A 56,706-nucleotide genomic window follows, 5' to 3' on the forward strand; every position below is an offset into this window, starting at 1 on the left:
TTGATCGCCTTGCGAGGGGCGCAGATGAGAGTTTCTCCCATCAACTCCATGGACCACTTGGCAATTCTATCCTCGGCTTCCCTATTGCGGACTATCTCTCCCAGAGGGAAAGACGAGACCATGGTGATGGGATGGACCTCGAAGTAGTGGCGCAGCTTGCGCTGAGCCAAGACCACCGCGTATAGCAGCTTATGGATCTGCGGATAGCGTGTCTTGGTTTCGGACAACACTTCGCTGATGTAGTACACCGGCCGTTGGACAGGCAGAGCATGGCCCTCCTCTTGTCTTTCGACAACGATCACCGCGTTGACCACTTGGGTTGTCGCAGCTATGTACAGGTAGAGGGGCTCGCCATCTATGGGTGGTGTGAGAATGGGGGCATGAGTGAGCGATGCCTTCAGCCTGTCGAGGGCTTCTTGAGCCTCGGGGGTCCACGTGAAGCACTCAGTTTTCCTCAGGAGTCGATACAGAGGCAAGCCATTCTCGCTGAAGCGCGAGATGAATCGGCTAAGGGATGTCAGGCATCCCATGACCCTCTGTACCCCCTTTAGGTCCCGGATCGGTCCCATCTGAGTGATGGCCGAGACTTTGTCAGGGTTGGGTTCAATGCCCCGCTGGGAGACAATGAAGCCCAAGAGCATGCCTCGAGGGACTCCGAACATGCACTTCTTGGGGTTGATTTTTACCCTCTTAGCCCTAAGGCAATCAAACGCGATCCTGAGATCAGCGACCAGGTTGTCCGCCTTCCTGGATTTTACAACGATGTCGTCGATATATGCCTCTACGTTCCATCCGATATGGTCCCCGAATACGTGAAGCATACACCGCTGGTATGTAGCTCCGACGTTTCTGAGGCCAAAAGACATCGTGACATAGCAGTACATGCTGAATGGTGTGATAAAAGAGGTCGCGAGCTGGTCGGACTCTTTCATCTTGATTTGGTGGTAACCAGAATAAGCATCAAGAAAGGATAAAGGTTCGCATCCCGCAGTTGAATCAACGATTTGATCAATACGTGGCAAAGAAAAGGGAACCTTCGGATATGCTTTATTTAAACTAGTGTAGTCCACGCACATCCTCCAACTTCCATTCTTTTTTTTTACTAATACAGGATTAGCTAACCACTCGGGATGGAATACCTCCTTGATGAATTAGGCCACCAGAAGTTTCTGCAGCTCCTCGCCGATCGCCCGGCGCTTGAGCTCGTCGAAGCGTCGCAGGCGTTGCTTCACCGGCTTAGAGTTGGGTCGGATGTCAAGAGAGTGCGTAGTGACCTCCCTCGATATGCCAGGCATGTCCGAGGGGCTCCATGCAAAGATGTCTGCATTGGCGCGGAGAAAGTCGATGAGCACCACTTCCTATTTGCTATCAAGGGTGGCGCTGACCTGCAACGCCTTGTCGTCAGGGTGATTCGGATTGAGGGGCAACTTCTTGATACCTTCGGCGGGTTCGAAGCTGCCCGCGTGCCGGTGCGTGGAGTCCAAGGCCTCGCTTGCCATCTTGTCGAGGGTGGATGCGAGGGCCTCATCCTCCGCTTGAGCCTCCGCATGCTCGACGCACTCGACGTCGCACTCATAAGCATGCTCGAACAAGGAGCCGACGGTGATGACACCCTTTGGACCCGGCATCTTCAGCTTGAGGTGGATGTAATTGGGGATGGCCATGAACTTGGTGTAGCAGAGACAGCCAAGGATGGCATGGTAGGCTCCCCGAAACCCCACTACCTCAAAGGTGAGCACTTCCTTGCGGAAGTTGGCTGCTGTGCCGAAGCAGACGGGTAGGTCGATCTGGCCGAGGGGTTGGACTCGCTTCCCCGGTGCAACGCCATGAAATGGTGACTTGCTGGGGTGGAGCTTGTCCAATCCGACCCCCATGAGCTCCAAGGTGTGGGCGTACATGATGTTGAGGCTGCTGCCTCCGTCCATGAGCACCTTAGAGAAGCGAGTGTTGCCGATGATGGGGTCGACAACAAGCGAGTACCGTCCCGGGTGTGGGACGTAGTCGGGGTGGTTTTCGCGGCCGAAGGAAATGGTGTCCTCTGACCAGTCGAGATATGATGGCGTGGCCTTGGTGACGGAGAAGACTTCCTGGCACTCACGCTTGCGCTGCCGAGAGGTCATGTTCGTCGTCGGCCCTCCGAAGATGAAGAAGGCGTTCTCCATCGGGTGGAACTCGTCGTCTCCACCTTTGTTGCTAGCATCCTTCTTCTGGTCCTCGTTGCGATGCGCGATGCAGTTGTAGTACTTTCGGAGCATCTCGCACTACTCGAGGGTGTGGTTGACCAAGCCCTTGTGGTAAGGGCACGGCTTCTTGAGCATGTCATCGAATAGGCCGCCACCACCTCGAGGGGGGCCTCAAGGTCCTTTATGGTCCAGGGCAGCAACGAAGGCCTCGTCGGAGTCCTCCGCCTGTCCCGGTCCGCGCTGGTTCGGTGGGGCTAGCTTCTTTCCTTTCTTCCCTCGCTTTTGCTTCTTGGCGGGGGCGTTGGTCTTGACGCTGCCGCCCTCCGTGGGCGCATCTTCCTTGCGCTTGTTCGCCTTGTCGTCAAAGATGGCACCAACTGCCTCCTCGCTGGCGGCGTAGTTGGTGGCGGCATCGAGCAGCTCGTTGGTACTGGCGGGACGACTTCGCGCAAGCTCGTGCACCAGGTTCCTGCATGTCGTGCCTTCGAGGAAGGCGTTGATGACGTCGACGTGAGTGAAGCTGGGGAGCTCGGTGCATTGCTTGGAGAAGCGCCGCACGTAGTCGCGCAGGGACTCATTGGGCTTCTGCCGACACCCTTTGAGGTCCCAGGAGTTCCCAGAGCGCACGTAAGTGCCCTGGAAGTTGCCCACGAAGATCTTGACTAGGTCGGCCCAGTCATGGATCTGGTCCGCGGGCAAGTGCTCGAGCCACGTTCGTGTGGCGTTAACGAGGTGAAGGGGGAGGTTGCGGATGATGACCGTGTCGTTCGTCGCACCGCCCAGCTGACATGCTAGGCGATAGTCGTTGAGCCAGACCGCGGGATCGGTCTCTCCCGAGTACTTGATGAGGGTGGTGGGCTGTCGAAAGCGCGGGGGAAAGGGAGCGGTTCGAATCTCCCGCCCGAACACACGGGTGCCCGGAGGCTCCGGTGACTCGCCCCTGTCGTGTTCGGGGTCGAAGCGGCCACCCCGTCGAGGGGTGTACTTCCTGCCATTGATGATGTTGCGGGCGTCGCCGTCGCCGGCGTGTCCGTGCATGTCATGGAGCCGCTCCCTTGCGGGAGTCCTTTCGATGCGGTCATGCACCGAGGGTGTCTTCGCACTGTCTGCTGCGGCTGCCTTGCCCTTTCCTTCTGGGGGAGAGTGCACCGAGGCCTCGCGGCCCTAGTGTGCTATACCTCAGGCCTTCGGGACTGTTGAGCGCATGCGAGACGCAGAGCTCTCGTTTTGCTGCACAGCAGCCTGCTCGATGAGCACCTGTGCCTCGTGGCGCAGGTTGCGACCCGAAGTCATAGATGGCTCGGGCATCGCTTGGAGTAGGTAGGCCGCAGCAACGAGTTTCTCGCTGGCCGCCTTCAGTTCCGGTGGTCTGTCGACGTTGTCAGCTAGGATCCGTTCCCGGGCGACGCGCCCCGCCACCCGAGCCTGCGCGCCACGTGCGGTGCGCTGCTGCTCGAGCGCAGTGCGCAGCTCGTGCGTCTGCCGGCGCTGCTCGTCGAGCCTGGCTTGAAGCTCCTTGAGTTGCGCCAGCTGTGCCTGCCGCACCGCCGAGCTTGATGAAGAAGAAGGGGTCGCGACAGGCACCACCGCTTGGTTTGCCTGCGGGTCTGCTCCGCCGTTCCCGTCATTGCCCGGAGCGTCGCCGATTTGCCCGTCCGCGAGCTGGACCATGAAGCACTCCCGAGTGGGATCGTAATCCCCTCGCTGGAGTCCTCGGAGCAGGTGAGGCAGAAAGCCGCCGCAAGCTGGAACAATCGGAAAGCATCGAGGTCTCGCACCCCGGAGTAGTCCTCGGCCTCCTCGGCCATGAAGTTGTCCATGAAGAAGTTGATGTCGTCGGCGATTGGGCCCGCCGTCTCGGGGTAGGAGTCGTCAGGAGATGACGCGATGAGGTTGCGTATCGAGAGGAGGTGATGACCCGGCAGATCCTCGTACTCGGTGAAGTTGGTGCTGGATGAAGAGGCATAGGTGGCAGCGTTGCGCATCCTGAAGGGAAAGGGTGACGGCGCAGTCGCGCCCTCCCTGGGAGGCACTGAGACTGCAGTCGATGATGGTGCCGGCGCAGATGGCGCCGGAGCACGTGATGACGAAGTGGTGGCTCCGTCGGCCGCGACGCTGAGCTGCGACATGCCAACCTCAACCCACGTGGGGGAGCTGAGGCATGCCGCCCTGCGCCGCTCCATGCGCGCTTGTCACGAGTGCTGGCCTGAGCGCCTGTTGCGCCGGGCTGGTGAAGTCGGAGTGTCGGGGTTGCGTCCGGGCGAGAGGAGCTCCATGAAGTAATCGTTGCCAGTTGCCCTGAACTCAAGACTCCCGAATCGAATCTCGTATCCCGCTGGGAGCGGATCCGAGTCGCCCATGGGAAATGGGTTGGATCTGCTCGCCATCCCTGGAGATCAAATAGGAACAAAAGAGAAATGTCACGCAGCGGGCCCCTACCTGGCGCACCAACTGTCGGCGTCCTGACCCGATGGTCCGGCACCAACTAGTGATGATGATGCGTGTTTCTCGTCCCAGATGGTTGATGCAAGAGGCAACACAGTCACACACGGGTTTATCCTGGTTCCGGCCGCGGGGTCGTACGTCCAGTAAAGGGGTGTGCGAGAGCACTGTACTGTCTTGCACCGGGGGTGACTGTAGTAGGGGGTACAAGCGAGGCGAGAGAGGGTCCCAGGTCTCTGCTAGAGGAGGAGTTGATTAAGGCGAGTGCCAATATTGGGGCTCAGAAGAGCGTATGTGCTCTGTGAGTAGTACTGAGTGTTGTGTTCTACCAGATGGACCCCCCCTAAGATAAAGCATGCCTCCTCCTTTTATAGACACAAGGAGGGGCGGTGTACATGCACAGGAGATCGTGAAAGTCGTCGTCTTCTCCCCGAATCACGGGGGTGCAGTGGTCGAGCACTGTAGAAAATATACTGTGGGGTATGGCGCCTGGCGTGGCAGTCGTCCTGGGCGTCGTCCTTGGCCTTGCGGAGATCGCGCCGGCGCCCTTGTAGCTCCAGTGGGTGGCGTGGTCGTTGCTGTAGGGGGTACCGTCTTCTAGACGTGGCGTGGCGATGTTTCGAGGGTCCTGCAGGCCAAGGTCTTGTCCTGGTCAAGGATGGAGCCGCTTCCGAGGGTCGTACCCATGCTGTTCGAGGGCTCCGCGGAGGGGAAAGTTTGAAGGAGGTATGGGGAGTTGGCAGTACAGTGGCTGGAGCAGTGCCGAGCATGTCTTGCACTGCGTCGCAGGTTCCCACAGTGTCACCACAGCATCCGGAATGGTGGAGCAGTGACCGGAGTTGGCGGACGGGACTCCGGTCACAGCCACTGTGCGAAGTGGCCGCATGACGCCGTCCGACCCGGATGCTGCGGAGGAGTGGTTGGAATTTAATGCCCCCGTACGGCGGGCGGGTGAGCGGGAAGGCCGTTTGTCCTTCCTGCCGAGGGGTGGCCTCGAGCGAGGCGGAGTCGATCCGCTCTCTCGAGGCTAGGCTCGCTACCCTCGAGCGAGGCGGAGACGCGGGGCGCGGTCGAGGGTCTCGGCGGGGAGCCCTCGAGCGAGGCGGAGATCGCCCCGCGGGTTCGAGAGGGCTTGGATGGGCCGCACTGTGTACGTGGGTCGCGTATTGGGCTTCTTTGAGTCTTTTCCTTTCTTCCGGATTGAAAGAAGGTTGTAGGCCTTTGTGGGCCTGGTTGACTAACATGTGTTTGCGTTTTTAGGGCAACTTTAGTCCCCTGGTTAGGGTGTCCCTAATCATGGTACCCGATAGCATCATTGTTGCATTTTTAAATGAAATACTTAGCTAGAATTGAATGTATTTACTTACATACAACTACAAAATAAATTCTAAAAATAAGAAAAAAAAATAGGGGCAAGATGTACTGTTTAGTTCTCTATTTTACTAATATTTTGTATTTATTTGTATGGGTGATAAATTAAAAATGTGCTAGTCTATATGACCAACTGATAAATTATCCAAAAATCTGACTCGTACCTGGTGGGTACAGGTACAAATATAAAATTCTATCGCTAAACTTCACGAGTTCGGTATACCTTAAAATTTCAGATAATATACTGACAGGTATTTACTCTATCCCACATTACCCAGCCCGTCGTCATCCTAGTGTCACCGGCCAGCTGGCAACACACCGTACTATAATAAGCTACAAGCTGAGTACTGACTTGGGTATGGGGTTATGTAACTAGTACTATCTACGGACTACTGTACTCGTACTCATACTACAAGTCTACAATGAACAGTCACAGTTGCAATGCATCATCATCCATCAGTCTGAATAGTGGAACAGTACTGCAGATCGAGACAGATGCGCGTGGCCGGCGGCAGGCAGAGAAGCCACGGGCCCGCCTCCGCCTATATAACTGGAATCGGAGACATGCGTGGAAGACAGGGCAAGGGCCGCCGCTTACTGCTTGCGTACTACTGGTCGCAGTTAGCCATGGACGCTGCCAAGGTCGCAGGGCGTTTCAGGGAGAGGACCGTCCTCGTCACCGGCTCCACCGGCTTCCTGGGAAAATGTACTTCACATCCATCGTTTTCTAAACACCGAAGATTAAAATTGGAATTTCTACTCTGATGTATACTGCACTGCAAAATAAAATTGGAAATCTTGTGTAACGACCTGCAGTGCTGGTGGAGAAGATCCTGCGAGTTCAGCCTGGCGTGAGGAAGCTCTACCTGCTGGTGCGGGCGCCTGACGACTCGGCTGCCCGCAAGCGCGTGCTCCAAGAGGTGACGGTGTTCGGCTGGTCTATTTTCAGCTTGTTTCAATTTATTCTCTCTCACATAACACTATTGAAACAATCAAAATCAGCTAACTTTCATAGTGTTCGGCTTGTCTATATTCAGCTTATTTCGATTTATTCTTTCTCATAGAATATTATTGAAACAATCAAAATCAGCCAGTTTTTTACTAGCCAAAACTAGAGATGCCTTTCTTTTCTACTCCCTCTATTCTAAATTATTAATTGTTTTGATTTCTTTTAGATTCGTAAATTTTACTATGTATATATGCATAATAAAAATTAGATTTTAAAAAATTAAAATAAATAATAATTTGAGATGGAGAGAGTAAATGTTTGATATATAACGATTGATCATTTGTTTTATTCAAAAAAATGTAAATACTGTTTTCTTCCATGTGTCTTGATCTACTATTTTTGCACGTCTGCAACACTTAATTTTTAAATAAGACGAATGGTCAGACGCTCTGATCAGAAACCAACAATGACGTATGGAGCATTCATTTATTTGCACATAAACACACGTGTGTGTCGTTGACTGCGCCTTCATCTCCTCGATCAAAGTGCTCGGCAAGAAGTCAATCCATTTTTTATTTTTTATTTTATTTTCATCTGGGGTGTCAATTACTCCAGGTTGTAGGGCAAGAACTCTTCAGGACTCTGCGAGAAATACACGGGGACGGGTTCCACTCTTTCATCCAAGAGAAGGGAAAGGGATCCGCTGCAGTTCGGCAGCCTGCAGTTGGGCCACTGACATGTGGGCCTGCATGTGTGGGGCCCACATGTCAGGGACACCACTGCAGGGCACTCAACTGCAGCGGATCTCGTTCCCAAGAGAAGTATCACCAGTAGCCGGCGACATCAGGCGGGAGGACCTTGGGCTCCACAGCTCCCTGGCTAAGCAGCTGTCAGAGGAGATTGACATCGTCGTCAATGGAGCTGCAATCACCAATTTCTACGAGAGGTACGCACATATGCATGGAGGAATAGCTTGAATATCTTGTGAATTCTGTGCGTGCTACACCGCACACTACCATCGGTGTGCAGGTACGACGTCGCTCTGGCATCCAATGCCTTGGGAACCATGAACGTCTGCCAATTTGCCAAGCAGTGTGCCCGTCTCAAAATGCTCCTCCATGTTTCCACTGGTGAGCCAAATAAGCAAAGCTATGCATGAACTGTGCAGTGGTGAAGTTACTTATTAGGATGCTTATTAGCGTGCTAATGATCTTAACTTTCTTGATGATGAGTAGCTTATGTGTTAACCGGTGACCAAGAAGGCCTGCTACCGGAGAATCTGATCCGGATGGGTGAAACACCCAAGCCAGACCGCCACTTGGACATTGAAGCAGAGCTCGAGCTAGTTGGTGAGGTGAAAGCAACACTCACGGCACACTCTGCTCCTGAAGATACTAGCTCACAACAGTTGGAAAAGAAGGCCATGAAGGAACTAGGCTTGAAGAGGTATTTGCATATATAATAGATACACACATAAACAAATATTAATTAGATACTTGGTGAAATATCCTATCATCTCATCAAGTGAATAAATATGTAGTGACCTGCGGCTAACCAACCAATTTCTCTATTAAAGGGCCAACTATTTTGGCTGGCCCAACGTCTATGTGTTCACCAAGGCTATGGGGGAGATGTTGCTTGGTTCTGTAAGAGAAGACCACCCAGTTGTCATAGTTCGGCCAAGTATTGTAACCAGCACTTTCGAGGAACCGTTTCCTGGATGGATAGAAGGAACTAGGTACGTAAAACTGACCATTATCGTTATCAGCAGAAGCATCATTTGATGATCTTCAGAAACAAAACTGTCCATCATTACCTGTCCAAATTAAATTGGTCACTGTTACAGGACAATTTTGATGCAAGACAAACCTCAAACCTGACCATCATGTTTTGGTTGCAGGACAATTGATGCCCTGATTGTTGGCTACGACGAGCAAACCGTTCCATGTTTCATAGGTGATCGTAGTGGTGCAATTGATGTGGTAAGTACTGTTCGACGATACGATAATGCAGAAAGAAAGCACAAGTAAAAGTGTTCTAAATCTTTTATAGATACCTGGAGACATGGTGGTCAATGCTACCATGGTAGCCATGGCAGCTCACTATGGTGAGAAGACTCAAGCAGTTTACCATGTGACTTCAGCCCACCAAAATCCACTGCACTGTTACCTTCTGGAGGAATCAACATACGGTTACTTTTTCATCAACCCTCGCGTGAGGGATGACATGAGGACCATCCAGCATAAAAAGCTACTATTGTTCAACAGATATCCTTATTTCCACGGATACATGGTTCTAGCGTATAAAACACCACTCCAGGTACACAATTTGACATTTTGCTTCAAGGCATTTTTGGACCCAATAGTCCATATTTTCCAACAAACACCCTCATTGCAATAATGTGACGGAGTCGAAAAATCTTGTGGTGAGCAGATGCTGTACCTGGTGAACTTATTACTCGGTGGGTTGTTATCGGAGTTTCACAATAAGCTCAATCGAAACTACAATTTCTTCATGCTTCTGGCCAAGTTGTATGCCCCATTTGCCTTCTTCAAGGCATGGTGAGTTTATGATATAAGAAGTCTAAACTACCTTTTCTTTTCTTTTTTCAATCTTTACTCGTTTGAATATAAGTTGAAAAATACCAAATGTACGCTTATGTCGTACAATCATATCATTTCTAGGTTTAAAAAATGTGCACAGTCCTGTCATGGTTGAACAACGAAAAAATCCCAAAAATACAAGAACATTAATCAATCGTACCAACAATTTTATTAGGCAACAGCTAGACACTTTCTACAGTGTAAAAAAAGGAAAATGGGTCTCCTTTATCCTTACATTACTTGCAACTAGCCTATCAACTCATACTCCCGCACGGACTAATAGAATAATATAAAAATAAATATTATAGCTAATAATTATAATTATCTATCTTGATCACACCCTCTTTCATCTATTAAATATTCTAACATATACTCTAAAATACATATTTACATTATCTAGTTGCAATAGATTCTATTTTCCATCACACCTTCATGTATGTTTGAAATATATTAAACTGGGCCATTTATTTGTGCATTAATATTTTTATTTCTTCCATCATTTATGAGTACATGGTGACACATATCATGGGTAGCATTGTTATATAAACAATAATATAAATAATACATTAATAATGATATAAATAGTAATTTAGAATTTTATATTTGTGCAATTTAAGATTTTGTTATAATTAAATCAGATTAAAGGGGTTACTTTAACTTTTAATAATAACATAATTGGACAACTTATATACAAACGTAGGAGTTATTGGAACTATTTTTATAATGGCATAGGTGGGGTAATTTACATGAATTAGATGGTTACTTTAGATTTTTTATAATGGCAGAGGTGGGTAATTTAGATATATGTTTAGGGGTTACTTTAATCTATTTTTATAATAGCAGAGGTGGTAATTTATTAGGAAAGATAACATATCTAATGACTATTATGATTAGAGTTGTTAGATTGATGAGCGGATGTTTCTATTTTTTTGTGAGAATTTATAGAATTTCTCTATTTCCCAAGTATCCACCTAGGATTCTAGGTGGCTTCATATGGAGGTTTCTTTTGAAGCCTTCAATTAGTATAGTAAGATGGTGTCAGTTAATTTCTGCTCTCTTACCTTAATCCTTTTGTGAAGCTTTGATGACACAAACCTGAGGAAGTTGTGGGGAACGACGACAGGCGCAGCCCAGGGATATGGGTACACATTAATTTAACTTTGATCCCAACTGCATCAATCGGAGACTGTATTTGTTCAACGTCCACATCCCGGCTGTTCTCAAGATTTCCCGCGGGAAGAAAGATGGCAGAGCCTGAAACAAATTCATCTCTACCCAAACAAGATATCTATGCCAGCTACCAAGATTGTACTAGACTACTAGTAGTACTTAAAGGAAGTTAAGATAAAAATAAATAAATAATGATGCGCACGTACCTGATGCGCCTCGTAGTATGCTAGAAAAAAATGTATCTTCTCCATTTACCATGTGTGTGCTATGTCTATGTACCAGATGTGCTGGCTGTCTTGTACGAACTAGTATTACAAAGAAGCTGCAGTCGTCTGAAATGAATGAAGTTTTCGGCCCTACAGTCCATTTGGCCCAACTGCAGCCCACCAGAAGGAGAAGTCTGTTGCTTCTAATTGGGGTCAGTCAGTACAAAGAGTCGATTGGTTCTCTCACCTCACTCTCTTCTCCTCCCCGCATCAACTAAAATCAATATATAGAAGCTTCGCTACCTTAAATTTTATCAATAAAAATCAATATATATAGAAGCTTCGCTACCTGGCTAGATATTGATACACACAGCTACATACTAAAAAGGTGAGCCACGAGATCGAGCCAGCAGCTCGAGTATATATACTCTTGCTCGATATATATTTAAATATGTAAATGATGATTGCCAGCCAGAGAGTACATACAGTATGTATATACGTGCTGCACGCTAAAGGAAGAAAGAAGATGCTACATGGAGTATATACGTTTTACCTGTATACGATTTACTTGTATATATGTACTCCATCCATTCCAAATTATAAGTCATTCCAAGAATCTTGGAGAGTTAAAGTTTTTCAAGTTTAATCAAATTTATATAACAAGATAATAACATTTATGATACCAATTAAGTATCATTAGATTCTTTGTTAGCTATATTTTCATAGTATATCTATTTGATGTTATAAATTTTTGTGTTTCTCTCTATAATTTTAGTCAAATTATGAGATGGTTTGACTCTTTAAAATTTTTGAAATGACTTGTAATCTGGAACGGAGGGAGTATATCTATATATGCAAGTGGAAGTACATACGGTAAGTACATCAAGGGGCGATCGATCGACACGATCATGGATCGGTCAGTTGTGCGGGATCGGCGCGGTCCCCCCGCGGCGGCGCGTGTCCGGTGTCGGATCCACGAACCCGTAGTCTTGCTCCGCCGCCGCGCCGCCGCCCGCAGGGTAGCCGTCGTTCGCGCGCGCGGCCACCGCCAGGGAGGAGCCCACGCCGATCACCGGCGTGGACGGCGGCGGGCGCTGCGCCGCGCACGCGCCCGCCGCCAGCGCCACCAGCGCCAGGCAGCAGGCCGCCGCCGCCGCCACGAGCAGGAGCAGCAGCCGCGTCCGCGTCCGCGACGACGACGCCCGCATGGCGTGGTTACTAGCTACTAGTTAATAATTAAGCTAATCGATCGATCGATCAGCCGGCCGCCGCCTGCTGGATCGTCGTCGTCATAGGCTGTCTGCGGCAGGCTCGCTCGCTCGCCCGGGGCCGGGGCGGCACGCGGCGCGGCAGCGCTATCTATACGGCGCGCGCGCGAGCGGGATGAGGCGGCCGGCGACCGGGTTCGGTTGGCGTCATGGGAATGGCGTGGCGTCTCTAACCTACTAATCGCCCGCCCGCGCGCGCCGCCGCCGAATTGAAACCGAAAGAGAACACACGCACGCACGGACGGGAGGAGAGCGGCGGATCGGAGTGGGAAAACCGGGAAAGCCGAACGGCGCGCGGCGGGGTGCTGTTACCCGGCCGCGGCAAATGCGGCGGGTGCTGCTGCCATTTGGCGGCAAGCCAGACGATGCGTGACCCGGCTCGCGCTGAGCTCCCATGCTTCTCATGGCCGGTGCCCAGCGCCCGGACGTCACCTAGTGCCGACGTGCGTGTGCAGCTGGCCGACTGGCTAGCAAGCCATCCAATCAGAGGGTTACGACGAGCAGCGTATGGCTGAGAATTTTTCTTGGGGAATTAATGGGCTTTGCGAGACAAGTCAACGATGATCGGTACAGTGTACGGCTGAGGATCTCTTCTTTCGCTCGGTTGATTGCTGACCTCCGGTCCGTGCCCAAACGGCGCGCTGGAAGGAGGTCTTTGCAAAACAAAAAAAAGGTGAGGTGAATCAAATGGCTATGGGTCAATGACACATAGTAGATAAAGAAGTATATGTACTCCATCCATATTGTAAAGGAAATCGTTTCGGATATTGACATAGTTTTCAAAAAATAACTTTGAATGCTATCTTTTTGCTATAAAAAGTTTATAAAATATAGTTAATATATACTTTAATGAAACTATATTTCAAGATAAATCTATGTACATCACTTTTATATTTTCAAACTCAATCCAAAAAAATTATTTGTAGTCAAAGTTTAAAATATTTGATTTAAGACAAACTCAAAATGATTTTCTTTACAATACAGAGGGAGTATGACATAGAGTTACATAAGTGATTCCATATCTATGAGATCTTTACTAGTAGAAAATAAAAAAATATAATGTGAGAGTTAATGGTTAAACCTCCATTCAAAAAATCTTCCAAATACACCTTATAAAAGAACCTATTTATTGCTAGAAATTGCTATAATTTATTTACTCTACACATATTTGATTTGGGATCGAACGGTGACTGATGACCCAAATGGCTATGAATCTTTAGCAATACTCAAATTACTATCTAAAAACTTCATCAAACTTCTGGGATTGAGTAAGACTTTTCGGTTTCTTTGTGTGAGACCCAAGATTTGTTGTTGCTATACCAAACTCACCAATAAATCCAACGGGAAAAGGTCTCACTTTTGTGCATGGGGCGAAAAATATCGCTATTATTGAGGTACTAAGGTGTAAAACGACAAATCTAAAAAAGTGGGCCGCCCCAGTCAGTCAGTCAGTCAGTCAGTCGTCGCCGTCGTCGCTCGGCCCTCTATACGTTCCCGGAGAGTCGGAGGCGCCGCGCTTGTCACGCCGCCGGCTCCGACGAGGTACCCTTCACCTACCAATCCCGCCACTCACCCCCTCTTCCTAGCCATCGAGCCCTCTCCATTCATGCCTTCCTTGTAACCTTCTTGCTAGATTGGCGAGTCCGCTGATCCCATCCGCCCCTTTTCCGCTACGCGGGCTGCAATTCTTGATTTGGTTTCTCTCTCTCTCTCTACGGTATGGGACTTCTATGATTCGGTGGATTCTTTGAGGCTAGGCGTTCAGTTTAGTGGGGATTGGTTCTGTATTTGGTAATGGGAGTCCACGGTGCAATTTATTCCCCGATTCAGTGTTGCAGGCTTCTCTCTTTTTTTCCCCACACGGTGTTTAGTTGACCAGTAGTTTGTTCTCAGTTGGAAATATGCTTCATTTTGATATCCTGAACGTTTAGATTATCCGGAAGTTAATTTTGGTCCACCTTGCTCCTGGTTTTTGTGCCAGGCTTCTCGAGGAGACAAATCTGAGCTTTATTTTGATGTCCTTACTGTTTAGGTTATTCGGAAGTTAACTTTGGTCCACATTGTTACCTGTTTTTGTGATGAACTCTTCTCTTGAGGAGACAAATTATCTGCCAGTATTAGTAAGCAAAAGTTGCCCACTTTAGTTGGACTGTGCAAAGAATTACTGTGCCTTTTCACAGAGGATTTGGAAATTCTCAGTTAAGCAGTAAGCTAATTACTTGGTTGTTACAATTTAGAAGCACATGTTGTTCTCCTTATGTGCCAAATTCAGTTCTTTTCCCCAAACTGAGTAGTTATATATACATATGTGAATTTAGAAGGTTAACTGATGGTGTCATATTCATATAGGTTTTCCTTTTTGCTATTGGTACATATGGTGTCCAGATTGCAGGTTGATATGCAATCGGATCTCTGGCACTTTGAATATCAGGTCTATGCAACAGCGGAAGTTTTACTTCATATTTGAAAAGACCGTCATTTGTTCTGTTTGACTATGTAGTTAGTTATTTACCAGTGGAAAGAAAACGATTTTCTTAGTTATTTTTAGCAAAGCTTAGTCCATATCCCCCATCCCCACGTCTGTTCTTCATTTCTTCTTGCTTATTTCAGATGGAGGATGGTGTATCTACGTATACTGTGGACGAGGCCCTTGTGTCCATGGGGTTTGGGAAATTCCACGCATTTGTCCTTGCATACTCCGGGATGGCTAAAATCTCTGAAGCAATGGAGATGATGCTTCTGTCATTTGTTGGGCAATCGGTTCAAGCTGAATGGGAGCTTTCTGCACAGGCAGAAAGTCTCATAACAAGTGTTGTCTTCGTGGGGATGCTTGTAGGAGCATATGCATGGGGCATTGTTTCAGATAACTATGGAAGAAGGCAGGTTCTTCTTTGCTTCCTTTTTCCATTGGCTGTTGGGATTTTATTATGGTTTTTGTAACCTTAAGCGATGCAATCTTTTCAACCATAATGGAGTAATCGCACTCAAATGTCAGTAAGAAGCTTAGGCATCTTGAAGTTTTTTGATTTAGTTCTAATCCTTGAATATCCCCTTTGTTTCCCATATCTTCATGTTACGCAGTGATAGTTTCCCATTTTCCAACATGCAGTTAATTTTTGCTCATTCTAGATCCCTTCATACTTCTCTACAGGGTTGGGTTCAACTTCACAGCCATTGTAACTGGGGGGGCTGGTCTTCTTAGCGCTTTTGCTCCAAATTACTTATCTTTGATTGTACTGAGGTTTATGGTCGGTGTCGGACTGGGTGGTGGACCAGTTCTAGGTTCTTGGTTCCTAGAGTTCATTCCTGCTCCTAACCGAGGAACTTGGATGGTTATGTTCTCAGCATTTTGGACTGTTGGAACAATAATGGAAGCTTCTCTTGCTTGGGTAAGTCAGTATCTTTAGCAAAACTAAGATCAATTTTTCCAAGTTGCCTTATGTACAATAGCTGTTTGAGATATTTTCAGTTGGTTAAACATATAGAATATCAGAGTGTTCTGAAATATTGGGATATGGGTAAACGCTTCAGTGGATGTTGCATTATATTTACTAACACAGCATGCCATCTTGATTGCTCAGTGCATATGTCCTTTTTTTTTCTTCTAGCACGCAGAACTGCATATATTCCATTTAGGTTAGGAATTGAACAGCCTACCCCAACTTGTTTGGGAGAAAAATGCTATGTTGTTGTTGTTGTTGTAGGTTAGGAATAGAACCAGTGGACAAGATTAGAGGGGAGAGACGAGTGGAAGGGTTAGTGGAGGGGGTCCCTGATTCAAGTAAACAGATGCACCACAAACAAATGAATGGCAGTATGGCACTAACTAGGCTTGTCAAGCTACCAGCTTATGCTAGCAGGTATGCTAGTCTACGGGCATTGGCTGCATATCACAGGTCCATGTGCAGATGTTCTTCTGTTGGCCTTATTGCAGCAATTGTAATTCAAGATTAGGATGTGCTTTGGTCTTTTGTTCCTACATAGTTTTAATGAAGCGAACATTGACATTAATGGTAATATATATGTATATGTCTAATGGCACTATATTTTCATAAGTGGTCAAATGACATGCATTTCCATTCAGATCTGTGATTGTTACTATTTCCTGAAACTTCACACTTATCTGCTTAATTTGCAGGCTGTTATGCCAGCTTTTGGCTGGAGGTGGCTGCTGGCACTTTCATCATTGCCATCATTTGCTCTACTACTCTTCTACCCAGTGACACTGGAGTCACCAAGATACCTATGCATGAAGGGTAGAATAGCCGAAGCAGTTCATGTTTTGGAAACAATGGCGCGAGTGAACCGTGTTCCTCTCCCCTCTGGTCGACTTGTCTCTGGCCATCGGACAGAGCTTCATGAGATTGGGGATTCCTCAGAAACGGCACAATTGGTAACAACTAAGAAAAATAATACTGGTGATCTTGCTACCAAATCTGAGATTGGAGGCCTCAATGCCATCTTGAAGCTTCTATCTCCAAACTTAATCAGATCAAGTCTTCTACTTTGGACAGTTTTTCTTGGCCATGCATTCTTGTATTATGGTCTTGTTCTGCTAACATCAGAACTGAATCATGGAAATAGGATTTGTGGATCAGAAGAGGGAGCAGAAGTGACCACAGCAGCCCACATAAATGATGAAAATCTCTATAGAAATGTATTCATCACCAGCTTTGGAGGTACGTGTGTTATTGGCCTATGGTCAACAAACATCTTCAGAAACCATGCCTTCGAAATTATTCATATTTAGGCCAACAATGATGCAGAGGTCCCTGGCCTCCTCCTATCTGCTGCCATTGTGGACAAGATCGGGCGCAAGCTCTCGATGTCTTCCATGCTTTACATCAGTTGCCTGTGCATAGCTCCACTTATGTTCGCTAAGACAGAAGCTCTTACAACCGTCTTTTTATTCGGCGCGCGGGTTTGCATCTCAGCAAGCTTCACTGTTTTGCACATCTATGCCCCTGAGGTCTGATCACTCTTTAAGAGCATGTACTTCATTACGTTACATAACTCTCTTGTCCAACCTCTGAAGATCGTTGCATTCCTGTGTGCTGTTCCCTGTAGATTTACCCTACTGCAGTCAGGGCCACTGGTGTCGGTTTTGCGAGCTCAATTGCTCGCTTCGGTGGGATCTTGTGCCCCCTTGTGGCCGTTGGTCTGGTGCACGCATGCCACCAGACGGCAGCCATCCTGATATTCATCACAGTGATGCTGGTCTCCGGCATTGCTGTCTCATACTTCCCCCTGGAAACAAGTGGCCGAAAGTTGAGCGACCACATCGCCGCATAGAGCTGAATAGTTTTGTGACTCGGTGGGAACACACACACAGAATCAAGGCCCAGAGCCAGAGGCCATTTTGTTGTCTGTTCTTTGATAGAGGATGCAAATGGAAAGGAAGAGTAAAGGAGGCATGAGATTATTAACTGATTACATTGCTTTCAATAGAGATGTACACTGATTTTTGAGACATGTTCTTGTTTTCTTAAGATGGTGGTAGTCTGAACTTTAAACGTCTCAAAATTTATCTAAAAACACTTTTAGAATGGATACTATTTACTCGAAGTTGTCCACCTATAAAAAATAGCGGGAAAAAACAAAAAAATTCCGTTGCCGGGACTCGAACCCGGGTCTCTCGGGTGAGAGCCGAGTATCCTAACCAGCTAGACTACAACGGATGCTGTCAGTCTAATCCATAGTAAAATATATGGCATTTTTTTCTGCTGGCCAGAGTAGATTGACGCGTAGAGGTAGAGCCTTCAAAGTAGCGGCTTCCCACCACTCTCGCTGCCTCAATGGCCGAATCCGCCTTCCTCCCTCCAATTTCTGCTCGCCATCTCTTCCTCCTCCGTTTCCTAATTTTGGAAAGCATTCCTCCCCACCACCGGTCCATGAGAGAGAGGAGGAGGTCGGGTGACGGGCGTGGGGGTCTCCTGCATGCTCTCAGCTGAGACGCGCCGTGCTCCCCTTGGCGCGCAATGGCTCGGCGACGGCGCCCCCTGCCGCCACAGCCGCAGCTCGTCAGGCTGGCCGTCCTCCTCTCCGTGGCGGTGTCTGCTGTGGCCAAGACCGACCAGCCTGACGGTGAGGGTCGGCAAGTCCTATCGTGTTCTTCCCTCTGCGAACGCAAAGGCATCGGTCATGGTTCTGAACATTCTGTGCAATGCTGGTTCTCTATTTCAGTTGCGGCGCTTAATGTGATGTTCAATAGCATGAACAAGCCATCTCAATTGTCCGGTTGGAAATCAAGCGGCGGCGATCCCTGTGGCGGCGACGAGGAATGGAAGGGAATACAATGCAGCGGCAAGTCTGTGACAGAAATGTACGTAATTGCTTTCAACATTTATCTAAAATACTATGTTTGGAGAAGAGATATGTTTGGTAAAGTCCTAAGAAACTTTTTTCTAGCAATGCAACATACTCACTGCAGTTTTTTTTTCCTAACCATATTGCTTAGAGCAGTAACTTGTCAGGGCTTGGACTAAGCGGCACGCTAGGCTATCAGCTATCAAGCTTGAAATCAGTAACCAAATTGTGAGTTGCCACAGAGACTTCCTGCACTGATCATCGTAGTTATGCAACTTAGTTGAATTTTCCTTGTTTTACGTAGTACAGCGATGCGAGCAATAACAATCTCAACGGCGATATTCCGTACCAGCTCCCACCAAACATGGTTCAATTGTGAGCTTCCGTTATTCTCGTCCATTTACAGTTTCTTGGGTTCAGGCTGATCCAAGCATTCTTTCCTGTTATTTTTTCTCAACGCAGAAATCTTTATGGAAATTCTTTTACTGGAGGAGTTCCTTATTCAATATCTCAAATGCAAGATCTGGAAACACTGTAGGAACTCCTATTTGCATTCTGCTCTTATTTATGTTCCCTTCACACAATCATTATTTTTCTTTGCATTAATCACTCTAATTCCTATTTTATTGAACCACAGAAATTTAGGCAAGAATCACCTAAATGGGCAGTTGACAGATATGTTTTCGCAGCTTCCAAAGTTATCAACGCTGTAAGTTAAGCAGCAAATTATAATTTCTTGGTAATTAAAACAGCAACTTATTTTCTAGTAGCTAAGATGTTACTGTAGTAAGCCACTAAGCCTTTCTATATCCCCTTTTTGTGACCTGTATGACTTACCTCAACTGTTTTATCAGGGATATCTCCTTCAACCGCTTCTCAGGTAGCCTGCCCCAGAGTTTTCAGCACCTAAGAAACCTCAAGACACTGTAAGAAAACTGAAATTTACACATCCTAGTAATCTGCATGCTCTTCCAGATCTACAATGAGTGCTATTCTTTTCAAAAATGTGTCCAGGAATGTGGAGAGCAACCAATTCAGTGGTCATATAGATGTTCTGGCCAAACTTCCACTTGAGGATCTGTAAGTATATCTCAAAACAAATATCACATTAAAACCAATTTTTCTATCATGAATTCATGACTCCGAATGTATGTGTGGCGGTGCTGTGCACAGCAGTACAATATAGTAAAATGCCAATAGCTGTAAACTGTATTGCCTACTCGTTATTTTATACTGTACATATTTACTTAAAAATGCACTTATCTTTCTGAGAACTAAGCTATAACGGTTTCCCCTTTGTCTCAAGGAATCTGCAGAACAACAAGTTTACCGGGTGGATCCCAAGTAAATTAAAAGACATTAACAATCTACAGTAAGTAGTAATTCCAGCCAATATAATCCCAGTTTTTGCACTTGATGAATTCTTAAGTCCTTGACACATCCTGAAGGATTGGAGGGAACCAGTGGTCGTCCGGATCAGCTCCCCCTGGTATGGAGAAGGGCTCTGCACTGGGAGCCTCCTCAGGGGGAGGGAGTGGCAGTGGAATAAATGGTTTCGCTATCGGAGCAATAGTGATAGCGGTGCTTCTTGCAGCTCTGATTCTCTTGTCTGTGTTGAAGAGAAACCATTCCTCTGCCTCATCTCATTACCTTATGGACGAGTCAAGTCACAACAGATCATTTGCCCCGCTAGTTGATGACGGCAGAGGTACTTATGTTCATGATATGTGTCAAGAAAGGCCACCTTCCCAGATGATTTGTGTGGCATCTCAGGGATGAACACTTACATATTGCTTTCTTTTTTATATATATAGTTCATAAGGAATCTTCAGCGGTCAACATGAAGCCACTGGAGCTTTCTTCGTCACTAAGCAGTAGGACACCATCTGGAGTGCCTCGCAAGTCGATTAGTGACAATGAGTTCGAGAACAAACTAAACCATTCGAGGCGGAGCACAGATCCAATCAGCCTTGTGACTTATTCATCATCAGACCTGCAAGCAGCCACTGGCAACTTCCATAGTAGCAGGCTACTAGGTCAGGGCACAATCGGTGGCGTTTACAAGGCAAAATATACCGATGGAAGGGTAAGATCGTCCCATGCCTCCATACACCTATGGCAAAGGAATTTGTTTGCATGTACAACATGCACATTATTCTGCATCTAAAACTCTAAATTATATGAACTATATCATGTCCAAATATGTTTCAAGCTGCTCATCAGTTATTCCAAACAATACTAGTATCAAATAGTTGAACCAAACTTGACTATTAATCTGAATAATAGGCATCAAATATATTTTTATAGTAGGTATGCTGCATTCCCACAGTCTAACATCTCTCATTAAAAAACATTTCAGGTGCTGGTCGTTAAGAAGTTTGATCCTTTGAGCTTCTCAGGAAGCAGTGACTTCGTGGATCTCGTGAACAGCATTTCCAAGCTGCGCCATCCAAACATCTCTGAGCTTGTTGGTTACAGCTCAGAGCCTGGGCACTACATGCTGGTCTATAACTACCACATGAATGGATCCCTCTACGACTTCCTGCACTTGTCTGACGATTACAGCAAGCCACTGACCTGGGACACCCGAGTGCGGATTGCTATTGGTACAGCTAGTGCTCTGGAGTAAGTTGACAAGTAACATTTAGCCTAGATACAGAATTTTGTATACATCGTCAGGCATAGAGGCGTACGATGTTCAGAGTTCATAAGAAAAGTGTTAAGATTTCTTGTTGGTTCAGGTACCTACATGAAGCCTGTTCACCACCAGTGATCCACAAGAACATAAAGGCATCCAATGTGTTGCTTGATGCTGACCTCAACCCTCACCTCACCGACTGCGGCCTTGCATACTTCTATGAGGTTTGCGTACTGTCTCTTCTTGCATTCGGTGAACAAGTATGATTGTAAAGGCAACGTGATATCAACTCTCTGCAGGATACAAGTGAGAGCCTGGGACCAGGGTACAATCCTCCAGAGTGCAGAGGGTCATCAGGCTACATTATGAAGAGCGATATCTACTGCTTTGGTGTCGTCATGCTTCAGCTATTGACCGGTCGGAAGCCCTACGATAGGTAATTGAAGAAAAAAAGAATAGCCTCCTTCCACTTTGGACTGCACATTCTGTGATTCCAGAGCAGGCAGAGCTTGCCTACGGAACATTGTGTTTGTCACTAACGCCCAGGAGCATGACTGCAGTTACTCTTCTGATTGTATTTGTGACTGCAGCTCAAAGCCTAGAACGGAGCAGTCCTTGGTCAATTTTGTCACTCCACAGCTTCATGACAGCGACGCCTTGGGAGCTCTGGCAGATCCTGCTCTGCGTGGCCTGTATCCACCGAAAGCACTGTCCCGCTTCGCCGATGTCCTTGCTCGCTGTGTTCAGGTGAACTGATAGAAATACGCAGAGAGGATCCTCCTTTGGTGATGAATTCTTTCAGCTTCAATGCTGAAGGCCATGGATCACCTGAAACAAATTTAGCCCTGAAACTCTGAATTACTCAGAACATTGGTTTTCTGGTGGTGTTGCAGTCCGATCCAGAATCCCGGCCGTCCATATCAGAGGTGGTGCAATCGCTCCTCCAATGTGTCCAGCGCACCACCAGCAGCAAGAGGATGGGCGGCCTCCACAGCATCTCACAGCGAAGTGACGACTCAGATTGGTGATGTTTCTGCTTCTGCTTCTGCGTCCATCGTGTTGCCATCCTGTTGCTGAAACTCTGAAACGGAACCTAGATGTGCCGCTCTTGTCATGCCATTGTACAAAAGGAAAAGGCTTTACTACACAATCTGACTGCTCAAACAGTGTGACAAAAAACAAGTTGGTTAATTTAGAGAATGTAAATGAGAGCTCATGCTCTTGTAGTGAGTAGTGATATAGCAATTGAATTAAATTCTTCTGCCCTTGTTTTTATTATATGTAAAGCACCCAGATCTGATGCTGCAGGCAGTGATTATATGCAGGTAAATAGTATTTCTAGGTGATAGATGATTCATAAACAGCTATACGACCTTGTCAACAAGCATCAAGGACAAATTCATAAGCTCGTAATCGGACCTACAACACAGAGCTCAAACACAGATGTTTTCAACTAGCAAACTATCAATCGTTATGCAGAAATCTTCAGGTCTTTCACACGCCAATCAAACAGATAATACAGCATTGTAAAGGTTGTAGGGCTACAAGAAAAAGAAATTAAGGTCACTAAAGCACTGCTTCGTCCTTTATGAGAGAAGAGCACTGCTCGTGTCCTGAGCATACACTAGATTAAATCATTGCAATTTGCTACATCTCTAATAGTGAGAAATATTTCACATCGCAGTGGCCATGATAGTTTCATTTCCTCTGCAAACTCTAGCTGAAATTTTCCTACAGAAGCAGAATGATGTGTCAGTAATACAAGTTCAGATGTAGTAGAAGTGTAGAACTTATGAGACATGTCTGATCACTGTCAATGGGCAATGAACATTACCTGCACGGGCCAACCTCAAAAGCTTTGGTCAGTTTAAATGCAAGCTGTGCAATGGCAATCCTAATGGCTGGTTCTGTAGATCCACTTGTTGCAGCTTCCTCCAATGCAGAAAGAAACTCCTTTTGTGCTCTCACAGATGCAAAAAGTTGAGTTGGCTTATAAATCATGCTTAAATCTGCTAACTGGGCAAGCAATCCAAATTTGTAATGAGCAAGTTGCAGCTTTTCAGACTTGGGCCTTACTGTAAAACAAATTATAGTCAACTTACCTGTTGCAGCCAAGGCAGCGCGAAGTCAAAAAACTTTTTATTAAGAAATTGGCCAGTTATAACCCTTAGAAGTTCATTTGCTGTCTCACAGGACAACTTCTCAAGAACTGGTCCAGTTCTATCCATTAGGTCAATCAGATCATCATAATCACCACAGTTTAGGGCTTCCATGTATGCAGCCTCAATGTCGCCAGTACCTTGAAACTCACCAGACTGATTAGAGGCACACAATGCATTTTGCATTTCAGGTTGTTCACAGGAACTGGTAAATGAAACTGGCAAAGTCCCTTTAACCATGGATGCTTGGCTTCTCACTGAGCTTGGACCATATCTTCCCAGGTTACTATCTGAGCTCACAGGCCCAGGCTTCCTAAATCTGCTGCGTGAATGATCCTTTGGAAATTCAGCTCCCTCTTTAGTGCACATGTTTGAGCCCTTAGATGGTAGATCATGCATCCACTTCTTCTCATTTTTCAAGTGTGAAATTGGTGGTGGCTTGTAGTTAGCATCCACAGATGATCTAGATGTAGTAGAAAGCCTGGGTGAAGAAGAAGAAATGCTTTGGTTCTTAAAAAATTTGGAACCAGGAAGATGATACCGGCTTTCACTCTGAGTGATTGTATACACAGTTTTGTCTACAGCATTCTCCAAATTGTGCACCTTCAAATTTAGCACTGACATGTTCTCCACAGAGTTGGACATGAATTCCTACAATTAATTGAGGGGAGTAAGCATTTGACAAAAGATATGATTTCACTTCTTTATAATGCATCCATGATGTCTTCATATGTACTTGCATATGCTACTTCCTCCATTTGAAAATGTATGTTGTTTTGGCTTTTCTACATTCATAGTGTTTGCTATACATCTAGATATAACGAATCTCTAGGTATGTAGCAAAATTTATGAACCTAGAAAAGTCAAAACGACATACATTTTGGAATGGAGGGAGTACATGGCTTTTTCCTATATGATGCAGACATGCAGTGGTATGGAAAAATTTGACAGAATTTGAAGATGACCAACCTTTTTTTTTTTGAAGGGATTGAAGATGACCAACCTTACCATCAACATGCATTGCCATTTTTACTTAAATTGGCAAGTGCAGAGTTTGCAGAAAGCAAAATGCCAAAATAAGGCCACAGATTCACAGTTCAGGGTGCCAGTGTTCAACAAACTCATAAATAATCAAGAAGCCAAAAAACATAGAAGGCTAGTACAAGAACATAAAGTGCATAGTGCAGAACTGCAAGTTAATTTGAAATGATATTATGCACCTCATGACTGGAATCATAGCCTAGCATTAAAACGTACAAGATTACCACACTGCAATATAAATATACTTACGCCATATTAGGTAAATATAGAATATAGACACAAACCAAATCGGCAAGATCTTCACTACTCAAACATGACAATTACCTGCAACAAGTCAAAAAGAGTTGCTTGCTTCCTTTCCATCTCTTGAAGTTGCTTTCTAATAAGTGCCAATTCATTCATGGCATTCAGACAACAACTATGTGTGCCATGTGCAGTAACATCTGTAACTGTTGAATCTATGCTCTTGCTCTCTCGACCCCTAGGACATCGTTCAGCAACCTGTGTGGATTCACAATCTTCAATGCATTCCTGAGCAGTAGTGACATGCTTTGTCTCACAACTCCTGCTGGCTACTTCTGACACAGAGGAGCATTCTTGTTTATCATCTTCAATGTCATAGTCAAACTTACTGCCTTCATCAATGATTTCATATGTGTTTCTCTTTGCATCTTTTAGGATGCAGACTTTACTGCACCCCTTCTCATCAGTATCAGCCAATGGCATCATATTCTGCTTCGGAACTGACACCTCAACACGCCAATCACCAGACTTCAAGTGGTGCACTTTTGCAGTATTGTTTAGGGCTATTTTGTTGATGGACAAAGGAGATCTCCGCTTTGCTGAATTGATAGAACTGCCACTGATAACAGACACAGAAGGCCCATGGTCTGTTCTCCTAAAAGAAGTATCTCTTGATCCACCATCATGTATACCTCTGGCATCATGATGGTCACCAAAGAAGTTCTCTGTGAGAAAAAAAGATGATAGGCAATAGAAACTAAGCTGATTGTGTGACTTTGGTTAACGACAGAAAAAAGCTAGAAATAATGCAGAAGTCATGTAACAAAAAATTTAGTAGAAGGATCTTCAGTAGTGAGCAGCATCACACGTCAATCACAAACTATAAGAAGGCAATAACATGGTATTGTGGTATTCTTGGATGACCGTTTGAACACACAATAAACTTGAAAAATAGAACCCAGAAAGAAAAGGTTAGCATCCATATTAGCAATCATCTAAGAGCGTTAGCATTGCTGCCTTGGCACCTAGAGTACATTTTTAGTTATTTGATTCTTTTGGTTGAAGATTCTAGAGTTAAGATGCATAATCCTGGAAGAGTCAACAAACAAGAAGAGAGGTGCTTACATATAGCTACATCAGGTGGGTTTGATTAGCTTTATATTTGGTAATAGAACAAATTTCTTAATGAGGTGAATGAACAAGTACGATATGTGTATGCTAAGTGCTGATTTTGTACATAAAATAAGATAAGGATTAGCAGATTTGAAAGCAATCAACAAATAAAAATAGTGTTATAACTGTTTTGCTCACATCGACTGTTAAATGTAAATTAAAGGAACATCTTTTGTACCTTTTGTTGATGATCCAGCTTCTGATGGTTCAGGAGTATGAGACCCTGGAATAGCTTTCCATAGCTGAATTGCATGTATAATGGCATCACGTACTGGTTTTACCTATAATAGGAGGCATGAAGTCAGTAAATCATTAGAAAAAAATGTTACAGCTTAACTTGCACAGGTACAATGGAGAGAAGGGATAAGGTACCTTATCAAATTTACTACGCTCAAGGGAGCGAAGGCAGAAAGTTCTGAAAGAGGCAACCAAATATCCAGAACTGACAGCAATGCTTGAAAGAGCTAGAGAGGCAGCCTTCCTTGTATTCCAGTCACTACTCTTCAGTGCATCCATAATACTTGTTAGAGCTGATGATAATGCCTGCTCCGTAGAAGCGCCTTCAGCCTGAAAAGCAGGAGCAAAGAAAAAAAAAAGGACAGTAACACAATGTAAGATCTTACTGGCAGTTACAAGCTGTGGAAGTGGAACCAACTTAGCATCTTGAAGATGATGATGATGATTACTTCTTAAAAGATGTTAAGAAGTATTGCTGAATTTACAGTGTATAGATACCAGACAACCTAGCAATATGATGCATGATCTAGACTCGAAGAAGAAATAAAGACATTTGAATTTGTAGGAAGACTACAGTATTCTGTGGCAAACTGAGCAACCATTACATAAGGAATATATACTGTCACACAGAAGAATGCTTGTGTCTAATGGTACTAATTACGAGGTCAGGTGAACAAGGTAATCTGTAGACATAAAAAAGCTTGTCAAGAGTGGAATGGCATTAAGCACGAATGCAAACCTGAATAATGCTTCTAATCAATTCAATTGCAGCAGGCTTTGCCATGAAATGAGGATTCTTGAGCAGCTTAACAACACGGACAAGCATCTGTGGGAGAACAGGTCCAGGGAAGTAATTGCTCTCATCTATAACCTTCGCCAAACACAATGCTGCCCCAGCCTGAACATATCTATTCTGTTCACCCAATGATTCAAACAGGGGACGCACCAATGCCACCAATGCTGCACCACCATCCCCATAATTTCTAGCGCACATTGCAAGGGTACCACAAGTGTCAACACATGCATCTCTAACAACTGAGTCAGTGTCTTTCAGGCGCTTAACTACACTGGACACCATTTTCGCCATGTGTGGTGCCAGTAGGTTCCCATGCAAGCGTGCCAGTGTGCCAATCACCTTGATGCACTCCTTCCGCACTGCACTCTTCTGCTCAGCATCAGTGTCAATCACACATGACAGGAAGGGGCCGATCATATCAGGGGTCAGGGTATCCGCCATCTTCTCGAGCTCATCTAATCCAATCTGGTAAGTGTCTCTGTCAGCAATCTTGTTAACAGCTTGGACTAGCCTGTGCTTCAGCTCAAATACGGCCTTGCCCTTCGAAGTAACCGCACTGGACTTCATCATGGTAGTCTAATGCTCTCACAAGATACGGCTCGGCTCGAAGAACAAATTAGCAGGGAGCTCACAGGGAAACTTTCAAGGAGAGGGGCAGTGCCTTCTCCACCGGGGGAACGGTGACTGTGCTTCCTGTAGCTTCCCCACCCATTCCTTACCTGTTTGTAACACAAAACGCGCATGAACTCAAATGAGAGATCAGGTATAGACACCTAAGAGGTAATAAAATTGGAGCATTCAATAAGAGAATGACAAATTTGAGCTCCAAAAATAATCAGGTTATCGCACATTAAGATCGAATCTGTGCTCATCAACCAGTTGGTGCTTAATTGCCCGGAAATCAACAGTAGTTGGAATCAGAAATGCATCAAAACGGAATTTAACTGACTAAAAACCAGCCAACTAAAACTGAACGGTCAGTAACTTGAGTTGAGCTTGAGCAACGCCACACCCCTGTATCACGCTTACACTTGCACATTGCACGAACTGCTGAGCATCACTACATCAGAACAGATAAACCCTTGGAACCTAGAGATCAGAGAGCAATCGGAACCCATCCGGGCGAAAGACAAAATCACACACGAATGCAGCCTAAAAAAACAAAGCATAATATTGCCACCAAACCATTGGGGAGAGAAATTTGAAACCGCCAGTACCCATCCCCTCTCCCGCACCTCACACAACCCCCCAAAAATAAATCACACAAAAAAAACTCAATCACGTAGCGAAATTAAGGCTCGTACTAAGCGCAACCGCGTAAGACAAGCAGGTGCAGGAGGAACAGCACGTACGGCGAGCGGGGGCAGCGGGGATCCTCGGAGATCTCTCCGCGCGTGCGAGAGCCCGCCCGGAGGAGCGCCGCGCAGGCTTGGAATGGAAGCCTCGCCTCTTCCAGTACTAGTAGCGATTCGAATTCCAAACTTACCACGCGGTAATAATCATGTAAATTAGCAGGCCTCGGCCGTGTTTGGTTTTTTTCATGGAATACTGTAGGATGTTTTGACCGCTAATTTAGAGTATTAAATGAAGTCTAATTATAAAACCACCTCCACAATATCCGTGTAAATCGCGAGACGAATCTAATGAGGCAATTTAGAGTATCAAATGAAGTCTAATTACAAAACCACCTCCACAATCCCCGTGTAAATCGCGAGACGAATCTAATGAGGCATTTGGCCGCGCGATTAGAAGATGGTACTGTAGCATCACTGTAACAAATCATCAATTAATTACCGCCACTATATTCGTCTCGAAAAGTTACATCCATCCCTAAAAAAATTTTACAAATAGACTTTATTTAGTACTCTATGCGGATGTTTGTTTTTTATATAAATTTGACAAGACGTTCAAACCAAACACAGCCTTTTTCACTTTTTCTCTCTCTCCACACTTTTTTTCTCTCTCTCCTCTCTCGCGCCCACACCGAGGGGGAAGGAGGAGAGCGCCAACTCCGAGGACTAGTAGTCTTCCCCCTCCGCTGACCTCTCTGTCTCTCCGAGGCGGTATCACCGGGGGACGGCCTCTGCTCACCCACGCCGTTCTTTCACGGACACGTGGGTCCCGGCATATAGTGAGCCCACACGTCATGACCGGGGAGCGTTGGGGCCTCTGTGAGCTCAGGGACGGGGAAATCGATAGAGGTGGCGAGTTGCCGCAGCTTTCGCGCTTGTGGGTGCCGGCGATTCGAAATTTCACGCCCAAGGGCCTCGCTCCTGACATGTGGGCCATCGTAACGTGGACCCACTACTCAGTGACTGTAGGCTCTGGATATTCCCTCGTGTTTGAATCTTGCCACTAGAGGACAGATGCGGGAGCGCCTGCGGGCGGGCGTGGTGCTATGACTGACGGACAGGTCCGGGCCCACTGGCAAGCGAGACATTTTCGAACTGATCCATCCGAAGCGGGGGGTAGTTGGGGTAGATGCCAACGGGCTAGACAAAGGCTAGCACGAGCGACGTGCCCATGGAGTCATATCTTTCTTGGGCACTCACATGCCGGCCCATCCCGACGCGGCCCGAAATTCAAAAGTTCCATCAAACCAACAACTTGCTGCTCAATTCAAACGGATTTAGATCGGTCTCGATTTCATTGCACAATTATCTAGAATAAAAACTAGATAACCATGCTAAATAAGTGTTATGGGAATGAAATTCCACTTACATCTCATAAAACTCTACCTTCTCTCTTCATAAATATTTTGTCACATCAACAAAATTAAATGCTCATAAAACTCTCGTGAAACTGCAGACTAAGCTTAGCCCTCGGGGTACTCTCAATACGATTTAAGTTTCGCATCAACATCAGTTCACAAGGTTGTGCACTTGTGTCCATTTTGATTATGGTTGGCACTTCGCAGTTCCCTCCTAGAGTCCTGCTAGTCAGTAGCATGTGCAGATTTCTTCATGTGTCGATCAAATTCAAATTAGACAGTGGTGATTTAGATCGCCAGCTCTTCTATAGGAAAATACATGCATCATCCATGCACCATTCGTATTTATCTATAGGCTTGGATCAACTAGAAATTGTAAAAAAAAAGTGGTTTCTACCTTGTGAATTGTTAAAAATTGGACGACAGGGATTTTCAGGGTTGTTTGAATCTCTGAGTTGTTTCGGGATTCCTTGTGCTCTAAATTTTCTCCAATATTTATTCTGAACTTTTTGGAGGTGATTGGATAAGTTTTTTTTACTTATTTAAGTATTTTTCTCACCTAAATTAATAGTTGCTGGCACATCAACCCTAAATTGCATAGACTAAGCTCAAGGATCAAAACCACACGATACAAAAATTTGTGGTATTCAAACTTTATATATTTTTAAAGTTGGAGGTCAAATATAGACAAAGTGAAGAGTTGAGAAGCCAACTAAGGGCTCCAGTGGTGTTTGTACCTGTTTTGACACACGAATATAAAACTTTTAGAAAGCTACTTCCTTGATTCTTCTCATTTTTGAAAGCTTAATTCTTCCTACTCAGTTCCTTCGTGAAATTAACTTATTGGTGATACACTTCTATAGAATCTTGTCATCTGGTACAACTTCAGTTTAATCTATACTACTGACGAGCACGTTATTGTAAACAGGACATACTCTTCTAGTTTTCAATTTATTCCGCAAATCCCTTCTAGGGAAAAAAAATCATTATTGACTTTTCCATGGGAATGGGAAGAAAATAAATTGAAATTCATTGAAATAAACTCTTTGAAAGTATTAACACCAAAGCAACTAACTAAAATTCGTGAAAGTTGGCAAATTTGGTTGAGGAAAACCCAGTACGAAATTAATCGTGATTTTTTTTGGGAAGAAAAGTGATTCCTCCCCGAAGTTTTTCCTCCATGGATAATGCACGCGGCGGGAACGTTACAAGCGCGGGGGCATTCACACTTGGGAAAATTGATTGTGTAGCATTGAAAGATGACGATTTCCGTAAAATACCACTAAAATCATTCCATCCCGTGAAATACCTTCGAAACATGCAGAGTTACCTTGAACTAGCATTCTGTCACGTTTTCCGTCGTGCTCGCCGTCAGCTCCGCTTGCCCGTTCGTGCGGCTGGCTTCTGCCTCCAGCTCGCCGCTTCGTGCTCACCTGCCTCGTCGCGCTCCCCCGCCCAGCCGCTCAGCTGCGGCCTCGCCGTGCGCTTGCCGTCAGCCTGCCTCCTGGTCGGCGAAGACGACGGCGGTAGCCCTCCTCGTGCTAGCGTGTGCACGACTACTCCATCGCTTGCCGTCAGCTCGCACCGGCGCTCGCATCGCCTCTGCTCAACTAGCGTGTATCAAATCACCCCCTGTGCTCGACTCGCCGGACCTCGACTTGCCGGAGCTCGATTAGTTCGAACAGGACATCGATTCGACCGAGCAGGACCTCGAATCACCGGAGCTCGAGGTCACGACGGCTCGGCGTGGCCGGGAGCAGAGCTCGCCAGCGTGGCCGGGGCGGCGGAGCTTCCTCGCACCTCCGCCAACAGAGCTTCCCCGCGCGGGGTCGGGGCGGCGGACCTCGCGGCTCTTGCCCGCAGCGCCGGCCGCGGAGCACCCGCACGCTGCCCAAGATGGAGCATGCACCGCCCGCCCGCGCTGGAACGCTCGCACGCTGCCACCGACGGAGCTCGCGGGTCACAGCTCCCCTGCTTGCGTCGCCGATGTGCCCGCCTACCCCCGTGCCGGTGCTCGCTGGGGCTGGCCGCGCCCGCCCCCTGCGTCACGGCTCACCAGGGCAGGCCACCCCACGCTTGCCGCTCCAGCGCCGGCCTACCTCGCCGCCCTTGGCCTAGCCATCTCCCGCGTCGCTGCCAGCCACCCCGCGCTCGCCACCTCCTGCGCGGGGCCCGGCTGCTCCGTACCCACTTTCTCCTGTGCTCGGGCCGTCAGGCACCGGGGCCTGGCCACGCCATGGGCCCGCCAGATCCTGCGCCAAGGCCGGCCACCGCCGCATCCGACTGCCCCCGCGCTCGGGCTCGCCGAGGCCGGCGGCCCCCGCGCCGGGACTCGCCGATGCCGGCCACGGCCGCGCCCTACTGCCCCCCGCCGGGGCTCGCCGGGGCTGGCGGCCATCGCGCCCTCTAGTCCCCGTGCCCGGGCTCGTCGAGATGGGTGGTCCTCGCGCTCGGGCTCACCGAGGCCAGCCGCGGCCGCGCCCTACTGCCCTCGCGCCGGGGCTCGCCGAGGCCGGTGGCCGCAGCGTCTTTGCCCGCTAGCCCCGCGCCGGTGCTCGCCGCCCCTGTGCCGTCGTGGGGGAAGCCAGGGAGGAGAAGGGAGGAGCTGGAGGCGGCAGCGGCGGCTCGGGCGTCGCCTTCTTGCCCTGCTGCTGAGAGAGGAGGAAGGGAGGGGATGATGGGGGCAGCAAGGAGGAAGAAGGAGCTCGCGACGGACGAGTTAGCGGAACACGCGACGGAATGGTAGTTCGGGGTAACGTGGACTCTTTCGATGCTATTTTACGGAACGGAGTTTTTTTAATGGTATTTTGTGGAAACGACGATTTTTGATGGTACGAGACCAATTTTCCCCCACACACTTCCCCCGCACTCGTTCCCCTCCGGCCCTCCGCCGTGGCCATGGCCACGGCCGCGGCAACTCTCCCGCTCTTCCATCCTCCTCCCGCAGTCGTCAAACCTGCAACCCTACACTTGCACGCCGTCCCTCCTCGCACCCAACCTTCACCCCAAAACGCACCCTCACCCTCTCCCCCTCCTCTTCCTCCTCCCGCGCCGCCGCCGCGGCGGGTCCGTCGCCGCCTTCTCCGCGACAACATCCTCGTCCACATCCGTATCCTCCACGCCTTCCTACGACGCCCGCGAGGCGGAGGCCGCCGTCGCGGAGCTCCTCCGCGAGAGCGGCGCCTCCCCGGCCGACGCCGCCGCCATCGCCGCGCGCGCGCCGGCCTGCGCCGCCATGCCCGCCGAAGGCGTCCGCGAGCTGGACGAGCTCGGTCTCTGGGCGTCGTGGAGCTCCGGTGCCGGGGCCCTGGTGGGCCGCGGCGGGGACGTCGATATGGAGATGGGGAGGCTCGGGTTCCGGAGGAAGGTGTACCTCATGGGACGGAGCAGTCGCGACCATGGCGTGGTGCCGCTCCTTGAGAGCGTCGGGGTGCGGCTCTCCTCCGCAAAGCTCATCACGCCGTATGTTGCGACCGCTGGCCTCCCTGTGCTGATTGATCGGGTGAGAGTTAACGCCAATTTGGGCTCAATTTGCTTGTATTCCGTGAGTTTGTTTTATTAGAAAGGATAATTCACTTTTAATTTTGCTCAATTTCGTACATGATGTAATTGGCAACTGAGTTTGGTGAAACCTGTGCAAACTGCTAACTGCAGGTTACTTTTTATTTTTCTACTAGTCCAACCTAGTCCCTGACCTAATCTCGGGTGTGTTTGGCTGAACTTGAACAATGGAATTATCTGCAAAAAGGAAAAATGGAATTGTTCACAATCTTAGCTGCAAGCTTGTAGTCCTGCAAAAGCATGTGTTCAATTATGAGTCCTGCTCCAATTCTCATTTGCGCCATGAATCTCAGCGGCACTTCCGTTTCCCATATCATGGCAGGAAGACTGTTTAATGGAATCCTTAACATTAGAAATTTAGTTCAGGCACCAAGTTTTCATTAACACTGACATTATATCTCTAGGGTCACAAATACAATGGATCATAGTGATTAATATGTTTATTTAATAGTTGCATTTGTGCTTGGCACTATAATATGTTCACTAGACCACCGTACTCATTTCTTATGGTTTATTCACATATAGGTTAAGTTTTTGAAGGAAATGTTATTTTCAAGCAGTGATTATGCAACAATAATTGGAAGGAATGCTAAGCGCATGATGACACACTTATCAATACCTGCAGATGATGCACTTCAAAGTACTTTATCATTTTTTGAAAAAGTAAGTTCTACAATCCCGACTATTGTTTACCATTCAGTTTCATTGCACTGAGTATCAGAAGAAACTATATTTTTCTTGAACCCTGTTATTGCAGATGGAGGCTAGGTATGGTGGTGTTAGCATGTTGGGACATGGAGATTTGTCATTTCCTTATCTCATCGAATCATTTCCAATGCTGCTTCTCTGCTCTGAGGATAATCATCTAAAGCCATTGATTGATTTTCTTGAATACATTGGAATTCCAAAACCAAATACTGCATCAGTTCTGCTGTTATTTCCTCCTATCATTCTTTCTGACATTGAAAATGATATCAAGCCGAGGATTCATGAATGGGAGAAGGTATTTATGTTTGTGGCGTCTATCGGAACCTTCTAGGTTGGTATTCACTTGAATATAATGCATTAATACTAACTATCCCATTTCTAAATTTTCTAGGCTGGCATTGAACAAGAATATATTGGGAGGATGTTGCTGAAGTATCCATGGATCCTTTCAACAGGTGTGATAGAGAACTACAGCCGGATTCTTTCATTCTTCAACCGAAAAAAGGTAACTAAAAAAAATGATTTTTCTTGCTACCTATGTCTGAATTTCCTGTTCATTTATTTACACTGTCCTTCCTTCTGTTTGCTGTTGCCAGGAGTAGTAAGTCAACTGTTTTACTTTCAGATTTCAGGTACAGTCCTTCTGCGAAAAGTTGGCCTCATATTCTTGGCTGCTCTACAAAAAGAATGAATTCAATTCTGGAGTTGTTTGATGATCTGGGCATCAGTAAGAAAATGGTGGTTCCAGTTATTACATCTAGTCCACAGTTGTTGCTGAAAAAACCTAACGAATTTCTGCAGGTGTGTAATCATTATTTTAGTTCCATTTACATATGATTCCATTAGGTAAAGGAAAAAGTTTCTTTTGGTTGCTTATATCTTTCTTAACACACTGGAACCAAACTTCTGTAAAAAGAATAGTTCTTTAAGTTGACATGGATGATACCTTTCATATATTTACATTGAGTTTTACAGATTTATTTTCCCAATGAGGCAAGATGTAATTACATAGGATTAAGATTTATGGGGCCAGAATGCAGTGGACAACAACTCAACATCTAATATTTTAGTTTTGCTGTCTATCTATAACTGTATCCACAGTAGGCACATTTATACCCATAGTTGGGGATGGTTTTGTGTCTTGGGTTGTTGCTTTTATACATCTTCGATGATCCATCCTCCAATTACTGTTATCTTAGTAACTGTTCTGCCTTGTGTTTCAGATTGTTTTCTTTTTCAGCGAAATGGGTTTTGATAAGGAAACAGTGGGAAAGATTTTGTGTTGTTCTCCTGAAATATTTGCTTCAAACGTGGAAAGTACCCTCAAGAAGAAAATTGACTTTCTTGTTGACTTTGGTGTTTCCAAACATCATCTTCCTCGCATCATAAGTATCCAGAGATTTTATTGTTGGACACAAATCATACTCTGCTTCCCAGGTATGACTGCAACTTCGTGTGATAGAAAATGAATCCCAGATACATTTTGTGTTGCAAAACTTATTGTACCTCTTAATCATGCCATGGTCTATTTTGAGTTTTCTGCAAGCTTTAGTGCGATTATTGCTAATGTTGTTTCCCTACATGGATGGTTGTGCCTTTTAGTGATACTTTGTTTTGGAATCTTGGATGCTCTTTAGTTGTTTTGGTCAGTATCATAATCCACTTGTACACTCAGTTTCTTATCCTGGTAATTCATTTCTTATTCAACCATTGCTGTACGTTTTTCCTAAAGTTTAACCATGTGATTTTCATTTGTCAAGTATGTTATCATGATCTTTTCATAAGTGCTTGATACATGTAACTTTATTTCAATGTTTACAGAATTAACTACCTGTTGGAGGTGGGTTTGTCTAAGAAAGACGTGCGCTCAATGATCTTTAGATTTTCCCCACTTCTGGGTTACAGTATCGAGCTTGTTATGAAACCAAAGCTTGAATTTCTGTTAAGGAGCATGAAGAAACCACTTAAAGCAGTTGTAGAATATCCTAGGTACTTCAGTTATTCACTAGAAGGGAAGATAAAGCCGCGGTTTCGGGTACTACAGAGTAAAAACATAGAGTGCAGCTTGACAGACATGCTTGCAAAGAACGATGAACTTTTTGCTGACGAGTACTTGGGAACAGGAGGAATACTTCAGAAACCTCTACCATGAAGCTAAAGGCAGTTGATTTTGGACTAAAATGAAGGGCCAGCCATGCAATGCACCATGCCTGAGCTTTATGCTTCCACAGAGGAGGCTCTTTTTCAGATGGGAGTCCACTTCTCCAGTGCTTGGTATTAAGGAGGTAACACACTACACATGAAGTTACCTTAACGAAGGTAACAGTTCCGTGTTGACTCAGCAGTTACAATCAAGGTGATGAACACCTTGGTTTTTCGCAATTCGAAGTTTCTTGCTGGCATGTTAATTTGTGTTGTCATATTGTTCTTTCGGGTTCAGGGCTTCAGGCAAACAAGGGAAATTTGCAAAATAATGTGGTTTGCAGCTAGGAGCAAATGGAAAAGGGTACTCAACAATTTACACATCTGTTGTGTGAATGGCTACAGGAATTAGTGCAGGCCATAATCCTCGAGGAATTATTGGTCATGCAACCCGTAGTCCCCATCATCTCTCTCATGGAACGAAAGCCTAGCAATGGCCTCCCATCCTGCGTTTAAGACGATCTGGGCTGAGGGCTGACCCAAAGGTGGTTGCCACTACATTGACCAGCTACATCAGGGCGTTACTGTTTCACTTCCTGACCATGGCTGAAATGCCAAATGCAGTGCTGCGCTGCTTCCTTGAAACAACCTGCCTGCATTTTCTGTTTGACAGTTAAAATGTATATGTACATACAGTCAATGACGTAGCCTGTGATTACTATAGTAGATGGTCAAATCGTGATTACGCCGCCGTCGGATCAACTGAATCAGGGCTTGCCTGTAAGAAGCATATGATTATCTTGTAAAGTTGTAAGGCCTGGTATTATGTTGTGATTTGTGATGGTATTTCCAGTCCTCACTCCTGAGCTCGAAACAGCGTGCCTGCACCTCCTAGCATCTAAAGGATCGCCAGTTCTTCCTCAACCTGGGCACCGATCTGCAGCTGCAGGTGGTATTGAAAGCCAGCGAAAGTTCTTGGCGCTTACTGCGAAAATCCTCTTGAGGCCCAGCTGATGCATAGTGAGACAACCCAAACGAGATCATCTGCATGCGTGCCATTTTAATTTGATCTCGTGTCGATTCGGACCCCAGCTGGCGTCTCATCGTCGTCGGCGGGCTTCCTCGCCTGGGACACCGAGTGCCGCATGATGAGTTGACGCCATCGCTGGGTCCTGGGTGCGAGTGCGAGGCACAGAAGCAGCCGGCCGTGGAGCCGCTGCCGGCGCACCCGGAGCTCCTCGCAGGCTTCGGGCCCCAGGTGGCGTCTCATCGTCATCGGCCAGCTCCATCGTCTCAACTCTCTCCTGCGTATTAAAAGGAAAAGCAAGCGTATCAGTCCTCCGTATGTTCACTGATAACGATGCACGATCACCAACGATGGCACGCAAGGAATGTTGCCAGGGATAAGCAAGGAACATAAAAGTTTACAATTTGTGGAAACTAGGAGTGGATGCAGCGCTTGAATCAGGTGCGGAGACGGGGGGCGGACAGGGGTTTACAATTTGTGGAAACTAGGAGTGGATGCAGCGCTTGAATCAGGGGCGGAGACGGGGGGCGGACAGGGGCCTGGCCCCATGGTCCCCAAATTTACATTAAAATTTAAATTTTGATTAAAATTTTATATAAATTTGTATGGTTGGCCCCTCCTAATAATGAAAAAATCAATTTCCTGGCTCCGCCCCTGGCTTGAATTGGCCTTTGTTCCAACCGTATGGAGAAGCAGGTAGCTAGTATGGAAAGCAATCAACAATCCTGGCGACCTGCTTTACTTCTGGCAGCTGCAGATTAAGAAATACTCCTACATGAGGCCGGCTACTTCAGTCGTCAGGACAAGCATCGCAAGTTCTTCCTTTTTGTCTTTAGACCTGCTCGCTTTTCAATTTGTGTCTAAACAAGTACGATCAGATGGCCTCGTAATCACGCATCCTGCTGGTCACGTCGGCTTGTTCTTCTTAATGTCCTGGCCGGGTTACCTACCTACTTGATTGTTCTAGCATATGATGAGATCTTCTGCTGCCTTTTAGTCTGTCGCTACTTGTACTTCTCTGAGACAGATAGCCAAAAAAAACTGAATGCCTTGATCCAACCGATCGAGGATCGAATCGAGTGAAAGAGGGGGGCAGGAGATGGCCGTGGATCTGTCGAGCGCTGTGGGCTGGTGGGAGGAGTGGCAGCTGCGGATCCTCGTGCTGGGCAGCCTCTTCCTGCAGCTCGTCCTCTTCGCCGGCTCCATGGTGCGCAACCTTCGCATCCCGATGTCCAGGTTGTGCATTTGGCTCGCCTACCTCGGCGCCGATGCCCTGGCCATCTATGCGCTCGCCACCCTCTTCAACCGCCACAAGCTGCCGCCTGGCGCTGGGGTGAGCAGCAGCGCCCTGGAGGTTCTGTGGGCGCCTGTCCTCCTCATCCACCTCGGCGGCCAGCACACCATTACGGCGTACAGCATTGAGGACAACGAGCTGTGGAGGCGGCACATCGTGACCGTGGTGTCCCAGGTCACGGTTGCCCTGTACGTCTTCTGCAAGTCTTGGCCCCGCGGCGGCGACAAGAGGTTGCTGCAGGCAGCGATCTTGCTCTTCGTCGTCGGGATTCTGAAGCTCATCCGGAAGCCGTGGACACTCAAGAGCGCAAGTCTTGAAGGTGTGATGACCTCTTCGGTTGTCTATCCGGAAAGACGAGGAGCACAAGTATCAATATGGGACATCTGCAACGTCCTCTGCCTTAGAGGTATAACAGCGAGTGATTCTGCTGGCCATGCAGCAGAGATGAAGCAGGAGGAAGAACATGATTTATCGCTAGAAGATTATGTTCAGAAAGCAAGGAAACTCAAACAGGTGACGGAGGAGCAAAAAGTCAATACATTTCAGGGCACCGAGAGACTATTTGTGGACCTTTCAGCTCCATATTCTCGTCGGGTTCGCTGGCTAAACTCTTATCTCCAGCTTCATCACAAAAACGCGTACAAAAATGTGACTGGCGAGCTCAGATTAGCGTTTGTTTTGATCTACACCAACTTTAAATGGGTGCTCGGTTTGCCTGGTATGCTTTTGCACCTGTTGCTTCCGTTCCTGGCCTTAGCTTCCATTGTGCTCTTCGCCAAGAGACATCACAAAGGTTATCATTACAAAGAGAGTGACGTCAAAGTAACTGCTGTATTGTTCTGTTGTACAACGTTGCTGGAGTTTTTATCCTTGTTCCTCAGTCCTTGTGTTGCAGGAGCTATTATTTCGTCCAACACGGTTGCCCAGCATAACCTCATGTCATTCTACGCTCGCCGAAGCAGGCCCACCCACTTGATGAAGTTTTCTGCTCTCATGTGTTGCAGTGGCTACATTAACAAGCATTGGTACATAGAGCAGGCACCTGAACCTGCATGCATAGAAATCACACAGTTGGTTGCAAAACATGTCAAAGATGGGTGGAAGCAATAAATAGTTGATGCTCCCAGTTACAAGAGATTCAACAATTTGAGGGGGCAGTGGACCCTGAGCAGGCACAAGTTACATGGCCAGCAGCTGTGGTGGAGTCTACAGCAGGTGCCATTCGACTGGAGCGTCATCATCTGGCACCTAGCTACTGAACTCTGCCTTCACCACCCAAGCACATCATCAGTTGTGCTTGAATTATCCAGTGCACGATTCAGTAAGCTAATATCCAACTACATGATCTACTTGCTCTTCATTCGTCCAGAGATGCTTATGCCCGGCACCAGGCAGAGTCTCTTCACAGCAACCTGCTACGATATCGGGCTCATGCTCAAGCGTGGGAATGAACCTCCGCCACAAGATGCAAGAACGGTTGCTCAGCAGATTCTTCGCACATCACAATCTCCGCCGACAGGGGATATTGGGATCGTGGTTCCAGGAGCCTGCAAGGTTGCGGAAGAATTGATGGAGCTGCTGGAGGACATGAGGTGGAAGGTGATCCAAGGGCCAAGGCGTGTGGGTGGAGATGCTCTGCTGCTCCGCCGGCAGCTGCAGGGGCTACCTGCACGCCAAGAGCATGGGCGAAGGTGTGGAGTTCCTCAGCTTCGTCTGGCTGCTCTTGTCGCGCATGGGGATGGAGACCTTTGCCGACAAGTTCCAGAGGCCCGAGCCTGGCCAAGGCCAAGGAGGAGAAATCGCGGCAGGCACGTCAGATTCCAAGCCCCAAGACATCGTCTAAGGGGAAAACTGTTCCCTTATGTGTGTTCAAGCCTTATTACAGGCGGTTATTTTTCTCTTTTGAATACTCATCACTTCTTGTGATTGTCTGTTTAGATCGGCGTGCTTCGTTCCTTCTGCATTGTATGCTGCTGCTTTTCTTGTGCAGATTGATATGTAATAAGCTGGCCCAGCTTGACAGCAGGGCTCACGAGTTTGAGTGCACTCCTCTGATCTGTTCAGTTGTCGGTTGGGCTTGTGAGCACAGGATTAATTATATACCATGAATGAATAATATAATGATTCGACCTATTCCTTTTTACCATCCTGTGACGGATGATGTGCTGTTTTATGTTGATCAATAATAATCGTCCCAATTTCCATATGACAGTTGCAATCTTCTCTTTGTCTGATCCAATCCGATCAAGGACATCTTGAGTAGAAAAGGCCGGCTGCGGACGGAATCGTTGATTCAGCAGAAACGCCAGCATCCTGTATGTGCCGGTGGACTGTCCACACGTGAAGTTAACTTTAACTCCAGAGCTGTCATCAAATAGAACAACAGTCAATTCAATGCATTCAAATATCAGCCCCTTGTTTAGTTACCTTCAAAATTCCAAAACTTTACAGGATTCCACGTCACATCGAATCTTTGAATGCATACATGAAGTATTAAATGTAGCTAAATAAAATAACTAATTATATAGTTTGTCTATAATTTGCAAGACGAATCTTTTGAGTCTAGTTAATCCATGACGGGATAATAATTACCAAATACAAACGAAAGTGCCACAGTACTTTACAGCTTCACTTTTATGCATCTAAACAAGGGCCAGGTTGAGTTTCAAACAGAGTCAGAGAACTACAGAGTCCAGATGCGCTCCGTACAAAACTGATCTTGTAACGATAAAATGAACCAAACGACCAAAATCCAGAGTTGAACTCTCGAGCTCCTGCTCCACTCATCCATTTCATTCCACTGCATCGCATGGTCTCATTGGTCGTCCTCTGGCCTCATTCTTCTTCTAGCACAATCTGAGGAGCCTCCAGTGCTGTCAAACAAAACCGCAGTCAATTCGATGGATGCAAGTAACAGGTTGGCTACTAGTATAATACAAAAAGAAAATGATCTCAGGATTACTCACCGGGCAAATGATTTCATGATTTGATCGGATTGTCAGACGAATGCACTAGTGCACATCCAGCTTCTACCAGCACAACAGGCAATCCAAACTCTCCTGTTTCGGTCACTCTTCATGTTGATTTCACAGAAAAAATCTTCTGTTTCTTCCAAAAATATATGAGATCTGAATTGTCTGGATGGACTAGAAGCAGAAACACAGTTTGCTCTGTAGGTTGATTGCTCCTGGCGCGTACTGTGAAAGTCCTCTTCGGGAGAGAAGGGAGCACGAATCTAAACAAGATCATCTGCACGCGTGCCATTTTTTTTCTGGTCTTGCTCCGATCCGGGCGCCTGCTGGCGTCTCATCGGCGTGCTCCTTCGTCGGGGACGCCGGGTGCGAGTGCGAGGCGCATAAGCAGCAGGCCGTCGTGCCCCCGCCGACGCAGACGGAGCTCCTCGCAGGCTTTGGCGACTCGCGCGGCGTGTGCTCCATAGCCCGGCATCCGCTAGACCATGCGCAGAGTGACCACCAAGGCCATCGTCTGCCGCCGCCTCTGCGGTAGCTGCGCGACATCAACCTGGAGGCTGGGCATGTCGGCGTCGAGTCGAGTCATCGAGACAGCACGAGTGCACGACACGGGAGAAATCCGTCGGGGTCGCCGCCGGCCGAGCACCTTGCCTCCGCTCCGCCGCCCACGGGTGCCTCGCCGTCAGCCGCCGCGAGACGCGCCGGCCGAGCGCCGGGCCTCCGCGCTCACGCGTGCCTCGCCGCCGGCCACCACGAACCGCGCCACCCGAGCTCCTTGCCGACCAGGCGGTGGCGTGAACTGTCCGCACCTGTAGCTGAATGGCTGACGGTCGGCCCTCCTCGTGGCCCGCCGCTGTCCAGCGTGGCCACCATCCGCTACCGCCGTCGTTGCCGTGATAGAGGGAGAGCAGTACGTCCACTGCCTTCCCAGCCGCGGTCTAGCTCTGCTCGCGGCCCGCCGGAGCCTTGCCCAGCGCACCGCCTGTGGCCTCGCCCTGCTGAGTGCGTCCGCCGCCACCACAGTTCGCACGCAGCCACGCCGGAGCTCGGCACCGCGTCGGAGCCCCCGCCCGCCGCTGTCGGCGTCCCGTCGCGGCCGCCATCTACGCGAGCTCGCCGCCGCCTACGGGCTATGGCCCCATGGCCGCGGGGAAACAAAAATTCTGTGGAGACGGTATGCAAACGCGTCCGCCTGTGCATACCGACTCCCGATTGCTGCCGCGTGAACGTCTAGCCAATCCAGCGCCCGGCCGTGCCCTACGCAAGCGCTCGGTTCTGTCGCGAGGAGCCGAGTCGTGGCCACGAGTCTAACGCAACGGCTCCAGGCACAGGCACATCGGCTCATCAAGCGTGTGCTGCCCATCGGCGTCGGCCCCAGGCTGCTGCCCCGCCCGTCGGCGTCCCTTCGCCCCCGTGCCGTTCAACCCGGCCGGCGCCTTGCGAGGCCCAAGAATTGAAGGTGCCCGTTGTCGCACCGCCCAGGATCAGCCCGTACGTCATGGCATCGCCCTTGGTTCCCAGAGATCAGCATATTAATAGGAGGCAGATAATTAATAGTCTGTCGTCATGCATGGATGCAACACTGGAGCTAGATGATGAGCGCAGAGTACAACGCAGCAACTCGTTCACCAAGATAATACAACGAGGGAGCTAATTACTTGCGTCGTCGTCTTCTTTCCGCCTCTGCGACCACAGGCAAACACACGTCCTTCTCACATCAATTGGAGCCCAGATCGACCTTATCTAGAGCATCCTCATCCTTGTCTTTGATCGTAGGAGGCTTGATCGTGTTCCTGATTATAGCTGTCACTGTCAGCTGCCTCGTTGCGTTGCGTTCAGCCAGGACGTGTTGGACCGTACCATATTGACGAGGATAGTAGCCATTGCATCGCCACGCCGCCGGCAACGTTACTGACGCGGTGTGGTCGCGTGATAGTAGATGCGTTTGTACAAACCTTCAGCCGGCTGCACGATGAATGATGTGTTTCTGCCATCTATCCTTTTAGCCGCCGGTTGCTTCAAGCTAAGCGTCATCTGGAGCCGAGCCACGTCCCGCAGGAGCCGGGGGCTGCAGTGTCCCAACTCCCAAACATGATGCATGGGAGCCGAGGCCGTTAGAGACGTATACGTCAGATGGAATTGAAGGAGAGCGTTATCCAGGGACGGTATGCATGGAACGTGCTGTGCATACCGTCTCCACAGAATTTTTCTCCGGCCGCGGCAGCCTGGAAAGAGAGCGTGAAAGGGGAAAGAAGGGGATTGCTAGAATTGATTGCGGGCCCACGCGCAGACTTCATGCGTTGTGCGTTGCCGAGAATCAAATCAACCCAAACCCCATCGCCTAGCCTTAGGGTTCCGTCTCCGCCACTTCGTCACCGGCGGCCCTCTCCGCCGCCAATAATTCAACGCTCTACTCTGGTTCGATACCCCCTCCCTGTCTTCGCCGCCGCTGAGCCGGAGCTTGGGTGCTTGCGCCACCAAAGACTGTCGTTCGCCTTTGTCACTGATCACTAAAACTTACAATAGAGCATCTATCGGCCTAGATGCTTTCACCCTAAAGAAAGACCTCACCCTCACATTCTCTATGATTTCCGCTATGTTTTTCACTGTTGTTTAGTTCAGTTCCAACTTCCGATGATTATACCGATTTTGTTGACGCTTTTACTTGACATTAATATTTCATTATTCTGTATTTTCCTTGTGTTGTTTTTACCTTGGGCTTCTTCTGCAAATTATTGCAACGTTTGTAGTTTTGCCCCTTTTAGCCATGCTATTTTTTTTGGCAGATCCTATTGTAATACAAGGGCTTTGTTGGCTTGTTGATCTGTTGCAAATTTATACACTAACATGGTCATGCCACACTCGTAGGCAAATAGTTAGGCTGAAATTTTTTCTTTCACCGGTGATCTGTTCTCTTTGTGCTCTTACAGTAAATCAATGTCTTCTGTATCTCCAGTTCCAATGACAGGTGAGTTGTTCATTCATCCTCGATTTTTTGGGTTTTTCTCATCTGCTTGCATTTATCAGCTCTATTATTGTTCCAATAACAATTGTGTTTTACAATGTTTCTTGTCTAGAAAATCTATATTTGGACTATTTTGGAAAGGAATTCGGAAGCATAAGTGATTATGGTCAAGATGAGTGGAGCAAACTCAATGAAAAAGTTGTTAGAAATTTATTGAACACTGTTGTCCCGGTGGCGTCATTCATTGGTGACTATACAAATTAGTTTTCCGTATTTGTTTGATCATCAGTTCTGAAGATTGAAAAATTATCTTGTGCAGGAAATAAGATGTATTTTGGATGCACAGGCATTGTAGTCGAAAGCAATGAAGCTGGTGCAAGTATTCTCACATCAGCAAGTCTTGTTAGATCTGACGATGATGACAGGAATATGAAATCAATCTTAATGGTTTGTATTGGCTTTCTGTACTTCATTGCTTGCCTATTGAATGAGGATAGACGATAAGTCTGTACTATTGGCTTGCTTTGTTTGCAGATTCAAGTACGCCTTCCAAATGGGGGATTCGAAGCTACCATTGGGCGGGTGGCACACTATGATTTAGATTATAACGCTGCTGTTATCATCATCCCATCTTCTCGTTGTCTTCGAGCTGCATGTTTTGATCGTCACATGGAATTTGGGTCCCCTAGCAATGTAGTAGCTGTAGGGCGTTGGTTCTATTCAGGCAGATTTATGGCCACAGCTGGGATATTGACTGATGAACCAAACAGAGATTATCCTGAACACATGAGGATCTCCACGTGTAAAATCCCTATGGTGTGCACCTGGTTTCTCTTCTCACTTCTCTACATTATGGAAATAGTAATAGTGCCATGATACAAGTGGATTAACCATTTTATGTGGTGAACTGGATGTTCGAGCATTAAGATTTCATTCTTTTATGTAGTTCTTGTACAGTATGGCTTTCTTATCATATTATGAGCTCAGTGGTACATAACTTGTTGTTTCAGGTTATGACTGGAGGGCCCCTTATTGATTCGGGTGGGAACTTTGTGGGCATGAACTTTTATTCTATGGACAGGACTCCACTACTACCAAGCAACAAAATTGTTGATTTCTTGGTGCTCAAGTATGTCTTGTATACTTCCATTTAACCTGTCTAAATACTAGGCCAAGCCAGGACTGAAACTGGACTTGGAAAGCTTATTGTTCACTGCTTATGATTCTGAAGCCACACCCTAGCAATTAATAAACTATGGTTAACCATAATTCAGTACATGATACATGATTTTGCAAAACAGCAGATGGCATAAGACGACATATCTGCTGCATGTCCATGCATTTTATCCTACAAAACACAATTTGACATAAAAGTCATTAAAATGGGCAAAAAAAATTAATGTTACACTTAATGAATATATGCAAATAAACAAGAACTACCATCTCAGTCACTACTAGTACACGGGGTTGTTAAACCTGGCATCATCACTTGAACCATCTGTTTGAGCTTTTAATTTGATTAGGGAAATACTTGGCCACAGAACCAGCCCCAAACCACAAGATATGGCCCAGCACGAAAAAAATGGCAGGGTGGGATGGTTTTGTCAGGTTGGCTGCCCATGAACCGATCGGTTCCAGCATTTATCAGCCACAACTTTTCAAGTTGGTTTTTCCATGCTTCTCCTTCTGCCCTTTAGCCCATTTTGTTGCTTGGGAGCCTAATTCTGGTACAAATGGAGGTAAAGAAAACAAACATATAGAAATCTAAGATTGAACTTTTTATGTTGGTGTCTATTAAAATAATCATACACATCTGTTAGATGCTTTAACATATTTTTTATTTGGTTGTTGACACAAAGTAGAGCCATGAGAAATCATTCTTGTCAAGGAAATCTACAAATCTGATTAAGGTGAAGACTGCGATTAAAGAAGATTTTAGAGAGTGGATTGATAGGTTCCTTTTATATTTTTTTTTTGTTTGGAGCATGCTGCTCTTGTAACTGCTTCTTTTCAGTCTGTACAGTCTTTGTTAATATTTATAAAAAAATGAAATCATTAGGGGCCTCCCCTCCTGTTTCGGTCAAAAGAAAAAAAAGAAATCTACAAATATCTTGATAAATTAGACTATATTGATTAAAATGCAGTTTGTGAGTACAAGGTCACAGGTCAAGTAGGCATTTGCAATTGGCAATTCAGTGAAGGATATAACATGCTTAGTTACTGTATGGATTTATCACGGATACCTATAATATGCCACATGAATGTACTTGTGGCCTTGTGTGTAGATCCCATTCTTTATAGAGAATTATGCGTGCATATACACATGCATAGGCAAAGTAATGCACATAAAAGCCCTTTGAGTCAAAGGTGATAAAACCTATGACCACCACTATATCATCCAATTGTTATTGTTAGGCCAAGAAAATCCAGTCTGAATGACCTTACGAGTGGAGCAACTGGACATAAATCCGTATCATAAACTGCACTTGGGAGTAGAATACTAGACATAAATCCGTGTTGTGTATATAAACATCAAGGCAAATAGAATACTATCTTCTCAAATCCCCAAGGATAGTAACACTAAGAAGTACACCCTCTGGTAAAGAATATACAACATTTTGGACAGATGCGGTTGAGAACTTTTAAAAAAAAGTTAGTTTGGACTTTGGAAACAAAAAAACTGTACGTTTATGAAAAATAGTTTGTTAATATCATATATTGTATTCTAACATAAAACAGTGGTCAAAGCACTCATACATCATCTAAGATACCATTTCTACCACTTGGCCTATTTTTTCTCCATAACCATCACTTTAAGCACCATTTTATGTCTAGCCTAAAACAGATTCTGAACAACCATAAAGCACTTGTGGTTGGTTGTTTTGATTAGAAGCAATTTTAAAATTTCGGCATCAGTGTAGTATATAGTACTGTAGATAAGGCATGCTATCTCGAATGTTGAAAAGATTTTGAGCTACTCCCAATATTTGTCACTAGTTCTTGCATCTTGAAGCTAATATTCATTTGAAAGCATCTTCTTTTATACCTTCTTTCATTTGGCGCATCAATAGCTGAGTAACTATATTACCCAAAAAAAAAAAGCTGAGTAACTATGAATAAAAAACCCTGTACTGATTAGCACTATTGTACCCATAAGGAATTAATATTTGCATAAATGGAATGCAGCGTGTTTTCCTTTTCAGATGTTGCTTAGTATTTCTTATTTTTATTTGATTTTGGGGAATACATAAGAACAAGGTTTTAAAGACATCACCTATGCCATGGCAAGGCGTGCTCTGCTTGCCATAGGATGCCATAACGCCTTCTTGCATGATACCCATGTGAATCGTATCCCTAATTTATTATGATGGGTTGCACTGTCCCAGTTAAGTAACTAGCGTGATTCAGTCTAATTTGTTCAAGAACGGTCCGAAAGGAAGTATAACATAACACAGCTACCACCCCAATCATGCTCAGGATTATGAGTTCTTGCCACCAGGTTGGCTGTATTCTTGTTATATATGATGGTGAACATTTCTTTTATTTATATGAAAAGAATATGCAGTGGCTACCTTTTCTATCTATTAGCCAAAAAAATATTGTGGAACTGTATTGTTTGATAGCATATACACAATCAATTCTAATTTTGGATTGGTACCACTGAATTTACTCTAGATGAATTTATTACATTCTTTTGCAGACGCGTAATCAAATCAGGTACAGAAAAAACTTTGAAAAGAAAATATGAGAGCCGTTGCAGGAGCAAAATTGATAATGAAGGTCCAGAGGTAATTTTGAAAAGCATATCAGAGAAACCTGCATCTCTTTTGCCCAGTTCTGAAGGTTAGTAAAATCACACAACTCATTAAAAGTGCTAAATTGATTACTGGTGGGAAATGTAGCTTTCTCACCAGTTGTGCAGCTTCATAAGATGCTTATCTTAATATGGACAAGTATCAAAATAATGCCCCCTGCATTTGTGGATGGAATAGTAGATTTTATCTTAACACTAAAATAATTAATGTGATATTAGAGTCTACTGGTTTGCACTAAATACATGAATATATCAGAGTCTACTGCTGATGCCATGGATGGAGTATTCCATTATTTTGAGTTGTGTTCATTCTTCTAATTTTGTTTTATTTTAGGTACATCAAGTGGAGAGAGTGAATCAGAAGGTAAATAAAGCAGTGTCACTTCTAACTTTTAATGTTATTATCATGCAAGCTGTCATGTTACAATATTGCTTACTATCGTTATTACTACTAAATGGTAACTAATCCTTTCACAATGTTGCACCAGAATGCGTGGATGAGGAATTTTGTTTCTTCCCTGATTTTCACGAGACCCCGCTTCCCCAGACCCCGCACAGTGCGGGAAGCCTACGGCACTGGGCACGCCCTGATTTTCACGAGCCCTTACCGGTTAATGGTTAGTCATTGATTTCTAATTTACTACTACCTCTGATTTTTAAATTTGTGTTGTTAAAAGTGTTGTCCTAAAATCATCAATTAAAAACCGGAGGGAGTAATTATTAATACCGAATGATCATATTGTTCATGTTGCACCAGAATTCACAGAACTTATCAGAAATGATCTTAAACCCCGTGGTTATGCCATAGCAACAAGGCTTGAGGGTGAGTTATTGCTTTTGCTATTGCTAACAGTTAGAGCGCCCCACCTAGCCAACCCGACCATAAAACCCAGGTGTTATAGTGGGAGGGGTGGGGGCTTTTATCCTCAGTCCAACATTCCCCCTACGGCGTGCGAGCCCGGCGTAGCCCGCAGCAGGTTCTAGTGCCCGGCGTAGCCCGCAGCAGGTTTCAGCACACGAGAGACGCAGGGGAAATCGCGCAGCGGAAATTGCGTGGCCGTGAGGGATCGAACCTAGGACCTCGGCTCTGGTACCAAGTTAGAGCGCCCCACCTAGCCAACCCGACCATAAAACCCAGGTGTTATAGTGGGAGGGGTGGGGGCTTTTATCCTCAGTCCAACACTAACAACTTCCGTTTCACTTTTTGAGTGCTCTCAATCGTTATACTTGATATTTGTCTTGTTTAACCAGGGGGTATGCACTTAGTTAATACTTTTGAAGAAGAATTTGTTGAAGATACTTGGTGCAAACTCAGTAAAAAGGTTGCTTCAGATACATCCCGAAGTGTTGTTTCACTTGCTTCATTCAAAGGTGATCATTATATACTTTTCCCATATATTTGTTTGTTCTCTGTTTCATCGCTGACTATCATTGCAATAAAATATTTGTAGAAGATCAAAGGTTCTTTGTTTGTACGGGCGTATTTATAGATTGCATCGGATCCACCTCAAGAATTCTGACTTCAGCAAGTTTGATTCGAAGTTCTCCTGATGAAAACAATATTGCTGATAACTTGAAAGTTGGTACCACATACAACTACTTTGTACTCATTTTGTTTGTTTTTTTGACAAATAATATTGGTTAATTCTCACAGTGATTCATTGCAGATTCAAGTGTACCTTCCAAATAAACTAGTTGTCACAGGGACATTGCAGCATTACAATTTGGAGTATAATGTTGCTGTGATCAGTGTCATGGGTTTTCGTTGCCTGCGAACAGCAGAATTTCACAATCAAGTGCAAATCGAACCTCAGAGGGAGGTGGTAACTGTTGGGCGTGTTTTTGAGTCAGGCAAGCTGATGGCCACAAGCGGGATAGTGACTGGAAAAGAAAGCACACTGGACTGCAAAGAGCTTATGGTCACCACTTGTAAAATCACTAAGGTACATGCATTTTTTTCTCCTCTTCCTTCCCTCTTTTGAGCACTCGCCTAGCTTTTGCACCAAAATCTTTTTCTTGTGTGTGGGCCCATGCAAGCTATATTGCACGGCAATGGCATCGTTGGGTTATAAAAATCTGCAAGTATATATTTGTAGTAGCTTATTATATCAGTGATTGGCATACTGTGGCTGACTGGCTGGTTGCTGTTCCAAAGAGATTACGTATAGAAGAACCATTCTGCAGTGTTCCGGTAGTGGTGTGTCAAACATGCACATGCCAGAATACATATATGATCAAGGAACGTTGCTATCTAGATTGGTATTTTTACTAGTAAAATCAAACTCTGAAGTTTGTCACTGGTTACCTGTCCACGTTAAGTAACCCAATCAGTATTTTATACGCTGAGTAGACATTGAAAGTCGAACAGGTATATATCATAAACTACATCAGACAATATATATTCGAGGAAATTCATAGCTAGTAAATCAGACAATGTATTGTCACTGGTTTGCCTTTTTGATGATTACATGAATGAGTAGTGAGGGCTTGTGGGGTTTATGTCGGATAAGATATCAAGTAGCATGTGAAACTATTCAATGACATATATTCTTCAGGATTAAATTTTAGTTGGGTATTTCATCGAGGTGACTCCAAATTAGGATAGGTAGATTTACCTAATTCTTCACCTGACACTATGTAAATTCTAAAAGTAGAATAATTATGTTGACATGTATACTTGTGTTGTTCCTAACTGATAGAATTTAGATTATTGCTTTGTGCTTTAGTCTAATGGACCCGGTCTTATCTGACTGATGGGTCGTGCCTGCAGCAAGGTGTGCCGCCCAGGATCAGGGCGCCACCACAGCGCGGTAATCACGCCTAGATCGCCTCCACCTTACATCCAGGGTATTGTTTTCATAAACCTGGATTGGAGTGGTGTGCTGGTCTATATATGTACTTGTATCCCTTCCAAGGAATGCATCCAAGATCATATTGCGTGATATCCTCTCTATCACTAACAATCTACATCACCAACACAAACGTGCACAAATTAATTTTGTAGAAACATTAAAGCTACTTTGGCATCAACCATATATGTCACACGGCAAGCAAGTAAACGGGTTGCATTTTTGGTCCAGATGTCACAATTAAGGTGACAGGTTAATGTTGTTCTTGGAGTAACTCCAACAAACTAGCCATTCCAGATTAGAACCGTCTGTGCATGACATTAGTTGCTTTGACCTGTTTGTTACCGACATTGAAGCATGTATAATTGCTGCATGTACAATGAAAGGCGACATGTTTTCGATAGAAATCGGCGGTTGATTCAGATTGACAACTCTTGTAAGACCATGTGTAAATTCAGAAAGGCTCATTAGGCAGTGATTGATAGAAACTGTTCAAAAACGATGTTGTGTGCTACTTCGCTTCTTTTGTAAGCGACATTTCTTTGTTGAGGTCTAATAAGATAGTTCTTTTGACTTGAATAACTTCTTCCTCCAACCTTTTTGATCTACAAGTTCTTTTTCACTACTTTAACCAACTTGTCTTTTCATGTGTCTTTTCTTTTTTGCATTAGGCTGGTATTGGAGGACCCTTGATTGATCTTGATGGGAATTTCCTTGGTATGAACTTTTATGGTAGGAAAGAAACATATTTTCTACCAAGGAATATGATCCTCGGATTAATTAAGCATTTTGAGGCAGAACGGTATGTTGCTTATGTTTATGTTGTTCTTTCGTATAGTTGGCGAGTTCTATTCATGTCCCTTGTATCGTGCTATTAGGGAGTTGGACTTGCATATTTTTCAATGATACATTTGGTTATTACTTATTACAACTGGAACTGGTGTGATTGCTAGGGACTGTTTGTTGGATTAATCCAGGCCTAGGTCGTTCATGAGACATGCTAAGCTAGTTTCCTATTGCGCCACGTTTCTCCTAGGTTTTGTTTAAGCTATTTCAATTGCTTTGGACATTCAACTTTTTTTTGTCTGTTTGTAGATCTGTAACTAGAGACGTTATATACAGCAAGGCAAACAGGTATAGACATTTATCAACACAATTTCCTTGCTTTGTTTGACACAAAATATTCCATGTCTTACTTTTAAATTGTTCATTAACAGATGGCCTGTGCCCGTGCCACGTTGGTCTTATCCTTCTAGTAGGGCACGACGTCGCCAAAAACTTTAAAGACATGACTAGATGTTTTGGTTGTGCTTTTTGGTCGGGGTTTTTTTCGGATTTCGGGTCAAAATTTGGCCCGTACCTGGCCTATACATTCGTCGGGTTGGGTTGTGTTTTTTTTCTGGATGGCTCGGGTCGGGTTCGTCGAGTCAGGCGGTCCATGATCAGATCTATTCCAGATGCAAAGCATGTAAATATAAACACTTTTTTCATTTATTCAGATATATATTTAAAGGGGAGGAGTTATGGTTCAAATACCGATATACCTGACTCTATGATGTTATAATTTTTCTTTCTTTTTGGACAACGATGTTTTACATAACAAATGCTGGTGAGCTGAAAGAGGCGGGTTAGTTTTTATTTTTAATTTTTTTATCAATGAAGTGGATCAACTCAATAAATAACATTCTCATAAGTGAATTGGGCTATTTCTTCTGAAATGATTAATGTTGAAAGATTGTTGGCAACACATCAATCGATTATCTTGGTAAAAAGTGAAAATTACCATATTTGAATTAGCTGTAGGAAGGAGGTAATCAGACAATAGAAGAGGATGGTAGGAAAGAAGAGAGAAACTTGCTCTAATCCATGATGCAAATTACCAAACATTTTGTTGCTCTCTTTCCCGCTCTTTTACTACCGCGTCCGGGCCAAGCCGGAGTACCAGATCTGGGTGAAGTAGCTGTGCCGAACTGGCTCGCACGCCCCCACCGTCTTGAAGCCGCCGCAAGTACCAGATCTCGTCGGAGCGAGGCCGGCAGCGGAAGGATAGGTGGCGCCGTTCACGCGGGAAAGAACAAGAGATTATCCCAAACCGGATCACTTACCCCCTTGACCAGGTCTTCATTCTATGTGTCTGAACTCCGCACCCCAAGCGCACGACTGATTTCTCCATGCCTCGACGAGGGCCTCGCTCGGGACTTCATGGATCTCGAAGTCGACGCAGACGGCATGCCGTCGAAGCTCCGTTCCATGTCCTCCCTGGCAACCCTCCAAGCCTGCCTTGTTCAGCCAGCCGACCTACGTTGGTGTCATCGATTGCTGGTGGCGCGTCGGGGCCGCGGGACATATATTCGGCGTTAGGATGGAAGCAGCACAATCCAGGTGGTAAATCTGGTGAATTCAATCCTGGTGAGGATGGAAGCAGCACAATCCAGGTGGTAAATCTGGTGAATTCAATCCTGGTGATTCTGCTCTTCCCTCCCTTTCACTACTCCAGCCCAACAAAATTGAATCTCTCTCCCACCGTTTTTTCCCCTGTAGAATGCAGGTTGATCACATTTGCCTTTTTCGTATTGTTGTGAAGAAGCAACTAAAGGGCATGCTCGAGAGTGTGGTGGGCTTAGATCATTCCGGCTCGTTCACAGATACACAACAGAGAGAGGGAGGGAGGGAGGGAGGCTGCTTATTACTGAGATTTCTCCTAAAGGATGGCTGGATGCTGAGGAGAATCAAATGCATAGTACGTGAGGCCCATCTTGCAGATCCATGTGCTTCACATGGGCTGGAGAGAATTTTCTCTTATAATATTCACCATCTGTGTTTTGTCATGTAACTAGTCTTTGGTGTGATAACCTAGGTGCTACCTACCTTTTCGCGACTGTACCTGAGCATATTTTTCATTAAGAAGTTACATATACAATCTTGATGCGGCCAAGCAGAGCTTGGCGGCCAACACAAGAGCACAAAGGACTGCTACCTATCTATCTGCCAATCCAGTGTTTCATGCACAGACTAAACATATTGAAGTGGACTATTATTTTTGTTAGAGAACGAGTTGCTAAGAAATTATTAGAGATCAAATTTATTCCTTCAAATGATCAGCTTTACTAAGTCACTTCCTCTACAGCGCTTGATGGAATTTTTGGCACAATCTAACGTTGGCAGGTTATGGGGAGTGTTTGAAGATAAACCTTGCACCGGCGGGTTGTTGTAATCTAGATAGGTTCTAGATAGGTTAATTTTAGTGGCGGATCCGGGAATAATTAAAGGAGGGGTTGATTTCTTCTTCCTCTCCCTTCCTTTCTTTTTCCTCCCCTTCTTTCTTCTCCTTTCTTCTAAAAAATGGAGGGGGCTCCATTGTTTCTTAAGGTATAGGGGACCCAGTGATGGATCTGCCCCTGCTTGATTTGTACTTCAAGTTGACGCATTGTAACAATATTCTGTTGTAATCGTAACCAACTCTGCAAGCTACGGCGAGGGCTCTTCTCGCCCTATATAAACAGGGGAAGTCTATACATCGCACATGTGAGTAGAATCGATCCACTCGCAGATGCGCCCGTGTCCTCCGCCGCCTCCCCCACCGCCTCCTCCGGCTCCCCCGCCGCCTCCGTCTCCCCCCGCCTGTCTCCTCCGCCGCCCTCTGTCTCCCTCGTTGTCTCCTGTGCCGCCTCTGCCACCTACGCCCACCTCCGTCGCCTCCCCCGCCGCCACCGTGTTCCTCCGTCTCCTCTGCCACCGGAACCGCCTCTGCCGGAGCCGCCTCCGCCGTCGCTGCCGAAGTCCGGCCGCCGGAGCTCACCGGAGAAGAAGCACAGTGCTGTGCGATGTGACTCCAATTTTTCGCATATGCGATGAATAGACTTCCCCTATAAACACACAGCCGGGTAACATAAAAGAGCTATGTCGTCCGATCAAAGCTATCAGGGAGGAATGTGAAAATCCATGGACACTTCCATATGGAAATGGCTAAAAAATGCTCAAAAAATGGGTTTTTACAAATTTTTCTATCCAAAATGATTGGTGAAATTACTTTTTTATTTCTGAACCGATTGGTGAAATTACATGGCTTTTACACACGTCTCCTCTAGTTGTACCTGTGCCTTTTTTATCCTTTAGAATAAAATATATTGGTATATTCTTCAGAAGTTTTCTAAGCCGTGAAAATCTAAATTCAAACTTCAAGTGAATATTCCAAGACATCAATTATGTTGATTATAGAGGATGAAAGAGAGTTGATTTTGCGCAAATTCACGACATCAGATGCAAGGTGATCTCACTAAAGTCAATCCGGCCAACCAAACACAAGCTTGCATTAGTCAAAAATTGTTTATCTATCCAACCAAACACAGAGCCATTTTGAGCATTGCATTGCGAAAACCTGCCTTAGACTAGCCTGGATAGAATGTTATGAAAGACTTAGCTAGTCCAACAAACCAAACCGTATTCATTTATGTTCGGTTGGCTTCATATCCCCTGTAGCCAGGCCCCAGTAGTCCAAGAAGTTTACGTTTGGTTGGCTGCATATACCCTGTAGCCAGGCCGCCCTTGTGATATTTGAGGTCCGTAGCCTGGCTCCACTTATGCAGCCGAATCCCGCGTACAAGCTGGCTAGGCTCTGCGTGCACAAAGGCTGGAGTTCGCTCACCTGCAGAGCACTCACGTTCGCGGATAAACTCGAGTAGGTCCGCATCCGACGAAGCTTGCCCGTAATGAACTTGGAACCATTAGAGTAATCTGTGTTTGTTCGTGAGTTTGTAATAAGTTTAGCAACATTCAATGTACCAGTAGCATGTACCAGTAGCTTTAGATAATTATAGTGTATCCTCTAATGTATTAGATAATCGCTACGCAGCGATAAATCGTCATTTTTTAGATAATCCTCTAATGTATTTGAAATAAGTTTAGCAACCCTCATAACATGGATAAGTCCTTCTCAAGTCCAGGTAGAGTACGAGAATCTGTCAAGATTTAAAAGCTGAAATTTAAGCCTTCAAGCACATAATTACATGTGGGTAAGTATACTAAAAAACTATCCTAAATGACATTAGTTAATTGCCAAGAGAGAGTAAGTTCCAACGGAAGAGCAAAATTATCTTTTCCCTCAGTATTTTAAGCAGTGGCGAAGCCAGCTCAAAAAATGACCTAGGGCGGAACAGTACCTGTGAAACAGTGCACCAGGCCAGGGAGGCGCGCACCGCGCCACGCGCAGGCCCGCTGTCCGCCGGTGACCAGTGCTCCTGCCCTCCGCCGCTCCAGCGCAGCCGTGTAGGGCCGCCGCAGCCGACGGCGCCGCCCGCCGGCCGCCTCCGCCCTCTTCCCACCGGCCTCCGCCCCGCTGGCTGCCTCCACCTCTGCCCGCTGCCCTACCGCCGCCGCCCACCGCCGAGCGCCCGAGCCGCCTTGGATTTGGATGCTGGATGCTGCCGAGCGAGGGAGGAGAGCGCCGGCGGCAGCGAGGGGCGGAGGGGCCGCCCGCGGGGCGAGGCTAGAGCGGGGGCAGCGAGGTGTGAGGGGGGCGAGCCCCAAGAGAGCGGCGAGCGCTGAGGCGAGCAGAGTCGGTCAGCTGGGCAGCGAGGGACGGAGGGCCCCGAGAGCGCGGGATCCGCCGGCGGGCCGACGAGTGCCGATGCCGACGTAGTGGAGGGGGGAGGGCGCGGGGCTGCAGCGTTGGGGCGGACGTCGGTCGCCGGACGCCGGACGGGCTCACGCGGCGCATGGGCAGCCGGGTAGGCAAGACGACGGGTGGTCGGCGAATGGTGTCTGCACACGTGCCCGTCTGGAAGAGGGAGCTAAGCCAGGCGCTAGGCTGCAAGCTGTAGCTCACGAGGGCATGAGGCCAGGCGGCCCACAAGGCCCACGCCCGCGGCTCGCCCGATCTC

General features: G+C 46.4%; 5 protein-coding genes, 1 non-coding gene and 2 pseudogenes across 17 annotated transcripts; 6 read left to right on the top strand and 2 right to left on the bottom strand.

Annotated features, from left to right (window-relative positions):
* Window positions 1-6,623: 6,623 nt before the first annotated feature.
* Window positions 6,624-11,079, top strand: LOC120658345 (annotated as a pseudogene).
* Window positions 11,080-13,632: 2,553 nt separating this feature from the next.
* Window positions 13,633-17,705, top strand: LOC120658327 (organic cation/carnitine transporter 7-like). Of its 4 annotated transcripts, XM_039936588.1 has the most exons (7): window positions 13,717-13,734; window positions 13,826-13,909; window positions 14,803-15,071; window positions 15,344-15,581; window positions 16,331-16,871; window positions 16,959-17,161; window positions 17,260-17,484. In XM_039936588.1, the coding sequence occupies exons 3-7, from the start codon at window positions 14,803-14,805 to the stop codon at window positions 17,482-17,484; spliced, it is 1,476 nt and encodes a 491-aa protein (XP_039792522.1). In that variant the 5' UTR covers window positions 13,717-13,734; window positions 13,826-13,909. The 4 variants fall into 4 exon arrangements, with proteins under 4 accessions (XP_039792521.1, XP_039792522.1, XP_039792520.1 ...); XM_039936587.1 differs by lacking the exon at window positions 13,826-13,909 and having other exon boundaries at window positions 13,633-13,734; window positions 17,260-17,705; XM_039936586.1 differs by lacking the exon at window positions 13,717-13,734 and having other exon boundaries at window positions 13,741-13,909; window positions 17,260-17,705.
* A 92-nt stretch (window positions 17,706-17,797) lies between these two features.
* On the bottom strand, window positions 17,798-17,870 carry TRNAE-CUC. Its single transcript has one exon. It is a non-coding gene; the product is annotated as a tRNA-Glu (tRNA).
* Window positions 17,871-18,324: 454 nt separating this feature from the next.
* On the top strand, window positions 18,325-22,492 carry LOC120658463 (protein STRUBBELIG-RECEPTOR FAMILY 5-like). Its single transcript, XM_039936741.1, has 15 exons — window positions 18,325-18,514; window positions 18,655-18,726; window positions 18,808-18,873; window positions 18,961-19,032; window positions 19,136-19,207; window positions 19,353-19,424; window positions 19,513-19,578; window positions 19,805-19,870; window positions 19,947-20,206; window positions 20,313-20,584; window positions 20,858-21,123; window positions 21,240-21,360; window positions 21,436-21,572; window positions 21,727-21,883; window positions 22,030-22,492. The coding sequence occupies exons 1-15, from the start codon at window positions 18,393-18,395 to the stop codon at window positions 22,162-22,164; spliced, it is 1,956 nt and encodes a 651-aa protein (XP_039792675.1). The 5' UTR covers window positions 18,325-18,392; the 3' UTR covers window positions 22,165-22,492.
* A 48-nt stretch (window positions 22,493-22,540) lies between these two features.
* On the bottom strand, window positions 22,541-28,298 carry LOC120658287 (TORTIFOLIA1-like protein 2). 2 transcript variants are annotated; one of them, XM_039936533.1, is made up of 9 exons: window positions 28,138-28,298; window positions 26,729-27,504; window positions 26,125-26,319; window positions 25,931-26,033; window positions 24,661-25,304; window positions 23,837-23,946; window positions 23,239-23,758; window positions 22,971-23,152; window positions 22,541-22,867 (listed from the first exon to the last, which is right to left on the bottom strand). In XM_039936533.1, the coding sequence occupies exons 2-9, from the start codon at window positions 27,353-27,355 to the stop codon at window positions 22,810-22,812; spliced, it is 2,439 nt and encodes an 812-aa protein (XP_039792467.1). In that variant the 5' UTR covers window positions 27,356-27,504; window positions 28,138-28,298; the 3' UTR covers window positions 22,541-22,809. The 2 variants fall into 2 exon arrangements, with proteins under 2 accessions (XP_039792467.1, XP_039792466.1); XM_039936532.1 differs by having other exon boundaries at window positions 23,239-23,946.
* Window positions 28,299-32,332: 4,034 nt separating this feature from the next.
* Window positions 32,333-36,765, top strand: LOC120658309 (annotated as a pseudogene). The gene is made up of 7 exons (XR_005668585.1): window positions 32,333-32,997; window positions 33,582-33,719; window positions 33,814-34,059; window positions 34,156-34,269; window positions 34,390-34,565; window positions 34,988-35,201; window positions 35,586-36,765. The product of XR_005668585.1 is annotated as a transcription termination factor MTERF2, chloroplastic-like (transcript).
* Window positions 36,766-37,941: 1,176 nt separating this feature from the next.
* LOC120658349 lies at window positions 37,942-40,331 on the top strand. The gene has a single exon (XM_039936611.1). The coding sequence runs from the start codon at window positions 38,033-38,035 to the stop codon at window positions 39,335-39,337; it is 1,305 nt and encodes a 434-aa protein (XP_039792545.1). The 5' UTR covers window positions 37,942-38,032; the 3' UTR covers window positions 39,338-40,331.
* Window positions 40,332-44,006: 3,675 nt separating this feature from the next.
* LOC120658313 lies at window positions 44,007-52,366 on the top strand. 7 transcript variants are annotated; one of them, XR_005668587.1, is made up of 16 exons: window positions 44,007-44,167; window positions 44,277-44,411; window positions 44,484-44,611; window positions 44,699-44,980; window positions 45,175-45,293; window positions 47,865-48,007; window positions 48,313-48,342; window positions 48,467-48,494; window positions 48,564-48,595; window positions 48,736-48,801; window positions 49,230-49,349; window positions 49,430-49,557; window positions 49,646-49,921; window positions 51,499-51,629; window positions 51,781-51,961; window positions 52,045-52,366. XR_005668587.1 is itself a non-coding variant. In XM_039936561.1 (16 exons), exons 1-16 carry the CDS (start codon window positions 44,137-44,139, stop codon window positions 52,109-52,111), a joined length of 1,755 nt encoding a protein of 584 aa, XP_039792495.1. In that variant the 5' UTR covers window positions 44,007-44,136; the 3' UTR covers window positions 52,112-52,366. The 7 variants fall into 7 exon arrangements, 6 of the variants coding, with proteins under 6 accessions (XP_039792495.1, XP_039792496.1, XP_039792497.1 ...); XM_039936561.1 differs by having other exon boundaries at window positions 51,923-51,961; XM_039936562.1 differs by having other exon boundaries at window positions 49,433-49,557; window positions 51,923-51,961.
* Window positions 52,367-56,706: the final 4,340 nt, after the last annotated feature.

This window comes from Panicum virgatum, chromosome 2N (assembly GCF_016808335.1).
Source record: "Panicum virgatum strain AP13 chromosome 2N, P.virgatum_v5, whole genome shotgun sequence".
Taxonomy (NCBI): Eukaryota; Viridiplantae; Streptophyta; class Magnoliopsida; order Poales; family Poaceae; genus Panicum; species Panicum virgatum.

Coding starts and splice junctions, on each gene's coding strand:
- LOC120658327 (XM_039936585.1), top strand. CDS start 14,522: ATGGTGTCATATTCATATAGGTTTTCCTTTTTGCTATTGGTACATATG. Junction 15,072..15,343: donor TCAGATAACTATGGAAGAAG/GCAGGTTCTTCT, acceptor ACTTCTCTACAG/GGTTGGGTTCAACTTCACAG. Junction 15,582..16,330: donor TGGAAGCTTCTCTTGCTTGG/GTAAGTCAGTAT, acceptor CTTAATTTGCAG/GCTGTTATGCCAGCTTTTGG.
- LOC120658463 (XM_039936741.1), top strand. CDS start 18,393: ATGTTCAATAGCATGAACAAGCCATCTCAATTGTCCGGTTGGAAATCA. Junction 19,033..19,135: donor ATGCAAGATCTGGAAACACT/GTAGGAACTCCT, acceptor ATTGAACCACAG/AAATTTAGGCAAGAATCACC. Junction 19,579..19,804: donor AAACTTCCACTTGAGGATCT/GTAAGTATATCT, acceptor CTTTGTCTCAAG/GAATCTGCAGAACAACAAGT.
- LOC120658287 (XM_039936532.1), bottom strand. CDS start 27,355: ATGATGAAGTCCAGTGCGGTTACTTCGAAGGGCAAGGCCGTATTTGAG. Junction 26,034..26,124: donor AGCGTAGTAAATTTGATAAG/GTACCTTATCCC, acceptor CTCCTATTATAG/GTAAAACCAGTACGTGATGC. Junction 25,305..25,930: donor AGCTGGATCATCAACAAAAG/GTACAAAAGATG, acceptor TTTTTCTCACAG/AGAACTTCTTTGGTGACCAT.
- LOC120658349 (XM_039936611.1), top strand. CDS start 38,033: ATGGCCGTGGATCTGTCGAGCGCTGTGGGCTGGTGGGAGGAGTGGCAG.
- LOC120658313 (XM_039936561.1), top strand. CDS start 44,137: ATGTCTTCTGTATCTCCAGTTCCAATGACAG. Junction 44,612..44,698: donor ATATGAAATCAATCTTAATG/GTTTGTATTGGC, acceptor CTTTGTTTGCAG/ATTCAAGTACGCCTTCCAAA. Junction 49,558..49,645: donor ATATTGCTGATAACTTGAAA/GTTGGTACCACA, acceptor GATTCATTGCAG/ATTCAAGTGTACCTTCCAAA.